Source organism: Hordeum vulgare, chromosome 7H (genome assembly GCF_904849725.1).
Source record: "Hordeum vulgare subsp. vulgare chromosome 7H, MorexV3_pseudomolecules_assembly, whole genome shotgun sequence".
NCBI lineage: Eukaryota > Viridiplantae > Streptophyta > Magnoliopsida > Poales > Poaceae > Hordeum > Hordeum vulgare.
This window is the reverse complement of record NC_058524.1, coordinates 453,842,725-453,914,813: the sequence shown is the minus strand read 5'-3', so window position 1 is coordinate 453,914,813 and position 72,089 is coordinate 453,842,725. Positions and strand designations below refer to the sequence as shown.

General features: G+C 46.8%; 1 long non-coding RNA gene across 1 annotated transcript; it reads right to left on the bottom strand.

The window, feature by feature from the left end:
* Positions 1-61,204: 61,204 nt before the first annotated feature.
* On the bottom strand, positions 61,205-62,563 carry LOC123411151. Its single transcript, XR_006613196.1, has 2 exons — positions 62,053-62,563; positions 61,205-61,949 (listed from the first exon to the last, which is right to left on the bottom strand). It is a non-coding gene; the product is annotated as an uncharacterized LOC123411151 (long non-coding RNA).
* Positions 62,564-72,089: the final 9,526 nt, after the last annotated feature.

Sequence of the window (72,089 nt, the reverse complement as noted above, 5' to 3'; positions counted from 1 at the left end):
CTTTCTCATGATGATCGCACCATGCTTGACACTTCTTGTACCGGTTCTTTTATGAAGAGAGATATTGACTTCAAATGGAATTTATTGGAGAAAATTAAATGCAACTCTAAAGATTGGGAGCTTGATGAAGGTAAGGAGTCAGGTATGAATCTCAAGTTTGATTGCATTAAATCCTTTGTCGAAACAAATACTTTTTGTGATTTTAGCGCTAAGTATGGACTTGACTCTGAGATAGTAGCTTCATTGTGTGAATCTTTTGCTGCTCATATAGATCTCCCCAAAGAGAAGTGGTTTAAATATCATCCTCCCTTAGAAGTCAATGTAGTTAAACCCAATCCAGTTGAAGAGAAAGTCATTGCCTATAATGATCCTATTGTTCCGAGTGCTTACATTGATAAACCACCTTTCCCTGTTAGGATAAAGGATCATTCTAAAGCTTCAACTGTCATACGTAGAGGCTACATTAGAACACCTACACCCCCTGAGCAAATTAGAGTTGAACCTAGCATTGCTATTATCAAAGATCTCCTGTCCAACAATGTTGATGGCCATGATATTCACTTCTGTGAAGATGCTGCTAGAATTGCTAAACCACATGCTAGAGACAAATATAGGCCTGTTGTTGGCACGCCTGTTGTTTCTGTTAAGATAGGAGATCATTGTTATCATGGTTTATGTGACGTGGGTGCTAGTGTTAGTGCAATACCTCAATCCTTATTTGATGAAATCAAAGACGAGATTGCACCTATTGAGATAGAACCTATTGATGTCACTATTCATCTTGCCAATAGAGATACTATCTACCCTGTGGAAATTGTTAGGGATGTTGAAGTCTTGTGTGGTAAAGCGAAATATCCAGCTGATTTCCTCGTTCTTGCTACCACTCAAGATAGCTTTTGTCCTATCATATTTGGCAGACCTTTTCTCCAAGTTTGAAGGGTTCAGTAGGGTGATGCTGTGTTCGAGCTTAAACAGTTGCGTGATACTCTTAAGTATGCTTATCTTGATGAAAAAGAGATATATCCTGTCATAATTAGTGCTAGCCTCTCAGAGCATGAAGAAAATAAGTTACTAAAACTCTAAGGAAGCACCGTGCTGCTATTGGATATACTCTTGATGATCTTAAGGGCATTAGTTCCACTCTATGCCAACACAAGATTAAAACCGATCCTGATTTCAAACCAGTTGCTCATCATCAAAGGAGATTAAATCCAAACATGAAAGAGGTAGTAAGAAAAGAAATACTAAAGCTCCTGGAAGCAGGTATTATCTATCATGTTGCTCATAGTGATTGGGTAAGTCCGGTGCATTGCGTCCCTAAGAAGGGAGGTATTACCGTTGTCCGTAATGATAAGGATTAATTGATCCCACAAAGGATTATTACTGGCTATAGGATGGTGATTGATTTTAGGAAATTGAATAATGCCACTAGGAAAGATCATTACCCTTTGCCTTTTATCGACCAAATGCTAGAAAGACTGTCTAAACACACACACTTCTGCTTTCTAGACGGTTATTCTGGTTTCTCCCAAATACCAGTTGCACAAGCTGTTCAGGAGAAAACCACTTTCACCTGCCCTTTCGGTACCTTTGCTTATAGACGTATGACTTTTGTCTTATGTATTGCACCTGCTACCTTTCAAAGATGTATGATGGCTATATTCTCTGACTTTTGTGAAAAGATTGTTGAGGTTTTCATGGATGATTTCTCCATTTACGATTCTTCTTTTGATGATTGCCTCAACAACCTTGATCGAGTCTTGCAGAGATGTAAAGATATCAATCTTGTCTTGAATTGGGAGAAGTGCCACTTTATGGTTAATGAAGGCATCTTCTTAGGACATAAAATTTCTGAAAGAGGTATTGAAGTTGATAAAGGTTGATGCAATCGAGAAAACACCATATCCCACATACATCAAAGGTATAAGAAGTTTCCTTGGGCATGCTGGTTTCTATAAGAGGTTCATTAAAGACTTCTCTAAGATTTCTAGGCCTCTTACCAACGTCTTGCAAAAGGATATTCCTTTTGTTTTTAACGATGATTGTGAGGAAACCTTCAAAATACTTAAGAAGGCTTTGATAACTGCACCTATTGTTCAACCACCTGATTGGAACTTACCTTTTGAAATCATGTGTGATGCTAGTGATTATGTTGTTGGTGCTGTCCTAGGGAAAAGAGTTGATAAGAAGTTGAATGTTATTCACTATGCTAGTAAAACTCTAGACAGTGCCGAAAGAAACTATGCTACTACGGAAAAGGAATTTTTAGCAGTCGTGTTTGCATGTGAAAAGTTTAGGTCTTACATAGTTGATTCCAAAGTCACTATTCACACTGATCATGCTTCTATTAAGTACTTAATGGAGAAGAAAGATGCTAAACCTAGACTTATCAGATGGGTTCTCTTGCTACAAGAATTTGATTTGCACGTTGTCGACAGGAAGGGTGCTGATAACCCCGTAGCAGATAACTTGTCTACGTTGGAGAATGTTCTTGATGACCCACAACCTATTGATGATAGATTTCCTGATGAGGAACTGAATGTCATCAATGCTTCCTGTAGTGCACCGTGGTATGCTGATTATGCAAACTATATCGTTGCCAAATTTATACCACCTAGTTTCACATACGAGCAAAAGAAGAAATTCTTCTTTGACTTGAGACATTACTTTTGGGATGATCCTCACCTATATAAGGAAGGAGTAGATGGTGTTATTAGGTGTTGTGTACCTGAACATGAACATGGACAGATCCTACAGAAGTGTCACTCCGAGGCCTACGGAGGACACCATGCGGGAGATAGAACTGCACACAAGGTATTGCAATCAGATTTCTATTGGCCCACTCTCTTCAAGGATGACCGTAAGTTTGTCTTGTCTTGTGAAAAATGTCAAAGAATAGGTAATATCGGTAAATGTCAGGAAATGCCTATGAACTATTCACTTGTCATTGAACCATTTGATGTTTGGGGCTTTGATTATATGGGACCTTCTCCAAAATCCAACGGGTATACTCATATCCTAGTTGCTGTTGATTACGTCACTAAGTGGGTAGAAGCTATCCCCACTAGTAGTGCTGATCACAACACCTCTATCAGGATGCTTAAAGAAGTTATTTTGCCTAGAATTGGAGACCCTAGATATCTAATGACCGACGGTGGTTCACATTTCATTCATGGTGCTTTCCGTAAAACGCTTGCTAAGTACGATGTCAACCATAGAATTGCGTCTCCCTATCACCCTCAGTCCAGTGGTCAAGTAGAGCTAAGCAATAGAGAAATTAAACTAATTCTGCAAAAGACTGTCAACAGGTCTAGAAAGAATTGGTCTAAGAAGCTCGATGATGCACTGTGGGCTTATAGAACTGCCTATAAGAATCCCATGGGCATGTCTCCATACAAAATGGTGTACGGTAAAGCATGTCATTTACCTCTTGAGCTAGAGCATAAAGCTTATTGGGCAATCAAAGAGATCAACTTTGATTTCAAACTTGCTGGTGAGAAGAGGTTATTTGATATTAGCTCGCTTGATGAATGGAGAACTCAGGCATATGAGAATGCCAAGTTGTTCAAAGAAAAGGTTAAGAGGTGGCACGATAAAAGGATACAAAAGCGTGAGTTCAATGTAGGTGATTATGTCTTGCTATATAATTCTCGTTTAAGATTCTTTGAAGGCAAGCTTCTCTCTAAATGGGAAGGTCCCTATATTGTTGAGGAAATATATCGTTCCGGGGCTATCAAGATCAACAACACGGATGGTAATTGTCCGACAGTGGTAAATGTGCAGACAATCAAGCACTATATCTTAGGTACTCCCATAAATGTTGAAAGCAATATTATCAATACCATAACTCCGGAAGAATACCCAAGGGATATTTATCAGCCTGTTTCATACTCCGAAAACGAAGAGGTATGTGATTCGGTAAGAAAACAGACTCCAAAACATTTCTAGTAGGAATTTTTCTCCGTTTTGGAATATTTGAAAAATTAGAAAAATTGGAAGTAGTCCGGAAAGCGCACGAGGAGGCGACAAGCCTGCGAGGCGCGGGCCCACCCCTGGCCGCGCCTGGGGGGCTTGTGGCCACCTTGTGTGCCTCCCGGACTCCGTTTTCATGCGGAGTACTCCTTCTGGTCAGAAAAAATAATTATATATTCTCCCATAAGGTCTGACCCTCGTATCACGTGAATTTCCTCTGTTTTTGTTTCGAGCCTGTTTTCTGCCGCAGATTTAGAGCAAGGTGTCGTCTCAGGAATCTGTGGGGGAGAACAATCTCCCTCAAGTCTATGGAGAAGTATATGCTAATCTGAAAAGAATGGAGGTCATGGAGGCCAGGGAAAGGCTACCTAAAGAAACCAAGGGCAAAACTAAGGAGAAGAATCAGGAGTGGGACGAAGTGCAATCTATGCTCAACAAGGAAGAAGTTGAAGAAGTGGATTTCCTCCAACCCTACCTCCACCTACTGTCTTCGTCCTTGATTGAACTCTTGAGGTTTTGTGAAACAACTCGTGCTCGCAATAGTTATCTCACTCGTGAAGTTGTTTTGCTGGAGAAACATATCACAGATCTCCAAGGTATAAATCAAAGATGAATGGCCCTCTTGGAATCAAAGATTGCAACAACTCCACCACCATCACCTCCAAAGGAAGATAAATAAGCATGGGTATGGGCAATCCCCTTGGCTTGTAGCCAAGCTTGGGGGAGTTGCCCCGGTATCGTATCACCATCACATCTTTTGCCTTTACCTTTGTTTTAGTTTGTTCCTTTTCAGTTTTCTCTTTCTCTAGTAGAATAAAGGTCTTAGTGTTTTAGGCTTGAGTTTTGCTTTGTGTCACCCCCGATGTATTTGAGCTCGTGAGCCATATAATAAAGAGTGTCTTAGTTAAGGGCCTTGCTTCATGCCATGATCAAAAGATTGAGAAAAGAACAAAAGCATGAAAGATCATGTAATGATCTTATGGGAAGTGATGGCTTCACATATAAAAAGAATGATGATTCAAACTTGTTGAGGGTAGACAAATGTAGACGTTGGTCATTGTTGCAATTAATAGGAAGTGATAAAGAAGGAGAGTTTCACATATAAATATATCATCTTTGACACCATCTATGATTGTGAACACTCACTAAACTATTGCATGCTTAGAAGTAGTTGTTGGACAAGGAAGACAACATAATGAATTGTGTTTGATTGGTTCCGAACAATGTTATATGATTAGAGATCCCTTAGCATGTGACGATTGCTTCCACCTCATATTAGCCAAAACTCCCGCACCAAGTAGAGATACTACTTGTGCATCCACAAACCTTCCACCCAGTTTTGCCATGAGAGTCCACCATACCTACCTATGGATTGAATAAGATCCCTCAAGTAAGTTGTCATCGGTGCGAGCAATAAAAATTTCTCTCTAATATGTATGATATATTAGTGTGTGGAAAATAAGCTTTGTACGAACCTGTGATGAGGAAGACATAAAAGCAACAGACTGCATAATAAAGTTCTTTATCACAGGAGGCAATATAAAGTGACGTTCCTCCGCACTAAGAGGACACGCATCCAAACCTCAAAAGCACATGACAACCTCTTCTTCCCTCTACGAATGGCCTATCTTGTACCTTTACTTTTTGCCCTTGAAAGAGTCGTGGTGATCTTCACCAATTCCTTGTTTCGCCTTTATCTTGGCTAACGTCATATGCTTGGGAAAGATCTATATTCTTATGTCAACTTGGAGGTAAGTATTCATGAATTATTATTGTTGACTTTACCCTTGAGGTAAATGGTTGGGAGGTAAAACTATAAGCCCCTATCTTTCTCTGTGTCCAGCTGAAACTTTGATCTCATGAGTACCACGTGAGTTGTATGAATTGTAGAGAACGAAAAGATGATTGAGTATGTGGATTTGCTTTACAAGCTCTTATTTGACTCTTTCCGATGTTGTGATAACTTGCAATTGCTTCAATGACTAAAGGCTATCGGTTGTTAATTCTCGGTAATGTTCTTGATCCATACTTTACTTTGTGAAGGAATTGTCACTTTAGCATAAGAGATTATATGTTGGTATTGTTGTTCTGATCATGATCATGATGCCTGCATGTTCGTATCTTGTTTTGTCGACACCTCTCTCCCTAAACATGTGGGCATGTTTATTGATCTAGGTTTTCGCTTGAGGACAAGCGAGGTCTAAGCTTGGGGGAGTTGATACGTCCATTTTGCATCATGCTTTCATGTTGATATTTATCGCTTTTTGGGCTGTTATTTCACTTCACGGTACAATAGTTATACCTTTTCTCTCTTATTTTGCAAGGTTTACATGAAGAGGGAGAATGCCGGCAGCTGGAATTCTGGCCTGAAAAAGGAGCAAGTTTGAGATGCCTATTCTGCGCAACTCCAAAATCCGTGAAAATCAACGTCGATTTTTTTGGGATTTATGAAAAAACTGGGCTGAAGAAGTGTCGGAGGGGCGCCAGCAGGGGGCCACAAGCCTGCTAGGCGCGGCCACCCCCTGGCTGCGCCTAGGGGGCTTGTGGGCTCCCAGCTGGCCCTCTGGCTCCCCCTTTTTCTACAAGAAGGCTTTCGGTCTGGAAAAAAATCAGGAGTAGGTTTTTCGGAGGATTCGCCGCCGCCACGAGGCGGAACTTGAGCAGAACCAATCTAGAGCTCCGGCAGGACGATCCTGCCTGGGAAACTTCCCTCCCAGAGGGGGAAATCGGCACCATCATCATCACCAACACTCCTCTCATCGGAGGGGACTCATCACCATCAACATCTTCATCAGCACCATCTCATCTCCAAACCGTAGTTCATCTCGTGTAACCAATCTCTGTCTCGCGACTCCGATTGGTACTTGTAAGGTTGCTAGTAGTGTTAATTACTCTTTGTAGTTGATGCTAGTTGGATTACTTGGTGGAAGATTATATGTTCAGATCTTTGATGCTACTCATTACCTCTCTGGTCATGAATATGATTATGCTTTGTGAGTAGTTACTTTTGTTCCTGAGGACATGGGATAAGTCTTGCTATAAGTAGTCATGTGAACTTGGTATTCGTTTGATAATTTGATGTGTTGTATGTTGTTTTTCGTCTAGTGGTGTTATGTGAATGTTGACTACATAAAACTTCACCATTATTTGGGCCTAGAGGAAGGCATTGGGAAGTAGTAAGTAGATGGTGGGTTGCTAGAGTGACATAAGCTTAAACTCTAGTTTATGCGTTGCTTCGTAGGGGGCTGATTTGGATCCACTAGTTTAATGCTATGGTTAGACTTTGTCTTAATTCTTCTTTCGTAGTTGCGGATGCTTGTGAGAGGGGTTAATCATAAGCGGGATGCTTGTCCAAGTAAGGGCAGTACCCAAGCGCCGGTCCACCCACATATCAAACTATCAAAGTAGCGAACACGAATCATATGAACATGATGAAAACTAGCTTGACAGAAATTCCCATGTGTCATCGGGAGCGTTTTACCTCCTATAAGACTTTGTCCTGGCTTGTCCCTTGCTACAAAAAGGATTGGGCCACTTTGCTACACCGTTGTTACTTTTTTTACTTGTTGCTTGCTACGAATCATCTCACCACACAACTACTTGTTACCGATAATTTCAGTGCTTGCAGATATTATCTTGCTGAAAACCACTTGTCAGATCCTTCTGCTCCTCGTTGGGTTCGACACTCTTACTTATCGAAAGTACTACGATAGATCCCCTATACTTGTGGGCCATCAGTATCTAGTCTTGGATTACATACATGGAACTCAGTTCCTAAGGACGGTTCCAATGAAACAACCCGCCATGTACTCCTATATAGCCTTTCATCGGTACCTTTACCAAATCAGGTTCTACACTTATTCTTTTGTCACTATAACACATTCTTCCATTCTTGGTCATCACCCATATGAAACAGACCTGACACAACTCTAGGCATAGCAAGCATAGCAGGATAAGGCACATCATGGCTCAAGCAACTACCAGGTATGCTAGGTTGCAAGGTTTAGCTATTTACTGTGATAATGACAGGTCATGCAAAGGAATGAGTTTATCTACTGAAGTAAAAGCATTTGAAATATTTTGTCCTAATGCAATAAGTGAGAGCAGGAGCAAGATCATGGGATTTATCCGGATGATCAAAAATGGTGATTGCATTGAAGATCAGCGGAAGGATACACTCCTTCAGACGGATACTCCTGAGTATCCTATGGAGTGGAGCCTACCGAATCAAACAATCACAATCAATACACAACAAGTGCAACAATATGATGCATGATCATGGCATGACAATAATATGGTGGATGAGCTAATGCATCTATAATGATTTGGTTTGAAGCTGATTTGAACATAGTTTCAAATGCCACTTCAAATAGTTATTTCCATAAACTCCTTTTAATTGATTTGACCTGATGCTCAGGTATAACTTATTCTATCATGCATGAAAATAGCACCATTGGATTCTTTGGATTTTTCTGATCATTTTTCATATATAAGTTATTTTAATATGAGTTACAGATTAATTTCTATGAATTTTTGAAGTTTTTAACTAAATCTGGAATTGTTTTAAAACCAGAATTGAATTTACTACATCAGCATGACATCAGCAGGTCAAAGTGGCCGTTGCTGGTCAAACGTGGCTAGTGGGACGCACTGGTTAGTGACTCTGCTTAAAAAACAATTAGGATTAGGTTAATTGGTTCATTAACAGACCTGGACCCACATGTCAGTGTCTGTTTAGAGATTAAATAATTAATTATTATTTTTGTTTAACTTAACTAATTATCTAGGGCTGGCCCTACTTGTCATAGACTCTGGGGAGTCAACCCACCGGCACTTGGGGGTCAAACCCACCGGCGATGAGCCGCCGGTGGCTCCAGGGACGGCGGAGGGCATCGAGAATGCTCCTCCGGAGACCAAATGGACGGTAGAAGGCACCAGAGGAACGACCCTTCGCCCGCGAGTTCATTTTTGCAAGTCTCAGGGGCTGGAGGGGCCGGGAGTTGACGCCGGCGATGAGCTCAGCGGCTGTCGGAGCTCAGGCCTCTTCGAGCTCATCGAAGCATGACGCACTACGGCTGCGGCTAAGCATCTACGCGACCTACTCGACGCGCTGAAGCTACTCGTGGTCTCAGATGGAGCAGCAGATCACCGAAGCCTCACCGCAGACGAGCTCCCGCAACGGACCTTGTCGGGCTCCGGTGGAATCGGGGGCTAGGTCTCGAGATCAAAGGGGAAAAGAGGGGGAAAAGGATCCTGAGCTCACAAGGAGTGCACAGACGTCGAGAGCGGGCTCGGGGACGGCCTGTATACAGAGAACGACGGCGGCGATCGTCGGGACCCGAGGAGGAAGACAACGGCGATCTGGCGTTGCAAGGGCTCTTGGCGTCGTTTCTTCGCGCGTGGAGCTGCAGGACGTTGAGGCAGAGCTATTGCGTAGCTCAGACACAGGGGAGGATGGCTGGGGCAGCCTGGCGATGACGACCTTGCACGGCGGCCATGGAGACAGAGAGAAGAAAGAGAGGGAGAGCGAATGAGGAGGAGAGAGCGATGGGGACGACTCCCTGGGGTGCTTATCCCCTGCGCCAGCATGACGAGGAAGGCAAGCAAGCACGCAGCTGCGTGCTGCATCCATGGAGAGTGGTGGCGATCTCCTCCTCTACCGACTGGCAAAGGTGGAAGACGACGGGAGGAGGTGTTGGGCTGGGCCTGGGCGACAGGTAAGGTTTTCCACTTATTTCCTTTTTTTATTTTCTGTTTTACAATTCTGACATTTGTTTTATTTATTTTTGGCTACAAACTATTCCCTAAAATATTAAATATATCTGTGGGGTATTATTTGAAATACTTCCAAGCTCCACAAAATAACTCAACATTTTATAATGACTAAAATAGTTATAGCTATTTATTTTGGCAATTTCGAGTGACTTCCATGGATTATTTAAAATGTCAAAAATGTTTGTAAAATATTAATCACCCCTGAAATATTGTTTCCAATATTTAACAGAAAAGATGAACATTTTTGAAGGCCATTTTGGGTTCGTTGAAAATCCACATCATTTGAATTGGTTTTACTAAAGTGAGGTGCTAGGGTTTATTAAATCCCCACTTCATTTTTAATGCGAAATAAAATATGATGCACAAACTTGCTAAACACCAAGTAGTAGTTCTAGGGATGTGACAACTTACCCCCACTCAAAAGAATCTCGTCCCGAGATTTAGAAGTCGTTGGGAAGAGCGCAGGGTACTCAAATCGGAGACGGTCCTCCCATTCCCATGTTGCTTCTTTTTCAGAATGATTTGACCATTGAACTTTAAGAAACTTGAGGTTTCAACGTCGAGTGGTACGATCAGCTTGATCAAGAATACGGACACGCTATTCTCAGTATGAAAGGTTATCCTGAAGACCACGCGTTTCGTGGCCCACTTCACGGATAGGATTCGAGAAGCAACGCCTGAGTTGCGAGACGTGGAAAACATCATGAACCTTGGAAATATGCGGAGGAAGTTCCAATTGGTAGGCAACTTCTCCTCGTTTGGCAAGAATGCTAAAAGGACCAATGTAACGAGGAGCCAATTTGCCTTTGATACCGAATCGATGGGTACCCTTCAAAGGTGTAACCCGAAGGTAAGCCTTCTCGTCAACTTCAAAGGCCACAACCTTATGTTGACGATCATATTGGCTCTTTTGATGAGATTGGGCTGTTTTCAACTTTTCACGAATAATGTGTAGTTGCTCTTCTGCTTCCTGGATCATATCTGGACCAAAGAGTTGCCTCTCCCCGGTTTCTGACAAGTTATGAGGTGTTCGACATCTTCGTCCATAGAGAACTTCAAAAGGGGCTTTGCCCAAGCTTGATTGATAACTATTGTTATAAGCAAATTCGGCGAATGGAAGACACTTCTCCCAATTCATGTCGAACGATATAACACAAGCTCGAAGCATATCTTCTAGGAGTTGATTGACTCTTTGTACTTGACCACTTGATTGAGGATGGAAAGCAGTGCTAAAGGAGAGGTGGGTCCCCATGGCATTTTGAAAGCTTTCCCAGAAATGAGAAGTAAAAATACTTCCACGGTCTGAATTAATCTCCAGGGGAACACCATGGAGAGACACTATTTGAGAAATATATAACTCTGCTAGTTGGCTAGCTGTTATACTCTCACGAACTCGAAGAAAATGAGCTACTTTGGAAAGACGGTCAACGACCACAAAGATAGCATTATTCCCTTTCTTGGTCCTGAGAAATCCGGTGATGTAATCCATAGTAACTTTATCCCATTTCCATTCACGAATAGCTAAAGGTTGAAGGGTGCCAGCAGGCCTTTGATGTTCTGCTTTAATACGACGACAAACATCACAGTTCGCAACGAACTCAGCAATTTCTCTCTTCATCCCAGTCCACCAGAACCTCTGGCGTAGGTCCTAATACATTTTAGTACTACCAGGATGAATCGTGAGAGGAGATTCATGAGCCTCCTTAAGGATCAACTATCGCAAATGTTGCTTCTTGGGAGCCACCAAACGATTCTCAAAGAAAACAACACCACCATCATCTACCGAGAAACATTTGGCAATTCCCCCTTTAATATTCCTCTTAATCCATGAAATTTCGGTATCATGCTTCTGGGCCTCTATGATTTGATCCATAAGGGCATATTTCGCCACCAAGGTGGAAAGGAAACCTTGAGGAACAATGTGGAGGTTCAATTTCCGAAATTCCTCATAGAGACTTGGTCGACTTTGTTGTAACATGAGATTGTTACAATAAGACTTACGACTTAGTGCATCAGCCATGACATTGGCCTTCCCCGGGGTGTAAGTTATCCCTAAGTTGTAATCTGTGATCAACTTGACCCACCGTCTTTGCCTTAGAATCAAATTCGGCTGGGTGAATATATATTTTAGACTTTGGTGATCAGTGTAAATTTCGCAACGACTACCAAGAAGGTAATGTCCCCAGGTTTTTAGTGCATGGACTACAGCTGCAAGCTCAAGATCATGTGTGGGATAGTTATCCTCATGTGGGAGCAACTGTCGAGATGCATATGCAATCACATGACGATCCTGCATGAGAATGCAACCTAATCCTTGTCGCGAGGCGTCACAATAGATAACAAAGTCATTGGAAAAATCTGGTGGTACCAACATAGGTGCAGAAGTCACGCGTCTTTTCAGTTCCTGAAAACTATGCTAACACCATGGTGTCCACTCGAACTTTATATCTTTTTTGAGGAGTTTAGTTAGAGGCTTTGCAACCTTGGAGAAGTTCTCGACAAAGCGGCGACAATAGCTTTCTAGACCAAGAAAACTACTAACTTTCTTAACCGATTCAGGTTGAGTCTAATCAAGGATGGCTTGAACTCTCTCAAGATTGACAACAATACCTTTACCAGAGATTACGTGGCCTAGATAGGTCACTTCTGGTAACCAGAATTCACATTTTGAAAACTTGGCATAAAGGCGACGCTCTCGAAGTTTCATCAAAACCAGCCTTAGATGCTCGACATGTTTTTCTTTGTTCTTCGAGTAGATGAGAATATCATCGAGGTATACCACGACGAATTTATCCAAGTACTCCATGAAGATCGAATTCATCAAGCGAGAAAAGGTGGTTGGGGCATTGGTTAAACCGAAGGACATGACAGTGTACTCGTATTGGCCATAACGAGTGACAAAGGCCGTTTTTGGAATGTCCTCGTTCTTGATCTTGATTTGATGGTATCCTAACCTCAAATCTGTCTTGGAGAAGACTTAGGATCCAACGAGCTGATCATACAGATCGTTGATCATGGGGAGCGGATACTTGTTCTTTATGGTGACCAGATTAACTGGTCAATAATCTACAACCGTCCGATTCTTTCCATCCTTTTTCTTGATGAAGAGGACGGGACAAGCCCATGGAGAAGAGCTAAGACGAATGAAACCTTTATTCAAGGCCTCAACTAGTTGTTTCTTAAGTTCAGCTAGCTCTAAGGGTGCCATCTTATAAGGTCTTCTGGCTATTGGGACAGTTCCCGGAACAAGATCTATCAGATAGTGTACATCCTTGTGAGGTGGAATGCGTGGCAGTTCTTCTGGAAAAACATCCGGAAAGTCACAGACTACCGGAATGTCTTCAAGTTCTGGAAGAGGACTAGCATTGAGGGTATAGAGTTGGCATTTGGCAACTCGAGTTGAGACATTAACTATCTCACCTGATGGATGTGTAAGCTGAACATTCCTAGAATGGGTATCAATCTTGGCGTAATGAGCTGACATCGAGTCCATACCCAAAATGATATTGATATCTGAGGATTTAAGAGCTATCAATGATGCTAGGAAAACTAGCCTGTTCACTAGAATTTCATTGTCATAACTTATCCTAGAAGTCTGCCATTTACTACCAGGAGTTTGAACCACTAATGGAATTGGCATATCACAAAAGGACATGTTATGCAACTGCGCATAACTTTCGGAAATGAAGGAATGAGATGACCCAGTATCAAAAAGAACAAACGATCGGTGACGATTGACAAGGAGCGTACCCAAAATGACGTCGGGATCCAGTGCAGCTTCTTTTGCTGAAACATAATTCACGCGCCCATCCGCAGGAGTTGGCTTCAGATAATATACCTTGCCCGGCTTGCCACGCCTAACGGACTTTTCAGGTTGCTTGGCAGCGTTATTCTGAGGACACTCACGCGAATAGTGACCTGGTTCTCCACACTTGTAACAAATCACTTGATTGGCACGTGGTGTAGCATTGTTAGTTGGACCACCATAGGTCTTGGCTGGAGGATTGGTCTGTTTTGCCTAAGGCGCCACATAGGATGGCCTCGGTGTATACCTTGGTGGCAGAGAACTATTTGGAACCAACACCCGACGCTTTTGAAACGCTGAACCGGATGAGGAGCAGAATCACGAGGGTGCTTCTTTGTTTCTTAATAGTCGGTATGACCAGTCTCAGCACCGATCGCCTTATTGACAAGAGCTTGGAAACTGGTACATTTATGAAGGTGCAGATCCCGACGAAGTTCGGAGCTCAGTCCCTTGCGGAACCTTGCTTGCTTCTTGGCGTCAGTTGACACCTCTTGTGTTGCATAGCCGGCGAGGTTTCCAAACTCACGGCTGTATGCATCTACAGTCAGCTTCCCTTGAGTGAATGCATAGAACTCCTCTCTCTTGTGATCCATTAACCCTTCTGGAATGTGATGCACACAGAAACCTGCGCTGAAATCAGCCTATATGGCTGCTGGTCCGGCAGGATGCATAGATTCATAATTCTCCCACTACAGATTGGCGGGGCCTTCCAGAAAGTAGGCAGCAAATGTCACCTTATCAGCCTCAGCAATGTTGGCAGAACGTATCTTGCGTGATATACTGCACATCCAATCAGCAGCGTCGAGAGGATCGACGGAATGATGAAACTTGGGTGGATTGAGCTTCACGAAGTCATTGAGGGACACTAAGTCATTTTGCGACTGACGAGCCATATTCTGCTCAATACGCTCTAACATACGGTTGGTTTCTCTCTTGTTCCCTTTTTCCTCCAGCATAACTTCTGCGAGAGAGGGCGGGTGGGGTAGGTTCTCCTGAGCTGCTTGACTTGAAGATCAGCGAAAGGATACACTCCTTCATATAGATACTTTGTCCTAATGCAATAAGTTAGAGCAGGAGCAAGATCATGGGATTTACCGGGATGATAAAAAATGGTGCTTGCCTTGAAGATCAGTGGAAGGATACACTCCTTCAGATGGATACTTCTGAGTATCCCGTGGAGCGGAGCCTACCGAATCAAACAATCACAATCAATACACAACAAGTGCAACAATATGATGCATGATCATGGCATGACAATAATATGGAGGATGTGCTAATGCATCTATAATGATTTGGTTTGAAGCTGATGTGAACATAGTTTCAAATGCCACTTCAAATAGTTATTTCCATAAACTCCTTTTAACTGATTTGACCTGATGCTTAGGTATAACTTATTCTATCATGCATGAAAATAGCACCATTGGATTCTTTGGATTTTTCTGATCATTTTTCATAAATAAATTATTTTAATCTGAGTTACAGATTAATTTCAATGAATTTTTGAAGTTTTGAACTAAATGTGGAATTGTTTTAAAACCAGCATTGAATTTACTGCATCAGCATGACATCAGTAGGTCAAAGTGGCCGTTGCTGGTCATACCTGACCAATGGGACCCACTGGTCAGTGACTCTGGTTAAAAAACAATTAAGATTTAGGTTAATTGGTTGATTAACAGACCAGGACCCACATGTGAGTGTTTGTTCAGAGATCAAATAATTAATTATTATTTTTGTTTAACGTAACTAATTATCTAGGGCCAGCCCCACTTGTCATAGCTGTGGGGAGTCAACTCACCGGTGCTGGGGTCAAACCTTGTCACACCCCTAGCTTCCTTTTGATGATTAGCAAGATTGTGCTCATGTTTTATTCTTGCATTAAAAAGTGAAAACAGGAAGGAAAGAAAAACCCTACCACTTCTATGGCCAAAATAAAATCAAACAAATGTCAGAAATGATTTAACAGAAATCAGAAAAGGAAAGAAAATAGAAAAATGTTACCTGTCGCTCACCTTGGCCCTGCCCAGCTCCTCCCTGTCATCTTCCATCGCCAGTCGGCAGCAGGAGGTGGCCCCCGCTTCCTCCGAGGAGGCCATGCACCTGGATGCCTGCGTGGCCGCCCCGTCGCGCTGGCCGTGAAGGGATAACCCTCCTGAGCCCATTCCAACCCTCTCCCTCTCCCCATTCGCTCTCCCGCCCTCTCTCCTCTCGGACGCCATTGGAGCCAAGCTTGAGCTCGAGCTCGTCGTCATCGTCGGCCACCACCAGCCTCCCCGAGAAGCCAATCGTCTCCGCCTCGTCGAGTACGTTGTCCATGCCAACAGAATCAAGCTCCCGAGCCCTGCATCGCCCCATCGACGTCGTCTACTTCCTCGGATCGCCGACGTTCGCCGCTGTCGTTCTCCCTCTCCAGGCCATCCCCGAGCCCGCTCTAGACGCTTCTGCAACCCCCGTGAGCTCAGGGTGCCTTTCCCCCTCTTTTCCCCTCGACCCCGAGCTCTAGGCCTCGATTTCACCAGAGCCCGACGAGATCCGCCGCGGGAGCTCGTCGTGAGTGACACTCCGATGATGAGTTGGTCATTCCGAGGCCACCACCGGCTCTAGCTCGTCGAGTAGAACACATAGATGCCTAGCAGCAGCCGTAGTGCGCTCTGTTTCAATGAACTCGTCATTGCCCGAGCTCTGGCCGCCGCCGAGCTCGTCGCCGGCGTCGACTCCGGCTGTTTCAACCCCCAGGACTTGCAAAAATGAGCTCGCGGGTGAAGGGCTGTTCCTCTGGTGCCTTCCGCCACTTGTTTGGTCGCCAGAGGAGCATTTCCGATGCCCTCCGCCGTCCCTCGAGCCACCGGTGGCTCATCGCCGGTGGGTTTGACCCCGAGCGCTCGTGGGTTCACTCCCCAGAGTCTTTGACAAGTGGGGCCAACCCCTAGTTAATTACGATTAACCTAACCAAAATTAAAGAAAATATTAAATTGCTAATCAGTCACTGACAAGTGGGCCAGCCACTGCTAATTCGCTAGTTAACTTGAAGTTTAACTAAAAACTAACCAGAGTCACTGACCAGTGGGTCCCACTGGTCAGATTTAACTTTCAACAGCCAGATTGACCTGTTGATGTCATGGTGATGCAATAATTCTATTTCTATTTTAAAACAATTCAGAATAAGTTCAAAACTTTGGAAATTCATAGAAAATTAAATATAACTCCAAATCTGACAATTAATATATGTAAAATGATGAGAAAAATTTAATGAACACAGTGGTGTTACTTTCATGCATGAAAAACAAAGTTATTAAACAACATCAGGTCAAATCAATTAAATGAATTTGATAAATATCTTATTTCAATTAATATTTGAACTTGAATTCAAATCAGCATCAAACCAATGGTTTGATAGCCCCACTAGCTCATGCTATATTTCGTTTCATGCCATGATCATGCATCATATTGTTGCATATGAATGATATTGATTATCGTTATTTCGGTAGGCTCTGCCCTTCCGGATACGTCCGAATATCTGACTGACGGATTAATCCTTCTGCTGAGCAACAAGGCAAGCACCCTTTTGATCATCCCAATATAATCCCATGTTCCTGATCCTGCTCCCACTTATTGCATTAGGACAAAATATTTCAGATGCTTTACTTCGGTAGCTGAACCTATTCCTTTGCATGACCTGTCATTGTCACAGTAAATAGCCAAACCTCGCAACCTAGCATACCTGGTAGTTTATTGAGCCATGATGTGTCTTATCCTGCTATGCTCGCTATGCCTAGAGTTGTGTCAGGTTTGTTTCATCTGGGTGATGAACAAGAATGGATGAATGTGTTCTAGTGACAAAGAATAAGTGTGGAACCTGATTTGGTAAAGGTACCGATGAAAGGCTATGTAGGAGTACATGGCGGGTTGTTTCATTGGAACCATCCTCAGGGACTGAGTTCCGTGTATGTAATCCAAGACTAGATACTACCACACGTTGGGATACTTAAATGACCCTCTCATCTTATTAATTGCCTAGTACTCGGTCGAGGAGTTGCAAGTAGTTTCTGGTGTTTATAGTCATGCTGGAGGTCGTGCATAGTGCTGACCTTAGAGGTGGGCTATTATGCGGTAGGTAGTGGCACGGTGTACCAAGTGGCACCTAGATGGTGGGCTTGGGAACCCTGCGCACATCGTTGGGGGTCGTAGCGGAAACCTCGGCCGGACTTCCATACGGGTTCACTCTCAAATAGGCTATAAACCTGGACTAGGCATTAGCATGGTTAACGGTCGTGGCCGACTCCCTCGCTGGGCTTCCACTTGAAGGTTTCCGAGGTGCATGACGTGCACATGGCGATAAGTGGCGAGAGCGTGTGTGAAGAAGTACACCCCTGCAGGGTTATGATCTATTCATATAACCGCGTCCGCAGATATGGACTACTTGGAGACATATGTTCTTCATAGATAACTTTAATGGCTACTCATAAACGTATCAAGATAAGTGTGAGTATCATGTATGGCATTTCCATAGGGAGACGGAAAGGAATCCATGATAGTGTATTGTTGTAGTGGTAGTGGACTCGTGTACAACTTATCAAAGTTGTTTAAAACTATTTGAAATTGTAGTTTAGTCTAGCCAAGAGTCAAAGATGGCTTGCTGCATGAAACCCCACAACCCCCTTTATTTATACATGTGCATGAGTAGATAGATCTGTTCTAAAGTCTTGCTGAGTACCTTTGTACTCATGTTCGTTTAATAAATGTTGCAGAAGATACCCACGAGCCAACAGGTGGGTTCTACCTAGACCTCGATGATGCTGAGTAGCTGGTGTCCCAGCTACGACCTAGCCCCTTTCAGAAGGGATCTGTAGATAGTCACGTTTTATGCCTTTTCCATTCAACTGTCTGTACTCAGACAGCTTTAATGCTTCCGCTTGGTTTGTATGACTTTGCTTGTATGACTTGAGTGTCGGGTCATGTGACCCCTACTTGTATGAACTTATTATGCAAGACTCTTCCGTGTCTTCTAAATAAATGTTGTGATGTTGTATGGTTATGTTGTGATGCCATTGTTGTATCTATGCATATCGAGTATGTCATGCGTACGTGTGATGCATTGTTATATGTATGGGATTCGACACCTAGTCGTATGCCCTTAGTAGCTCTCTATACAGAGAAATGCCCCTTTGTGTTTCCACCGAGCCTTGGTAGTTCGCTACTGCTCCAGACACATTGGTTGACCGGCATTTATCCTTCTTAGTTGATGTGCCTGTCCTTACGGGGAAATGTCTTGCGGTGTAATGGAGTCCTTGTAGCTTGCTATGACTCGTCTACACTCGCTGATGACCGACACCTGCTTTGGTGGGTTATGTATGCCTGTCTGTGTAGAGTTGAGCCACTTGAGTTTATGACTAGTTATGTCGACCCAGGTTCTTTGACATAGGAATGCTAGTGACACAATTGCATATGTGAGTCAAAAGGCGCAAACGGTCCCGTCTAAAGTAAGGTGGCAGTCATGGGGTTAACCATGCGTGAGACTGCAAAGGGATGCGATGTGTTACATGCTGGATTCCTATGGCTTAGGATCGGGTTCCCGTCAGTGTTGGTATCAGAGCCTGACTGACTGTAGGATTACCAAGCCAAACTGGTGGAAGTCGAGTCTAGAAATGCTTTAATTATATGTAAGGGAATTATTTGTGGAAGGGAACGTAAGGCTCTTGCTTCTCTTCTCAAGCCATTTTGTTATGGTTATCCTCATCTTTTCTACGGGGATTAAGAACTAGATTTCTTATCTATCTCTCAGGATCGCGTGTTACTAGTCAGTAGATTGTAGGAAAGCGGTTCGAGAATTAATCTGAGTTTTCTTTTGTTCCAAGGAAAAGAAAATAAGTATTTGATGACCATCGAATTGAACTTGATAGTCGAGTGGTTATGCTATCCTATCTTTCGTGGGTTGTCTCAAAATAGTTTTTTAGCATTTACAACCGTTATGCTGCCCAATTTTATCTCCAGATCTCTAATGCCTTTTGCATTACTCTCTATTTCAGATGCCTGCCCGTCCTGATCGTCAGGTGGTCCATCTGACTAGGTGCATTGATGTTCCTGGTCACACGACCATGCTGGTCAGGATGATGTCAGTAGCCGGTTACCCCTGGTACCCAGAGTATACAGTGGAGGAGCAGTGGAATTTCAACCAGAGTCAGTATCTGCACTGTTAGGGTATTCCCAGATTACCCTGGAGCCGAGGAGCCGATCCATTGGTCTTATGGATTGGGGGTTACCGTTGACATGGCGGTACAAGATACCGCCTATTCAATCTTGACCATCATGAGAGCCAGACATGCACTGCTGCAGAATTCTGAGTTCTGTTATGTTCCCGCTTCTCAGCCACGAGAAGAAGGATATCTCAGTGGAGTCTACTTTGATTCTTCTTTGGAGGATCCGCTGTTGCAGATCACCACTCAGATGTTAGAGAATAGAGACCGAGATGCTTGTGCCCTTCGTATGGAGCTTTATGCTACTCGTGCCCGTTTGTGGACAACCCTGACACTACTGGCACCTGTAGTTCAGACAGGCTATGGGGATATGGAGATGTTGAACCCCGTTAGGACTCATCTTCCAGCTCATGTTGACTGGCCTGCTATTGGAGGTTTCACCCCTCTTCGGGGACCTCTATTGCCACTAGTCAGGGGACCGAGACCACACCCGTGTACTTACGGTTCCCAGGGGTCTCAGGCTAGAGCATTTCCTGATCCACAGGTTCAGCTCCGAGGCCATGGAGGCAATCTGTATGAGATGTTTTATGCGGATGCTTGAGCCCGTGAGTGGAATAGTAGTGTTGTAGTAGTTATATTTTCACAGTCCTGTGTGTCTTGTGGAATATGACTATGTCGTGAGATGAGTTCCGGAGGAATAGATAAATAATGTATAGGAAGCTTGGAAAGCCTCTCATGAGTAGTATCATCTTTTCAGTAGTTTGCTCTTCATTTTAAGGTTGTACTGAACTATGTTATGGTGTGTATGAACCATGATGTATATATAGCAGTTTGCTTGTTACCATGTTTTTTGGATGTTCATTTCCGCATTCCATGTTGTTTAGTGCATTCTTAATCCATAGTTAGTATTGATGTTGATCTAGTCTAAGCTGTGAGTTTGTTTGCCAGGATGGTGTTTACCAGGCACAACCGTGCCTCTAGCTATGAGAAGGGAAAAGGTAGTCAGGCAGAACAAGAGGAACTGCCCCACCCGCCTTCTCTGGCGGAGGTTATGCTGGAGGCAGAAAGAAACAAGAGAGAGACCAACCGTCTGCTAGAACGTATTGAGAAAAATACGGCTTGTCAGCCGCGAAAAGACGCAATGTCCCTCAGTGAATTTGTGAAGCTAAATCCCCCGAAGTTCCATCACTCCGTCGATCCTCTCGACGCTGATGACTGGTTGTGCAGTATATCGCGCAAGATACGCTCGGCCAACGTTTCTCAGGATGACAAGGTGACCTTCGCTGCGTACTTTCTGGAAGGCCTCACCAATCTGTGATGGGAGAATTTGGAAGCTATGCGTCCTACTGGACCAACAACCACTTGGGCTGATTTCAGTGCAGCCTTCAGCCTGCACCACATTCGAGAGGGTCTGATGGACCGTAAGAGAGAGGAATTCTGTGCCATCACTCAGGGAAAGTTGTCCATGGATGATTATAGCCGCGAGTTTGGAAACCTCGCTCGCTAAGCAATTGAAGAGGTATCAAATGATGCCAAGAAGCAAGAAAAATTCCGCAAGGGTCTAAGCCCTAAACTTCATTGTGACCTGCGCCTTCATGAATGTACAAGTTTCCAAGCTCTTGTCAACAAGGAGATCAGTGCCGAGACTGGTCATACCGACTATGAAGTCACGAAGAAGCACTCTCGCGATTCTGGCTCCTCATCCGGTTCAGCGTTTCCGAAGCGCCGGGTGTGGGTCCCAAATAGTTCTCTATCGCCAAGATATACCCCGAGGCCATCCTATGTGGCGCCTCAGGCAAACCAGACCAACCCCCCAGCCAAGACCTATGGTGGTCCAGCTTCCAACGCTGCACCACATGTCAATCAGGTGATCTGTCACAAGTGTGGAGAATCAGGGCACTATTCACGAGAGTGTCCTCAGAATATCACTCCCAAGCAACCTGGGAAGTCTGTTGGGCAAGGCAAGTCAGGCAAAGCATATTATGTGAAGCCAACTCATGTGCGTGTCCGCGTGAATTATGTTTCAACAGAAGAAGCTGCAGAGGATCCCGACGTCATTTTGGGGTACGCTCCTTGTCAATCATTACCCAACATCTGTTCTTTTTGACACTCGGTTATCTCATTCCTTCATTTCCGAAAGTTATGCGTAGTTGCATAACATGTCCTTTTGTGATATGCCAATCCCATTACTGGTCCACACACCTGGTAGTAAATGGGAGACTTCTAGGATAAATTATGAGAATGAAATCCTAGTAGACATGCTAGTTTTCCTAGCATCATTGATAGCCCTTAAATCCTCAGATATCAATATCATCTTGGGTATGGACTGGATGTGAGCTCATTACGCCAAGATTGATACCCATACTAGGAATGTTCAGCTTACCCATCCCTCGGGTGAGATAGTTAATGTCTCAACTCGAGTTGCCAAATGCCAACTCTATTCCCTCGATGCTAGTCCTCTTCCAGAACTTGAAGACATTCCGGTAGTCCGTGACTTTCCGGATGTTTTTCCGGAAGAACTGCCAGGAATTCCACCTGACAGGGATGTAGAGTTTGTGATAGATCTTGTTCCAGGAACTGTCCCAATAGCTAGAAGACCCTATAAGATGGCACCCTTAGAGCTAGCCGAACTTAATAAACAACTAGATGAGGCCTTGAATAAAGGTTTCATTCGTTCTAACTCTTCTCCTTGGGCTTGTCCCGTGCTCTTCTTCAAGAAGAAGGATGGAACGGACCGGATGGTTGTAGATTATCGACCAGTTAATCTGGTCACCATAAAGAACAAGTATCCGCTCCCCAGGATCAACGATCTGTATGATTAGATCGCTGGATCCTCACTCTTCTCCAAATGGATTTGAGGTTGGGTTACCATCAAATCAAGATCAAGAACGGGGACATTCCAAAAACGGCCTTTGTTACTCGTTATGGCCAATACGAGTACACCGTCATGTCCTTCGGTTTAACCAATGCCCCTGCCACCTTCTCTCACTTGATGAATTCAACCTTCATGGAGTATTTGGATAAATTCGTCATGGTATACCTCGATGATATTCTCATCTACTCGAAAAACGAACAAGAACACGTCGAGCATCTATGGCTGGTATTGATGAAACTTCGAGAGCATCGCCTTTATGCCAAGTTTTCAAAATGTGATTTTTGGTTACCACAACTGACCTATCTAGGCCACGCAATCTCTGGTAAGGGTATTGTTGTCAATCCTGAGAGAGTTCAAGCTATCCTCGATTGGACTCAACCTGAATCGGTTAAGCAAGTTAGGAGTTTTCTTGGTCTAGCGAGCTATTGTCGCCGCTTTGTCGAGAACTTCTCCAAGGTTGAAAAGCCTCTAACTGAACTCCTCAAGAAAGATAAAAGGTTCCAGTGGACACCACAGTGTGAGCATAGCTTTCAAGAGCTGAAAAGACGCCTGACTTCCGCACCTGTGTTGCTACCACCAGATTTTTCTACGGACTTTTTTATCTATTGCGACGCTTCGTGACAAGGATTAGGTTGCAATCTCATGCATGATCGTCATGTGATTGCATACGCATCTCAACAGTTGCGTCCACATGCGGATAATTATCCCACACATGATCTCGAGCTTGCAGCTGTAGTCCATGCACTAAAAACCTGGCGACATTACCTTCTTGGTGATCGTTGCGAAATATTCACTAATCACCAAAGCCTGAAATATATCTTCACCCAGCCGGATTTGAATCTCAGGCAAAGATGGTGGGTCGAGTTGATCACAGATTACGACTTAGGGATAACTTACACCCCGGGGAAGGCCAATGTTACGGCTGATGCACTAAGTCGTAAGTCTTATTGTGACAATGTGATGTTACAACAAGGTCAACCACGTCTCTATGAGGAATTTCGGAAGTTAAACCTCCACATTGTTCCTCAAGGATTTCTTTCTACCTTGGTGGTGAAACCTACTCTTGGGGATCAAATCATAGCTGTGCAGAGATATGATAAGGGTGTACCCCGGATCAAGGAGAATATTGCTAGCGGAAACGCTAGGGATTTCTCTATTAATGAGCAAGGTGTTGTGCTCTTCCAAAACCGTTTAGTGGTTCCTAAGAGCAAACGCCTGCGACAGTTGATCCTTGAGGAGGTTCATGATTCTCCTCTCACCATTCATCCTGGTAGTACTAAGATGTATCAGGACCTATGCCATAGGTTCTGGTGGACTAGGATGAAGAGAGAAATTGTTGAGTTCGTTGCTAACTGCGACGTTTGTCGTCGAGTTAAAGCAGAACATCAAAGGCCTGCTGGCAGCCTTCAACCTTTAGCTATTCCTGAATGGAAATGGGATAAAGTGAGTATGGATTTCATCACTGGATTTCCCAGGACCAAGAAAGGGAATAATGCTATCTTTGTGGTCATTAACCGTCTTTCCAAGGTAGCTCATTTTCTTCCAGTTCATAAGAGTATAACAGATAGCCAGCTAGCAGAGTTATATATCTCTCGAATAGTGTTTCTTCATGGTGTTCCATTGGAGATTAATTCAGATCGTGGAAGTATTTTTACTTCTCGTTTCTGGGAAAGCTTTCAAAATTCCATGGGGACTCACCTATCTTTTAGCACTGCTTTCCATCCCCAATCAAGTGGTCAAGTAGAAAGAGTCAATCAAATTCTAGAGGATATGCTTCGACCTTGTGTTATATCGTTCGGTATGAATTGGGAGAATTGTCTTCCATTCGCCGAATTTTCTTATAACAATAGTTAGCAATCAAGCTTGGGCAAAGCTCCTTTTGAAGTTCTCTATGGACGAAGATGTCGAACACCTCTTAATTGGTCAGAAACCGGAGAGAGGTAATTCTTTGGTCCGGATATGATCCAGGAAGCAGAAGAGCAAGTTCGCATTATTCATGAAAAGTTGAAAACAGCCCAATCTCGTCAAAAGAGCCAATATGATCGTCATCATAAGGCTGTGACCTTTGAAGTTGACGAGAAGGCTTACCTTCGGGTTACACCTTTGAAGGGTACCCATCGCTTCGGTATCAAAGGCAAATTAGCTCCTCGTTACATTGGTCCTTTTTGCATTCTTGCCAAACAAGCAGAAGTTGCCTACCAATTGGAACTTCCTCCGCATCTTTCCAAGGTTCATGATGTTTTCCACGTCTCGCAACTCAAGCGTTGCTTCTTGGATCCTATCCGTGAAGTGGACCACGAAACGCTTGATCTCCAGGATAACCTTTCATACCGAGAATACCCTGTTCGTATTCTTGATCAAGCTGAACGTACCACTCGACATCGAAACCTCAAGTTTCTTAAAGTTTAATGGTTAAATCATTCTGAAAAAGAAGAAACATGGGAAAGAGAGGACAGTCTCCGACTTGAGTATCCAGCGCTCTTCCCGACGACTTCCGAATCTTGGGACGAGATTCTTTTGAGTGGGGGTGAGTTGTCACATCCCTAGCTTCCATTTGATGATTAGCAAGATTGTGCTCATGTTTTATTCTTGCATTAAAAAGTGAAAACAGGAATCAAAGAAAAACCCTAGCACTTCTATATTCTACAAAATTCCAATGAAGCAAAAGTTCAATGAACCCAAAATGGCCGTCATAAAAGCCCACCCTTTTTGATAAATATTGGAAACAATATTTCAGGGGTGGATCTCTTTAAAAAATACATTTGGCATTTTTATTAAATCACAAAAGCCACTGAAATCACCCAAATATGTGATTTTAAATATTTCAGAATATCATAAAATGTTGAAATATTTATGTGGGATTGGAAATAATTCAAATAACACCCACAACTATTTTCACTATTTATGGGAATAGTTTGGAGCCAAAATAAAATCAAACAAATGTCAGAAATGATTTAATAGAAATCAGAAAAGGAAAGAAAATAGGAAAGTGTTACCTGTCGCTCACCTTGGCCCAGCCCAGCTCCACCATGTCGTCCTCCCTCGCCAGTCGGCAGCAGGAGGTGGCCGCCGCTTCCTCCGGCGAGGCCACGGACCTGGGTGCCTACCTGGCCACCCAGTCCCGCTGGCCACGAAGGCATAACCCTCCTGAGCCCGTTCCAACCCTCTCCCTGTCCCCATTCGCTCTCCTGCCCTCTCTCCTCTCGGCCGCCATTGGAGCCGAGCTCGAGCTCGAGCTCGTCGTCGTCTCCGGCCACCACCAGCCTCCTCGAGCATGCCATCATCTCCGCCTCGTCGAGTACGTTGTCCACGCCAACGGAATCAAGCTCCCGAGCCCTGCATCAACACATCGACGTCGTCTTCTTCCTCGGATCACCGACGTTTGCCGCCGTTGTTCTCCCTCTCCACGCCATCCCCGAGCCCACTCTCGACGCCTCTACAACCCCTGTGAGCTCAGGGTGCCTTTCCCCCTCTTTTCCCCCTCGATACCGAGCTCTAGGCCTTGATTTTACCGGAGCCCGATGAGATCCGCCGCCGGAGCTCATCGTCGGTTATGCGCCGATGATCAGTTGGTCATTCAGAGGCCACCATCGGGTCTAGTTTGTCGAGTAGACCGCGTAGATGCCTAGCAGCAGCCGTAGTGTGCTCTGTTTCAATGACCTCGTCGTTGCTCGATCTCCGGCAGCCGCTGAGCTCGTCGCCGACGTCGACTCCGACCGTTCCAACCCCCAGGACTTGCAAAAATGAGCTTGCGGGTGAAGGGACGTTCCTCTGGTGCCTTTCGCCGCTTATTTGGTCGCCGGAGGAGCATTTCCGATGCCCTCCGCCGTCCCTGGAGCCACCGACGGCTCATCGCCGCTAGGTTTGACCCCCAGTGCCGGTGGGTTGACTGCCCAAAGTCTCTAACAAGTGGGGCCAGCCCCTAGTTAATTAGGTTTAACCTAATCAAAAATAAAGAAAATATTAAATTGCTAATCAGTCACTGACAAGTGGGCCAGGCACTCCTAATTAGCTAGTTAACTTAAAGTTTAACTAAAAACTAACCAGAGTCACTAACCAGTGGGTCCCACTGGTCAGGTTTGACTTTCAACGGCCAGATTAACCTGCTGATGTCATGCTGATGCAGTAATTCTATTTCTGTTTTAAAACAATTCAGAATAAGTTCAAAACTTTGGAAATTAAAAGAAAATTAAATATAACTCCAAATCTCACAAATAATATATGTAAAATGATCAGAAAAATTCAATGAACACAATGGGGCTACTTTCATGCACGAAAAATAAAGTTATGAAACAGCATCAGGTCACATCAATTAAATCAATTTGATAAATATCTTATTTCAATTAATATTTGAACTTGAATTCAAATCAGCATCAAACCAAGGGTTTGATAGCCCCACTAGCTCATGCTACATTTCATTTCATGCCATGATCATGCATCATATTGTTGCATATGAATGATAATGATGGTCGTTATTATTTCCGTAGGCTCTGCCCTTCCGGATACGTCCGAATATCCGACTGACGGATTTAATCCTTGTGTTGAGCAACAAGGCAAGCACCCTTTTGATCAACCCGATATAATCCCATGTTCCTGCACCTGCTCCCACTTATTGCATTAGGACAAAATATTTCAAATGCTTTACTTCAGTAGCTGAACCTATTCCTTTGCATGACGTGTCATTGTCACAGTAAATAGCCAAACCTTGCAACCTAGCATACCTGGTAGTTGCTTGAGCCATGATGTGTCTTATCCTGCTATGCTCGATATGCCTAGAGTTGTGTCAGGTCTGTTTCATCTGGGTGATGAACAGGAATGGATGAGTGTGTTCTAGTGACAAAGAATAAATGTGGAACCTGATTTGGTAAAGGTACCGATGAAAGGCTATGTAGGAGTACATGGTGGGTTGTTTCATTGGAACCGTCCTTAGGAACTGAATTCTGTGTATGTAATCCAAGACTAGATACTACCACACGTTGGGATACTTAATTGACCCTCTCGGCTTATTAATCGCCTAGTACTCGGTCAAGGAGTTGCAAGTAGTTTCTGGTGTTTATAGTCATGCTCGAGGCCATACATAGTGCTGACCTTAGAGGTGGGCTATGATGTGGTAGGCAGTGGCACGGTGTACCAAGTGGCACCCAGATGGTGGGCTTGGGAACCCTACACACATCGTGTGCTGCCATAGCAGAAACCTCGGCCGGACATCCGAGCGGGTTCACTCTCAAATAGGCGATAAACCTGGACTAGGTATTAGCATGGTTAACGGCCGTGGCCGACTCCCTCGCTGGGCTTCCGCTTGAAGTTTGCCGAGGTGCATGACGCGCACATGGCGATAAGTGGTGAGAGAGAGTGTGAAGAAGTACACCCCTGCAGGGTTATGATCTATTCGAATAGCCGCATCCGCGGATATGGACTACTTGGAGACATATGTTGTTCATAGATAACTCTAATGGCTACTCATAAAAGTATCAAGATAAGTGTGAGTATAATTTATGGCATTTCTGTAGGGAGACAGAAAGGAATCCATGATAGTGTATTGTTGTGGTGGTAGTGGACTCGTGTACGACTTATCTAAGTTGTTTAAAACTATTTAAAATTTTAGTTTAGTCTAGCCAAGAGTCAAAGCTGGCTTGCTACATGAAACCCCACAACCCCCTTTATTTATACATGTGCATGAGTAGATAGATCAGTTCTAAAGTCTTGTTGAGTACCTTTGTACTCATGTTTGTTTAATAAATGTTGAAGAAGATACCCATGATCCAACAGGTGGGTTCTACCTAGACCTCGATGATGACGAGTAGCTGGTGTCCCAGCTACGACCTGGCCCCTTTCAGAAGGGATCTGTAGATAGTCAGGCTTTATGCCTTTTCCTTTCAGCTGTCTCTACTCAGACAACTTTAATGCTTCCGCTTGGTTTGTATGACTTTGCTTGTATGACTTGAGTGTCGGGTCATGTGACCCCTACCTGTATGAACTTATTATGCAAGACTCTTCCGAGTCTTATAAATAAATGTTGTGATGTTGTATGGTTATGTTGTGATGCCATTTTTGTATCTCTGCATATCGAGTATGTCATGTGTACGTGTGATGCACTGTGATATGTATGGGATTCGACACCTAGTCGTATGCCCTTAGTAGCTCTCTATACACAGAAATGCCCCTTTGTGTTTCCACCGAGCCTTGGTAGTTCGCTACTGCTCTAGACACATTGGTTGACCGGCATGTATTCTTCTTAGTTGCTGTGTATGTCCTTACGGGGAAATGCCACGCGATGTAATGGAGTCCTTGTAGCTTGCTACGAATCGTCTACACTAGCTGATGACCGACACTTGCTTTGCTGGGTTATGTATGCCTGTCTCTATAGAGTTCAGCCCCTTGAGTTTATGACTAGTTATGCCGACCCAGGTTCTTTGACATTGGAATGCTAGCGACACAATTGCGTACGTGAATCAAAAGGCACAAACGGTCCTGGCTAAGGTAAGGTGGCTGCCGTGGGATTAACCGTGCGTGAGACCGCAAAGGCATGCAATGTGTTACATGCTGGATTCCTATGGTTTAGGATCGGGGTCCCGACAAACCCACCGGCGATGAGCCGCTGGTGAATCCAGGATGGCGGAGGGCATCGGGAATGCTTCTCCGGCGACCAACTGGACGGCAGAAGGCACCATAGGAACGGCCCTTCACCCGTGAGTTCGTTTTTGCAAGTTTTAGGGGCTGAAGGGGCCAGAGTTGACGCCGGCGACGACCTCAGCGGCTGCCAGAGCTCAGGCCTCGTCGAGCTCATTGAAGCAGGGCGCATTATGGCTGCGGCAAAGCATCTACGCGACCTAATCGACGTGCTGAAGCTACTGGTGGTCTCAGATGGAGCACAAGATCACCGGAGCCTCACCGGCGACGAGCTCCCGCGACGGACCTCGTCGGGCTCCGGTGGAATCGGGGGCTAGGGCTCGGGATCAAAGGGGAAAAGAGGGGGAAAAGGATCCTGAGCTCATAAGGAGTGCAGAGACGTCGAGAGAGGGTTCGGGGACGGCCTGGAGACGGAGAGCAATTGCGGCGATCTTCGGTGACCCGAGGAGGAAGACGACGGCGATCTGGCGTTGCCGGGGCTCTTAGAGTCGTTTCTTCGCGCGTGGAGCTACACAACGTCGAGGCAGAGCTATTGCATGGCTCACAGACAGGGGAGGATGGCTGGGCCAGCCTGGCGATGGCGATCTTGCACGGCGGCCATGGCGAAAGTGAGGGAGAGCGAATGAGGAGGAGAGAGCGATGGGGATGACTCCCTCGGGTGCTTATCCCCTGCGCCAACACGATGAGGGAGGCAAGAAAGCATGCAGCTGCGTGCTGCGCCCATGGAGAGCGGCGGCCACCTCCTCCTCTGCCGACTGGCAAAGGTGGAAGACGACAAGAGGAGGTGGTGGACTGGGCCTGGGTGACAGGTAAGGTTTTCCACTTATTTCCTTTTATCTTTTCTGTTTTACAACTCTAACATTTGTTTTATTTACTTTTGGCTCCAAACTATTCCCTAAAATATTGAATATATTTGTGGGGTATTATTTGAAATATTTCCAAGCTCCACAAAATAACTCAACATTTTATAATGGCTAAAATAGTTATAGCTATTTATTTTGGCAATTTCCAGTGACTTCCATGGATTATTTAAAATTTCAAAAATGTTTGGAAAATATTAATCACCCCTGAAATATTGTTTCCAATATTTAACAGAAAAGATGAACATTTTTAAGGCCATTTTGGGTTCATTGAAAATCCACACCATTTGAATTGGTTTAATTAAAGTGAGGTGCTAGGGTTTATTCAATGCCCACTTCATTTTTAATGCAAAATAAAACATGATGCACAAACTTGCTAAACACCAAGTAGTAGTTCTAGGGATGTGACAAGGAGGGTGAATAGGCGCTTTAAAATAATTACGGTTTAGGATTGAACAAATGCGGAATGAAACTAACGTTTAATTAGTCAAGCAAAAAACCTAAAACAACTAGGCTCACCTATGTGCACCAACAACTTATACTAAGCAACATAAACAACTAAGTGATAGCAAGATATATAACAAGAAACAATATGGCTATTGCAAAGTAAAGTGCATAAGTAAAAGGCTCGGGTAAGAGATAATCGAGGCACATGGCGACAATGATGTATCCCGAAGTTCACACCCTTGCGGATGCTAATCTCCGTTTGAAGCGGTGTGGAGGCATAATGCTCCCCAAGATGCCACTAAGGACACCGTAATCTCCTCACGCCCTCGCACAATGCAGGATGCCGTGATTCCACTAAGGGACTCTTAAGTGGGTCACCGAACCCGTACAAACCAGATTGGGGCAATCGCCACAACTTATTTGGAGGCTCCCAACAACACCACGATGGAATATGTCTCCCTGATGACCTCAAATGCTCGGGGAAATCTCCACAACTTAATTGGAGACCCCAACGCTTGCCCGAAGCTTTACACCACAATGATTGAGCTCCAAGGCACCACCAAGCTTCTAGGACACGAAAGCATCCACTAAGAACAATTTCTAGGGTACCAAGTATCCAAGGGTAACAAGCTTCTCAAACTTCACTTCCACATATCACAGTGGAGAACTCAAACTGATGCAACTAATGCAATGTCAAGAACACACTAAATGGTCAAGTCCCTCACATTCAAATCCCTTCACAACAACAAAAGCTATGTAGGAATATGAGAGGAAGAACAATGAGCTCACAAAGAACTCCAAGATCAAGATCCAAAGGGTTCCCTCACATAGAGGAGAAAGTTATTGGTGGAAATGTGGATCTAGATCACCTCTCTCTTTTCCCTGAAGAACTAGGAAGAATCATTGGAGGGATTGAGAGTTAGCAAGATCAAAGAAGGTCAACATTGGGGGGCAAACACGAGCTCAACAAATAGAAAATAATTGTGGAAGAAGACCCCATTTTACAAGGAGGAAGGAATCTGCCCGTTATCCACCACCTCAGCCCGAGCCATAGCTGTACTACCTCTCCAGGGAGCAGTACTATCGATGATAAGAGGTAGTACCGCTCAGGTAGTCGGAGGCCGAAACAGAGATGAGGCACGACCGCTTGTACCGCTTGGAACGGTAGTAACAAGCACTACCGTAAAGTATGACCCAAAAATGGTTCGCACTTATGAGCAGCGGTACCGGCCAGCGGTATCGGCAGGAGCACTACCGCTGGACCGGGCGGTCACAATGGGAATTAGGTAATTTTCCGTCTATGGAGATATTTGCCGTCAACTTTTCATCACGCATGACGGCAAATATCACTTTTACCGTCAGCTGCTGACGACAAAGAATGACTGACGACATAGATATATTTTGTCGTTTGTAATAAAAATATTGATGGCAAAGACATATTTTGCCGTCTATAAAAAAATGATGACGACAAAGATATATTTTGTCGTCTATAAAAAAATGATGACGGCAAAGACATATTTTGTCGTGTGTAATAAAAACAGCTAACGATTTTTTTCCATCTGCTGTTTATTTTACACACGACAAAAAAGAAACACACTACACGGATCGATGACGTGGCAAGATCTAGTCCGCACATCCGACATCACACGCGACCCACTTTCCGTGTGACCACCCCACGCCCCACGTGACCGTCCACCCACTACTCTCTGTCTCTCCCTTATCCCTCCCCACGCGCTCAGACCCACATTATGTCTCTCTCGTACGTCCACACCCCACGTCGGCCGAGCCACCACCTTTCCCACCAGCCAAGCCACCTCGCCAACGACCTCATCTCCTACTGGTCCCGGCCTCACCCACACCACCTACCCCGCCGGCACCTGCCACACCCCACCCTCTCGCTCGCCATCGGCAACACCTCTCCTGTTTGCCACCGACGGGGACTGCCCTTCCCTTTTCGCAGTCGGTGCCGCCTCCTTCGGCCCCTGTCCCCTCACCCCTGTCGCCTCTATCGTTCACCGCCCCGGGCCTTGTCTCCCATCGCACCCAGTTTTCCCGGCACAACCCCATGCCCCGCCGGCCTCCTTGCCTCGGTGCCCCCGGCCTCCTCGCCTCAGTACCGCTGGCCTCCTTGCGCGTCTCCCTCGACACTGTCGACCTCCTTGCGCGTCACCCTCAGCATCGCCGACCTCCTCGCCCGTTGCCCCCAGCACCGCCGACTTCTGCGCCCCTTCGCCCATGGCGCCGCGGGCTTCGTCTCCCTAGTAGGTGTACGTCGTCCTCGCCCGTTCGCCCCCGCCGTCCACCGTTGGCTCAGCTGTGGCGTGCCGTCACCACCGTGTCGTGCGAGCCACTATGCAACTATCATCCTCTATCATTAGTGTAGTCAGACATAGTCAGATTGTGTGTGACACCCGTTGTAATCCATCTTTTATGTATATGTACGATAATTCTCAGACTGCTAAGAGCGCCGCACAAATGAACACAAATCAGACAAAAAACACAAGTGATGATTTTGTCTTTGCTTTTTATCGGGGTAGACGGCAAAAAATGATTTGCAGAAAAACATACTTTGTCGTCTATTTTTTTATTGTAGACGGTAAAGTATGCCTTTGCCGTCTGTGTTTGTTATTAGAGATGGCGAAAAATATATTTTCCCATGTGTAATAAAAAGGCATACAACAAACTCTTTGTCGTCTGCCTTCTTTATTATAGACGGCAAAATATGCTTTTGACGTGTGTCTTTTTTATTACAAACGGCAAAATATGGTCTTTGCCATGTGTAATAAAAAACACAAAAGGCAAAGAAAAAACATACCTCGCGGATCGATGACACAAATCGATGAAGTGCAAGATCTAAAATGCACGTCCCAATCCACCAGAGAAATCTGCCCCACCCGCCCACCAGTCCGGGCCCCACCCACCCATGACCTACCACCACCCACGTGCTTGTCCTTATCCACAAGAGGAATATCCACTCCCTCTCTGCCTTACCCCTGATTGCAATTTCTGGCGAATGCTAGACGAATGCTGATGACAACAAACCTTCCCTTGCAACGGCACTAGAAAAATGCTGCTTGCACTCCCCGGCAACGGAGCTAGAAGAATGTTGTTGACAGCCCACCAGCGCGTGGGTTCACAGCAGTTTTCGAGGGTAGAGTATTCGACCCAAATTTGTTGATCGCCAATAGGAGGTGAGAGAATACTCTCGAGTATTAGCAGCTGAATTTGTCAGATTCAACCACACCTGAAAGATTAGTATCTGCAAGCACAGTAGTAACATCAAAGTAATATGATAACAACGGTGTCAGAAACGATCTGTTGACGGCAGACTATTCCTAACGATTGTATCAATGGCGCCTCCGTTGCCGCGTTGACGGAAGTTGCCAGTTCCCGTAGTGAACCAACAGTGCAGCAGGTAGCAACAGTGTAACGAGCAATAGAAGTGGCAAGGAACAGCAGTAGTGACAGCGGTAGCAAGTAGCAACAGTAATAGCAACAGTAGCAGTAGAGCAAGAAAAGTAACATCAGTAGCAATAGTAGTAGCAGCAGCAGAGCAAGACAAGTAACAACAGTAGCAACAGTAGTAGAAGCAGCAGCAGAGCAAGACAAGTAACAGCAGTATCAGTAGGACAAACTCGTAGGCAATGGGTCGGTGATTTCTTTGGATGATATTCATCATGCAACAGCTATAACACGGAGAGATATGTGGCTAGCTCCCGTTCGTCGCTGTGATGTAGGCATGCATTCCGTGTGTCGTCATACATGCCTAGGGAAAAGAACTTGCATGACATCTATTGTCCGTCCCTCCCGTGGCAGCGGGGTCCAAAAGGAAACTACGGGATATTAAGGTTCTCCTTTTAATAAAAAACCGGACCAACACATTAGCACTTGGTGAACACATGAACTCCTCAAACTATGGTCATCATCGGGAGTGTTTCCGGTTATTGTCACTCCGGGGTTGCCGGATCATAACACATAGTAGGTAACTACAACTTGCAACATCGGATCTAAAACACACATATATTGGTGACAACATAATAATTTCAGATCTAAAATCATGGCACTCGGGCCCTAGTGAGAAGCATTAAGCATGGCAAAGTAGTAGCAACATCAATCTCACAACATAGTGGATACTAGGGATCAATACCCATCAAAACTAACTCGATTACATGATAGATCTCATCCTACTCATCACCGCCCAGCGAGCCTACGAATAGATTACTTACAAACGACGAAGAGCTTCATGGAATTGGAGAGGGAAGAAGGTTGATGATGATGATTGCGACGATTTCCCCTCTCCGGAGCCCAAGACGGACTCCAGATCTGCCCTCCAGATGAAGAACAGGTGGTGGCGGCGCCTCCGTTTCGCAAACGCGACGAAAACTTCTCTTTTTATTTTTTCTGGGACGAAAGGCAACTTATAGAGCTGAGGTTGGGGGCGGCAGAGCCGTGTGGGCCCCACAAGCCTGCCCACCGCCACTAGGGGGGTGGTGGCGGAGCAGGGGCTTGTGGCCCACTGGCCCACCCCCTGAGGTGGAACTTGACGCAGATATTTTTGTTATTTTCAAAACTGCTCCCCGTAAATTTTCAGGACGTTTGGAGAACTTTGATTTCTCCACAAAAATAACACCAAGGAAATTGTGCTGAAAACAACGTCAGTCCAGGTTAGTTCCATTCAAATCATGCAAATTAGAGTCCAAAACAAGGGCAAAATAGTTTGGAAAAGTAGATACGATGGAGACGTATCAACTCACCCAAGCTTAAAACCTTGCTTGTCCTCAAGCAACCCAGTTGACAAACTTAGAGAGAAAGAAAAACTTTGACAAACTCTGTTTGATCTTGTTGTTGCAACTATGTCTAACTCATAACCAGAATTTCAGCAAGATCACAAGTTAACCACATAAGCAAATGACACAAAGGTCTCATGGTAAACTAATATGAATGGCATAATCAGCTAACGAGCAAATAATAATGAGTTTCACATACCAACACTTCAATCAAAACAAGCATGAAGCAATATGAATAGATGGTATCTCGCTAGCTCTTTCTGAGACCACAAAACATAAATGCAGAGCACTTTCCAAGATCAAGGGCTGACTAAACATTGTAATTCATAGCAACGAAGATCCAGTCATAGTCATACTCAATATCAATCAAAAGCAAAGCATAAAAATGACAGAGGTGCTCTCTAATTGGTGCTTATATAAGAGGAGGATGACTCGACAGGAAAATAAATAGACAGACCCTTCGCAGAGGGAAGCATTGATTTGCAGAGGTGCCAGAGCTCAAGCTTTGAAGATAGAGATAATAATTTTGGCTGGCATGCTTTCATTGTCAACGCAATGACCAAGGGTTCTCAATATCTTCCATGCTACTCATGCTATAGGCAGTTCCCAAAAAGAAAAGTAAAGTTTTAACTCCCCCACCACCAATCAATCACACTCCACGGCTAGCCGAATCCTCGGGTACCGTCCGTACTAACATCAATCCGGGGGGAGTCTTGTTTTACAATTATGTTTTCGATTTAAGCGTGGAACTGGGCATTCCAAATACCGGCCCCTTTCTCGTGAATGACTGTGAATAAACACATGTCGAGGATAACACTCCTAGCATGGAAGATACCAATAGCCCTCTGTCACCACATGAGCAGTTCAGGCATGCAAAACAAATTATTTCTTGAAGGTTTAGAGAATGGCACATGCAAATTTACTTGGAACGACAGGTAGATACCGCAAATAGGTAGGTATGGTGGACTCTCATGGAAAAACTTTTGGGTTTATGGAGGTGGATGCACAAGCAGTATTCCGCTTAGTACAAGTGAAGGCTAGCAAAAGACTGGGAAGCGACCAACTAGAGAGCGACAACGGTCATCAAGAAGCAATGAGTTTGACTAACATTAAATGCAGGCATGAACATGATATAAATCACCATGAACACGAACATCATAGAAGCTATGTTGATTTTGTTTCAACTACATGCATGAACATGCGCCAAGTCAAGCCACTTGAAACATTCAAAGGAGAATACCATCCTACCATAATACATCATAGTCATCTCAAAATCTATGTTGGCATTCAAGACAAACCATTATAAGCTCTCAGCTAAATAAGCATGGCATGAGAAACTATGATCTCTAAGTTGTCATTGCAAACATAGTTCTCTCACAACAAAGCTAAATCTGGGTCGACAAGCTAGTCATATTTACAAAAACAAAGTAGATAGAGTTCATACCAGCATTTCAGTCTCAGTCACTTCATCATATATCATCATTGTTGCCATTCATTTGCACGATCGAACGATGAAAACGATAATAAGCGCATTGGACTAAGCTGAATCTGCAGGCAAACACAAAGGAGAAGACAAAATAATATGGCTCTTTGAAAGCTAAACAGGTAAGCATGTAAGAACCACTAAACATTGTAACCAATATCTTCTACCTTGACACAAAGAAAAAGAAAGCTATTTACACGGGAAAGCTCCCAACAAGCAAAAGAAGAAAGAAAAATCTTTTTGGGTTTTCTCGAAAGGACACAAAACAAGAAAACAAGAAAACGAAAAGAAACTAGCATGGATAATACAGTGGCAAAGTGTAAACACAGGCTAACAAAGTGAAAGCATAGGCATGAATGTAAAGTCGGTGAGAACATGTACTCCCCCAAGCTTAGGCTTTTGGCCTAGCTTGGTCTACTCCCAAGGTGGGAAATAACCAGCTCCAGGATACTCTAGAGCACACAGTGGATGCCACTGCTATGTGAGCTCCTCTGGCTCCCACTGATAAACTGGCGTCTGGTACTCGACTGGCGGCTCGGGCACGGGCGCTTGTGGTTGGGCCAAGCCCCAATATGCGTAGATGTCCGCGGGCATAATAGTGTACCTGCCTACATGAAGATCAAACAAAGAAGGAGCAGGAAAAGTAATAGTCTCTCGAGTACCCTGACTAAACACCAGGTTATAAATCATCCGTCTACTAGCATCTCTATCCAGAAAATCATGGCGAACCATGCTGTCATAATCCAGATATCTCTCAGGGAGAAGAGTCTCTCCTTCCTCTCCCACTCTAATGGGTATCTCAAAGTGTCTGGCAAGACGGGTAGCATAGATACCTCCATAGACAACACCTTTAGAACGGTTCAGGTTCAACCGTTGAGCTACTATGGCGCCCAAGCTATAAGTCTTATCATTATAAAGGCCTTCGCGCAAAACCGTAAGGTCTGCAGAACTAAGTGATCCAGCCTCCCACGGACAATCAAACATTTTCCCACAAATAGTGAGAAGTACCGAAGCACAGGAAAATGTATGCTAGCAATTCTAGCGTGAGACACTCCTCTCTCCTCTCCAACAGCAATAGAACCAATGAAATCCTCCAAGTCCCATGGACGAGGGTCACAGATATCCCCAACATAAGGTAATTTGCATACATTGCAAAAATCGTGCAGCGTCATGCACTGGGGGACATCGTAAATCATAAACTCAACCATGGGAGGATTCTTCCTCGGATAAAAGTTGAAGCTTTGAACGAAAATATTGGTGAGGAGGAGGTATTGTGGGCACTTATCTTCAACGAATGGAGTAAGACCTGCGTTCTCCACCAAGTAATAAAAGTCTTCATAAAGTCCGGCGGCACGCAAAAATTCATCACTTGGCCACTCGCACGCTCGAACTTCTGTGACTCAAGGGACTACGTACTTGGGGTGATTCTTCTCATCCTCCTTGGGGTTACGGCTTGAAGAGCCTCTCAAGAACCTCCTCATCTTTTCCCTTTTCTAGCTCTAAAAAATTCTGAAATTTTTAGAGACTTCGAAAGAAAAGTGAATAAGGATTAACCCAACTTGTAGCAACTACTCCTACTAGTGCCTAGAGACCGTATCACGCCCTAAAACTACTTGGGACCAGCTAAAATCAACTTTTCAAGCTCAAGAACAGGGTCACCAAGGTAGCAAGAATACGCGAAGGATAAAGCACTAGAGCAAAAACTAATTGGACCAATGGAGGAGTCACTTATCAAGGAGCAATTTCCCCTAAACAGTTCGGAGAATGGTGCTTTGAGAAAGGAGATCGAAAATCACAGCGAAATGAGCAAGAACACGGGTTTGAGCTGCGAAACAATTTTTTCTGGAGGTGGAAGAAGAGGCTGGGAGCTGGAATGAGTGGAGGGGGTGCCTGTGGGCCCCACAAGCTTGCACCCCGCTACCAGGGGGTAGGTGGCTGTGGCAGGGCTTGTGGCCCACTGCTCTGGCCCCCAGGCCAGCTCTAAGGCCCAGAAATTTTCAAAAATTCCAAAAAAATCATACTAAATTTTCAGGACCATCGAAGAACTTATATTTTTGAGTTATTTTTCTCCGGGACGCTAAAACAGAAAAACGGAAAAACTAAACTAATTCTATCATTTTTCTTCTAAGCAACAGAAAAGGAAAACTCAAAACAGAGGTATGTGACTCTCTGATTCATCCGTTTCATGGTCATCGAAAGAAATCCGTCAATGGGACTGATCAAGTCCTTATGACAAAACCTTCTCGAATCACAAGAGAGAACGGAGAATTTTCGAATAGCCACTAAGTCACCTCAATGGGGATATGTATCTCCCCAACAAGAAAATCATACTTCATCTTGACACGAGGAATAGGGCATTCAAAGCTCCCAATGAGAATCGATGAAGTCTTTTCGATAGCATTGATGCAATGTACTTGATATCGTTTCTTCGGAAAGTGCACTTTGTGCTCACTACCGTTTACATGGAAAGTGACATTGCCTTTGTTGCAATCTATAACAGCCCCTGCCGTATTTAAAAGGGGTCTTCCAAGGATGATAGCCATGGCATCGTCCTCGGGAATATCCAAGATAACCAAGTCTGTTAATATAGTGGTATTAGCAACCACAACAGGCACATCCTCGCAAACGCCGATAGGGAAAGCAGTTTATTTGTCGGCCATTTGCAGAGAAATTTCAGTGGGTGTCAACTTATCCAACTCAAGTTTACGATAAAGAGAGAGCGGCATAACACTAACACCGGCTCCAAGGTCACATAAGGCAGTTCTTACGTAGTTTCCTTTAATGGAGCAAGGTATAGTGGGCACTCCGGGATCACCAAGTTTCTTAGGAGTTCCACCTTTGAAAGTGTAGTTGGCAAGCATGGTGGAGATCTCAAGATCTGGTATCTTCTGTTTATTAGTCACGATATCTTTCATGTACTTGGCATACGGAGACATCTTGAGCATTTCAGTTAACCGCATCTGCAGAAAGACAGGTCTTATCATCTCAATGAAGCGCTCAAAATCCTCATCATCCTTTTTCTTGGATGGCTTAGGAGGAAAGGGCATAGGTCTCTGAACCCATGGCTCCCTCTCTTTACCATGCTTCCTAGCAGTGAAGTCATTCTTATCGTATCTGTTAGGTTGTGGATTATCAGGATTAATCGTAGGTTCAATCTCCACATCCTCGTCATTGCTAGGTTGAGCATTATTATGAACATCGCTGTCCATATTGTCACCAGGTTCATGTTCATCACCTGGTTGTGTTTCTGCATCGGACGCAGAAATATCATTAGGTTCTTCAGGCGTGATAGTATTTGGTGAACTGGCGTGCAGGTTTCTATCATCCTTCTTCTTCTCCTTAGGATGACTGGGTATATCAGCATTGATTCCTTGAGAATCTTGATCAATTCTCTTAGGATGACCTTCAGGATACAAAGGTTCCTGAGTCATTTTGCCTCCTCTAGTAATGACTCTGATAGAGTTGTCATTTAATTCATTGAGAAGGTCATTCGGAGCTTTAAGTACTTGTTCTACCTGAGTAGTAATCATAGAGGCATGTTTACTCAGAAGCTTCAGATCATTGACATTTCTGTCTACACAAGCACTTAAATGGCTAAGCATACGAGTACTTTGTTCCAAATGTCTGCTAATATAATCATTGAAACTTTGTTGTTTGGCAACAAAGTTGTCAAATTCAGCAAAGCATAGTCTAGCAGGTTTATCAAAAGGAATATCACTCTCATCAAACCTACACAGAGAATTCACTTCCACTACCTGTAACGGGTTATCGACACCATGGATCTCTTCAATAGGTGGTAGATTTTTGACATCTTCAGATCTAATGCCTTTCTCTTGCATAGATTTCTTGGCTTCTTGCATTTCTTCGGGACTGAGGAATAGAATACCTCTTTTCTTCGGAGTTGGTTTAGCAGGTGGTTCGGGAATAGTCCAAGCATTATTGTTGATCAAGAGGTTATTCAGTAGGGTCTCAGCTTGTTCTACTGTTTGTTCCCTAAAAACACAACCGACACAACTATCTAGGTGGTCTCTAGAGGCATCGGTAAGTCCGTTATAGAGGATATCAAGTATCTCGTTCTTCTTAAGAGGGTGATCAGGCAAAGCATTCTGTAGCTGGACGAGCCTCCCCTAAGCTTGTGGAAGACTCTCTTCTTGGAGTTGAGCAAAGTTGTATATTTCCTGCAAGGCAGCTTGCTTCTTATGGGTAGGGAAATATTTATCACAGAAGTAATAGACCATCTCCAGGGGACTACGCACACATCCAGGAGCAAGAGAGGTGAACCAGGCTTTAGCGTCATCCTTTAGAGAGAAAGGAAATAACTTAAGGATATAGTAGTGGCGGATCTTCTCCTCATTAGTGAAAAGGTTGGCTATTTCGGATAGTTTGGCAAGATGGGCTATGACTGTCTCAGACTCATGACCGTGAAAAGGATTAGATTCGACTAGAGAGATTATCTCAGGTTCGACAGAGAATTCATAATCCTTATCGGTGACAAAGATAGGCGAAGTGGTAAACTTCGGGTCATTTTTCATCCTAGCTTCCCGAGATTTTTCCTTCCACTTGAGAAGTAATTTCTTAGCGTTATAGGCATCCTTACACATAAGAAAATCCTCAGCTATCTCTCCCTCCATAACGTAACCCTCAGCTATTTCAGGCAATTCATATATAGGAGAGCTAGATCTAGCAGGAGCAAAAGGAGGTTCTATCTCAACAGTATCGGCAGTATCAGAAGCATCACGAGCATTGGTAGTAACTCTAGCAATATGAGCATGAAGGAACACTCCTAGTGGAACATCAAGCAAAGTAGCATCTCTAGCAGTATCAAGCATAGCATCATGAGGCAGAATAGCATCTCTGGCATCATCAGGCAAAGCAGTATCAAGCATAACATCTCTAGTAGTATCAGGCATAGTATCAAGCATAGTATCATCAGGCATAGTATCAAGCATAGTATCATCAGGCACAGTATCAAGCATAGCATCTCTAGCACTAGGTGATGTCGCAAACTTACTCATAACTGAAGGTGAATCAAGTGCAGAGCTAGATGGAAATTCCTTACCTCCCCTCGTAGTTGCGGGCAAGACTTTGGTCTTCGGATCCTTCAGATTCTTCATAATGATCAGCAGATATAAATCCCAAGTGACTCAGAGAATATAGCAATACCTCCCCGGCAACGGCGCCAGAAAAATGCTGATTGCAATATCTGGCGAATGCTAGACGAATGCTGATGACAACAAACCTTCCCTTGCAACGGCACGAGAAGAATGCTTCTTGCACTCACCGGCAACGGAACTAGAAGAATGTTTTTGATGGCCCACCAGCGCGTCGGTTCGCAGTAGTTTTCGAGGGTAGAGTATTCGACCCAAATTTGTTGATCGCCAATAGGAGGTGAGAGAATACTCTCGAGTATTTGCAGCTGAATTTGTGGGGACCCCGACTAGCAAGTCAAGTTCGCCGTGCCCAATGACCCCAAGGATCAATGTTCACTGAACACCGATACTGAATAATAGAGTCTTACATCCAAGTACCGAAATGATTACATCAAACGACCAGAAGGTCGGGTTCAAGAGCGAGGCCTAAGGCCAAATTAAACAGATACATCGAGTAGCAGAAACTCGTAAGGGCTAAGCGGTGCCCATGCCATCAAGCCTACACCGACAGGCATTCTGACTTGGAAGCGTCCTAGATCGCAGGTTCGTCTCCGATGGCGTACTCATCCCCAAACTCCGGGCCTTCCATGTCTGGTCAATAATATAACCAGTGGCAAGCCAATGAGTACTTTGAATGTACTCGCAAACAGCCCATGATATGAACATTTATAGTGAAAAATAACAGTAACGTGCATCTTTAGTGGAATGCAATTTGGTGGAATGATCAGGTATATGCAACAAGTTCAAGAATTACTCTTTAGGAACAGGTTACAGATATCAACATATCTGACAAGGGTTGAACACACCGGGTTCACCCTATATGCCAAGTCATCGAACTTGTCATAATCTCAATGTACTAATGAGGGCTAAACCATCCGGGTTTACCCTATATGCCAAGTCACCGAACTTGGTCATATTTTATCATGATTATAACAACACCTTTTTTTTAACACCACGCACACACTCTTTTGGTTTATGCGGAAACACTGGACGTAGTTTAAGCAGCACCACCCAACTGTCCTTGACCGTGGACACGGCTATTCGAATAGTTTGACACTCTACAGAGGTAGTACGCTGGACCCACGAGAAACGGGAAACTTCCGTGTCATCCACGACTCGCGGTATATCACATATACCCGAGGTAAGTACCCGATCATCATCTTTCCCCTGACGATACTAGACAAAGAGGTCCACTCGATTGGTACCCAACCCACATGTTGTACGTCTTACGAGCACCGACTCTGGACAGTATCAACCATGCGGGGACCAACGGTGTGCCTGGAACTCATAATAATGGCATAGTCGTCCTACCTGGCACGACCCCATCACGAGAGTGACACCGATCACTCCCGCCACTAGTAATGTGGCTCTTTGCTAGTACCGACCAGAGTAATCAACAAAGCCCCGTCCCATAAAGGGGTATCATGGTCGTATTGGTAAGGTTGGGACGGTCGACACATCATAAATCTAATCCCATTTCCGAAACCATACTCACACAAAAACACCGGTGCATCACTTCACCAAAAGTGATCACCAACTCATCATCACCCTCGGGCATTAGTGGCACCCGACGGGGTTTTCATAAACTCTTTATTTAACTCATCATCATGCTCATGATAATATGCTCTATTTTTACTTGTCAACATGGTAATAACATGACCCTCACGGGTAGGGTCAAGCTCAATGCAATGATCTTACTCTACTAGTCAGCATGACAGTAGCATGATCCTAATAGATGGTAGGGTCAAGCTCATCATGCTTGTGCTCCGAGGAGCCACATGAATAACATCATGAACATGGAAGGCCTTGAAGAAGCCTCCGGTGTCATCACCACAATGATGAACCGGGATCGTGATCACATGCAATGGGAAAATACCAACTATGCTAGCATGGAACAATGTTTGTGTTCAAGTCATGGTCAAAGGCTGCTTTCCTTGGTCAGCTAGGTATCCAGGGTCTTCGAGGTCTTCCGCTCTGGATCCTCCGTCACTCGGTAACTCTACCATCGAGAAAGGAATAAATAAATAATAGCTCTCACTAAAACACATCACAAAGTGCTTTTAAAAATGTTGCAAAGTTTGAATAAATTCAGTTTATTATTTTGGCAAATGTTTCCTATAGTTTTTATTAGCTAAGCATATTTATTTAAAAGCAAACAGAAGAAAACAAGTGCTTTTTAATATCATTTTATTATACCAAAATAGTTTCTGTTTTTGATAATTGTCAAACACTACAGAATCAAATACTACACATTTTTACAAAATTACTTGTGGAAGAATCATATTTTTCTACTGGCTAAATATTTTTATAAAAATCATTTAAGTTACTGGATTAAAATAAAAGGAAAAGGCCAGGGGGAACAGATCCAGCCGGCCCAGCTAGCAGGCCTGGCCACCAGGTGCGCGCGGGCCAGGTTCAAACCTGACCTGCGGGCCCCTGGGGTCAGCGTCAGCGGCTGCGCGCGCTGGCTGCCCCAGGACACCGACAGGTGGGCTCCACCTGTCGGGTCCTTCTCCTACCTCCAACCAGAGAGGTGGAGACGGACGCCGGCAAGGCTGCCGTTGTCCTCAGGCCAAACTAGGAGCGGGAACGGGTCCCTCGTGCCTCCGCCTACCTGCTCGTGGTCGGGGAGTCACCGGAGGTGGTCTGGGTCGCCGGCGACGAGGTGACCATGGCGGAAGGGTTTCGGGTTGGTGTTGAACTAGTGTCTAGGTGCACGGATTCACTCGGGAAAGTTGGGGGAAATGTTCCTGGTGTCAAGGGGAGTGTAATGGGAGGTCGGGCAACGCAGGAGCCGAGGTGTAGCCGGAGATCGACCGGAGCTCCGAGGCAGAGGGGCCTCGGTCGATCTCGAGCATCGGGGCTGTGCGAGATCGATTGGGTGGCTAGGGGGTGTCTACTCGTTGTGCCGAAGCTGCTTGGAGGGTGCTGGGGGGACCTATTTATACGCCAGCGATGGTGACCCGACTCGGGCGCACCCGTGACTCACCGTGGCGCGCGTGCGAGCACAGTGAGGTGCTGGCCGCAAAACCACAGGTTCGGGACGTGGTTTAGGACCTCCTGGTGCATCGGCCGCAGAGGGAAAGCGAGTGGGGTCGAGTCGCAGCGACCGTGCATGCTCGGCCGCGTCGGGCGCGCACGGGCACGCGTCGCCTGAGCTCTTGCGCGAGGGGAGAGGGTCCCTGGGGGTAGCTTTGCACTGAATGGTTGTCAGGGGAGCGTTTGGACATAACTGGGGAGGTTGGGACCGGCCGAGGCATCGTCCCCTTGCGGGAGGCTCTCTACAGCGCGCCCAGAGCACAGTTTTGGCGTGCCACGGCATGCTGGCGCGCTCTGGGGCACTTGGGACGTGTCCTCCATGTCCTGAGTGTTGCTGGGAGTGTGCCTAGCCGTTGTGTTTTAGTGGGAGCCCAAGCTGGTCAAGGGAGCAAGGAACACTAGTGTTGCCGGTACTGCCCTGCGGCTCAAATTGGAGTTCTTGTCACTTGTGCTTGGAGTTGGGGCGGGGCTGATTGACTGGGTGCTAAGGGTGTTCTGGGGCTCTAACCCACCAAGTTTGGGGCCTTGCCATTGGGTAAAACAGTGGCTAGGAGGGTTTTTACCTTCCTGTCAGTAGGTGTTCGACAGTGACTTGGGGTGCTTCCACTCCACCACTAGAAATGAAACTTAACAGGTTTGGTCTTGGGGTAAAAACATGGGGTTTCACCAAATTTGAGCTCCATTGAACCAATTTGGCTTTGTAAACTTGAAAATGCCTCAAAATGACCAGTACTGTCCTTTACAAAGGAAGTGTGGCCAAACAAAGTCTCACAAATCCCATCTTTGGTGTGGAGTCCTCATTTGGGGTGTCAACACCTCTGCAAAGTTTCAGCTCCATTGGAGAAACTTTGCAATGTAGAGTTGTTCCAAGTCTTCTCTGGACACAGAGGGTTTTGGGCTCATTAGGTGCACTTCCCCACCTTGGATGAAGGTGAGATTTTAGGTGAGCACCTAATATGGCTTGGGAGGGCTCCTGTAATTTTTTGGGAATTTACTAAGATAATTTCCTTTGGAAACATCTCAAAAAGCTAAAACAGACAGAAATGGTTTTCAGGGTTTTACTCAAATAATATTAATATAAAATAGGGTTGAAAATCTTATATATGGAAAATATATGTCCTACTGAGCTTCCATGAATTTACTCAGAATTTTCTAAGGCAGGAAAGCAATTTTCCTAGTGGGAATATCATTACTGGCCTTAGAAACAGACATAGATATAAAATAGGAAAATAATATTTTAAATCACCAATTAATGTTTTTAATGAATGAAAATAATATTTGTATCAGACCACCAACTTTGGTTGGAAGTGCCACTTGGCTTCATGAGCTAGTAGTGTATCCCAACATGGTGAAGGTGATCTTGATATAAAGGAAAAAGGGTTTTTTGGAAGAGAGCAAAATAATAAGTTTTCATGGGTTTGAGTCATCAAACAAGCAAGCATTCACTCATACAAGGGTTCACATTGCACTCACAACATTATTTGAAAAAGTTTTAACAAGCTCTGATTTTTGCAACATAAAATACTTGTGGTGAAAAACAGGGTGTGACAGACCTATCCCTCTTACAAGAATCTCGTCCCCGAGATTCTTAAGCTAAGCCTTAAATAGCTCGGGAAATTCTGATCGGAGATAGTCTTCACGTTCCCACGTGGCTTCTGCTTCGGTATGGTTGCTCCGCTGAACCTTGAAAAACTTGATGGTGCGACTTCTGGTGCAACGCTCGGCTTCATCCAAAATGCGGATCGGTCTCTCGCGGTAGGTAAGATCCGGTTGAAGGTCAATAGCTTGATGGTCAATGTCCTTGTAAAGATCGGGACGGTTCGTCACTTGCAAGCTCTTCCGGAGCTGTGACACGTGAAACACGTTGTGCACACCCGAAAGCTCAGGAGGTAGCTCCAACTGATAAGCTACTTCCACGCGCCTTGCCGTGATCTTGAAGGGTCCAATGAACCTTGGAGCTAGCTTCCCCTTGACGTGGAAATGCTTGGTCCCCTTGAGAGGCGTGACTCGCAAGTACACCTGGTCTCCGGGAACAAACTCCACGTTTCTACGGCGAGGGTCCGCATAGCTCTTTTGCCTTGACTTAGCTGCCTCCAAGTTTTCTCGGACAAGCTGAACCTTGTCCCCTGCTTCCTCCAGTGCTTCTGGTCCGAAAACTAGTCCTTCACCTGTTTCAGACCAATTGAGCGGGGTGCGGCACTTCCGCCCATATAATGCTTCGAATGGGGCCATCTGAAGACTGGACTGGTAGCTATTGTTGTAAGAAAACTCAGCAAACGGCAGGCAGTCTTCCCACTTGGCACCATGAGCCAAAACACATGCGCGGAGCATGTCCTCAAGTATCTGGTTTACCCTCTCGGTCTGTCCGCCCGTCTGCGGGTGGAAAGCCGTACTGAAGGAGAGTTTGGTTCCGAGAGCTTCTTGAAACTTCTTCCAGAATCTTGAGGTGAATTGCGTGCCGCGGTCGGACACGATCTCCTTGGGAACTCCATGGAGAGTCACCACTCGATGAATGTACAGACTGGCGAGCTCGCTGCCATCGTAGGTGGTGTTAACGGGGATAAAATGGGCCACCTTGGTCAAATGATCGACTATGACCCAAATGGAGTTATGACCCTTATTCGACCAGGGCAACCCGGTGATGAAGTCCATGCTGACTTTATCCCACTTCCATTCCGGCACTTGAAGAGGTTGCAGCAATCCAGCAGGTCGCTGGTGTTCAGCCTTGACTCGCTGGCATACATCGGATTTAGCGACATAGGAGCCAATTTCTCTCTTCATGCCATGCCACCAGAATCGTTCTTGGATGTCTTGGTACATCTTGGTACCACCTGGATGGATAGAGTATGGTGTGTCATGAGCCTCTTGCAGGATCAAGTCCTTAAGTTCGGCCTTGTTAGGTACGCACAAGCGCTTTCCGTACCATAGTACTCCTTGCTCATCAATCGAGAATCCTGGGGCTTTGCCTTCTCGCACCTTCCTCTTGAGGCCTTCGATACTCTTGTGCCCCTTCTGGGCTTCCTTGATGTCATCTGCCAGAGTAGGCTTGACCTCGAGGTTGGCCAGGTACCCTGGTTCGACTATCTCAAGCCCGAAGTCCTCCATCTCTTCATACAATACGGGTAACCTTTCCTTAGCGTGACGTTCAAGGAGCCTGCCTTCCGGCTTAAGGCATCGGCTACCACGTTCGCCTTGCCGGGATGATACTGAATGCTGAGATCGTAATCCTTGATTAACTCAAGCCATCTCCGCTGCCTCATATTCAGCTCCCTCTGAGTGAAGATATATTTAAGACTTTTGTGGTCTGTATATATCTCACATCGCTTCCCCAGAAGGTAATGTCGCCACGTCTTCAGAGCATGCACCACAGCTGCTAGCTCGAGATCATGGGTGGCGTAGTTCTCCTCATGCAGTCGCAGTTGCCGTGACAAGTACGCCACGACCCTGCCATCTTGCATCAGGACTCCACCGAGCCCAGTTCCAGAGGCATCAAAATATATCACTAATTCCTTGTTGATGTCTGTGGTAGCCAATACCGGGGCGGTAGTTAGCCTCTTCTTCAACTCCTGGAAGCTTGCTTCACACGCCGGTGTCCACTCGAACTTCCGGCCTTTCTTCAAGAGCTGAGTCATAGGTCGAGCGGTGCTGGAGAATCCTTCTACGAACTTGCGGTAGTATCCCGCGAGCCCGAGGAAACTCCTGACATCCTTCACGTCCTTTGGTGATTCCCAGTTGGTCACTGTATTAATCTTGGACTGATCTATGGCCAAACCGCTTGCCATCAGGGTATGACCCAGAAATCCAACTTCGTTCAGCCAGAACTGACACTTGCTAAATTTGGCATAAAGCTGGTGCTCTCGAAGCTTTCCCAGAACTAGCCTCAGGTGTTGCTCATGCTCCTCTTCAGACTTGGAGAAGATTAATATGTCATCGATGAACACGACGACAAACTTGTCCAAATATTTCATGAAGACCTTGTTCATGAGGTACATGAAGTAGGCTGGGGCATTTGTCAAACCGAAGGGCATGACCGTGCATACGTATAGACCGTACCGGGTCACGAATGCAGTCTTGGGTATATCTTCAGGTCAGATCTTCAACTGGTAGTATCCCGATCGAAGATCGATCTTGGAAAATACCCTGGCCCCGTTTAACTGGTCAAACAGGTCTTCGATCTTGGGGAGCGGGTACTTGTTCTTAATTGTGACTTCATTAAGAGAACGGTAATCGACGCAGAGTCGAATGGTACCATCCTTCTTTGAAACAAATAGAACCAGTGATCCCCAAGGTGATGCACTCGGACGGATGAACCCTTTCCTGAGTTGCTCATCTAGCTGCTTCTTCAGCTCTGCCAGCTCTTCGGAACCCATCCTGTAAGGCTTTTTATATATAGGCCTTGATCCGGGCATGAGCTCAATGATGAACTCGATGTCTCGGTCAGGAGGCATTCCAGGTAGCTCGTCAGGAAAGACGTCCGGGTATTCACAGACTATAGGCACTTGATCAAGCTCTACCTCGGATAGACTGTTGACTCGAGGCACTTGAGCCGATATTGGCTCAGAGACGAACTTGACCTTGATCCCTTGGTTGCTTGTGATGGTAATGGCCCTGTTGGCACAGTCCAAAAAACTCTGGTGCTTGGCCAACCAATCCATGCCGAGGATTACTTCTACACCTTGCGATTTAAGCACAATGAGGTCTGCCAAGAAACTCGTCCCATTGATAACTATCTCGACCCTTCTACACCCTAGGTTGGTCCGCAATACTGCTCCCGGGGTTTGAATTGCCATCTGCCCACGGAGTAGAGTGGGTTTTAAACCACACTTCTCCGCAAACCCTTGAGTAACAAAAGAATGTGAGGCACCACAATCAAACAACACTGTTGCTGGAGTTGAGTTGACGAGGAACGTACCCAGAATGCAGTCCGGGTCTTCCTACGCCTCTTCTGCAGTGATGTGATTGATCCGGCCCCTGCCATTGAACTGCTCGTTGCGGGGGGCCTGGTTCCTTCCTCATGCACCTTGATCGGGGTTGGGAGCATTGGGACGTGGTGCGTCGGGCTTCTTGTTGGGGCACTGCCTGGAATAGTGCCCGGTCTGACCACACCCAAAGCAGGTGACTTGCCCCGGAGGGTTGGTTTTGACTCCACCGTTGTTCGGCGGGTTGACTGCTGGCTTGGCTTGCTGCTGAGGCTGATAATTCTGGCGGAACATCGGATACTTGTACTGCTGCTGCTGAAAGTTGGGTCTTGCAGGTGCTGACTGCCATGGTCTTGGTCTTGCGCTACTGCGTCCTCCACTGCCTATCAGTTTGCGCTTGCAGGTGTCGTCCATCGCACGACGCTTGTCTTCCAGAATAAGCGCCTTGTTAACCAGCTCGCTGAAAGTCTCGCAGTCGCAAACCACTAGCTGGTATTGCAGGGACTGCTGTAACCCTTCCATGAAGCGTTCCACCTTAGCGGCTTTAGTGTTAACATCTTCGGGCGCATACCTCAACAAGAGGTTAAACTTCTGCAGGTACTCCTTAACAGTTCCACTGCCCTGCCTCAAGGCTCGGAATTCACGCTTCTTAATGGTCATCAGTCCAGGTGGAATGTGAGCCGCGCGAAATCCTTCCTTGAACATCACCCAAGTGATGACTTGCCCTATCCGCATGATCTGGAATCCATCCCACCATGCTCTGGCGGTGCCTCCGAGACAGTGAGAAGCAGAAAGTACCTTCTCATGATCGTCGGTGCACTTGACCAGCGCAAGGAGGTCTTCAATGGTGCGAATCCAGTCATCGGCGTCCAGTGGTTCAGTCGACTCCGTGAATATGGGAGGCGTAGTCCGCATGAACTCAGAAAGAGTAGAGCGACCACCACCATTCCCATTCCGCGGTGGGTTGTCCACCAGGACTTGAGTCAGCTGCTGAATAGCAGCATTGCTGGCTTGACGCTCCTCCCGAAGAGCTTGAAGGAACTCAACCATCGTCAAGTTCTCAGGAGGAGGTGGTGGCGGAAGGTCTCTAGGCTGCTCGTGGTGACCTCCAGCGTGAGCTTCTCCTTCGGTTCCCTGCGGCGTCCCTGAGGAGCCGGCGCCGGGGTTGCCGAAGGTGCTGTTGCGGGTTGCGTTCACCATCCTGTCATAGAAACAGACAGGTCATAATGCCACCTTGCTCGGGAATACAAGGATTCGCTCCTAGTAAGAGGGGGTCCAATACGTGCATGTGCCAAGTTTTCAAAACCAAAGTTTTTGACAAACTGGAAATTGCATTCATAAAAACTAGGTGATGTAGTCACTTACAGGCTGCCTAAGGCAATATGTGACTTACATCATGCACACATACGCAAATTAGAAACGGATACATGGATACCCTATACTCGGGGTACTCCTAATTGCCTACGCTAAATCCTACGTGGCGGACTGCTCGGTCTCAAAGGCGGACTCAACAGGATCCTCATCTTCATCAACATCTTCCTCCTTTATAGGAGTGGAAGAAAGAATCCGCACATCATTGTCTCTCTTAGGCGAGGCGGCGAAGATCTCAGTGTACTCTTCCGCTGTCAGGCGGCGACTCCGAAGAGGGACTGCCTGGATGGGTAACACACCACCCCTAGTTGCAACAGCTGTCCTCCCTTCAGGTGCGCCTGCCTTCTTTAGCTTGCGGTTCTGCATCTTCTCAGTGTGGAGCAGGCCCTTGACTAGGTGCAGCTCTTGGCGAAGCTTGACTGATTCCTTAACCAGGAAGTGCGCCAGGGTGTCCGACGAGAGACCGAAGTAGGTCTGAAACCTTAATGGCATCCCATCCTCCGTGGCTGAGGTGAGTGTCCAACTCCCATCCACTCCTTCCTTAATGAAAGGTAGGTGACGAGTGACATGCTCGTTAGCCATCTCAGGGAGGACGCTGCGGAGTTGCACGAGCGCCTCTCGTGCAGCCGTCTCCACTGCCAACATCAGCTCTCCCATCTGTGGTCCTTCGAAGAACCAACTAGACGGGCAATCATTAGCCTTCACTGTCACGTCCACGTGATATTCCTTAGTGTCGGTGTTGACCTAGTGCTCGTGGTAGAGGAAGATGGGCGTGCGACGTACGTGGCACTTCTCGAGACAATCCACCAGAAGGAGTGGAAAGCCGTTCTCCAGAAGCGTCTCAGGTACGACAGCCATCTACAAGGCATAGGAGAGAGGTCAGAAGGTTGTATGTGCAAAAGTCTTGTGCAAGGCTGGCATTCTAACGCTCTCAGTTAACGTCCATGCTATCTAAGGCTTCCTATAGTCAGGATGGCTCTGATACCAGTTCTGTGGGGACCCCGACTAGCAAGTCGAGTTCGCCGTGCCTAGTGACCCCAAGGATCAATGTTCACTGAACACAGATACTGAATAATAGAGTCTTACATCCAAGTACCGAAATTATTACATGAAATGACCAGAAGGTTGGGTTCAAGAGCGAGGCCTAAGGCCAAATTAAACAGATACATCGAGTAGCGGAAACTCGTAAGGGCTAAGCGGTGCCCATGCCATCAAGCCTACACCGACAGGCATTCTGACTTGGAAGCGTCCTAGATCGCAGGTTCATCTCCGACGGCGTACTCATCGCCAAACTCCGGTCCTTCCATGTATGGTCAATAATATAACCAGTGGCAAGCCAATGAGTACTTTGAATGTACTCGCAAACAGCCCATGATATGAACATTTATAGTGAAAAATAACAGTAACATGCATCTTTAGTGGAACGCAATTTGGTGGAATGATCACGTATATGCAACAAGTTAAAGAATTACTCTTTAGGAACAGGTTACAGATATCAACATATCTGACAAGGCTTGAACACACCGGGTTAACCCTATATGCCAAGTCATCGGACTTGTCATAATCTCAATGTACTAATGAGGGCTAAACCATCCGGGTTTACCCTATATGCCAAGTCACCGAACTTGGTCATATTTTCTCATGATTATAACAACACCTTTTTTTAACACCACACACACACTCTTTTGGTTTATGCGGAAACGCTGGACGTAGTTTAAGCAGCACCACCCAACTGTCCTTGACCGTGGACACGGCAATTCGAATAGTTTGACACTCTGCAGAGGTAGTACGCTGGACCCACGAGAAACGAGAAACTTTCGTGTCATCCACGACTCGCGGTATATCACATATACCCGAGGTAAGTACCCGATCATCATATTTCCCCTGACGATACTAGACAAAGAGGTCCACTCGATTGGTACCCAGCCCACATGTTGTACGTCTTACGAGCACCGACTCTGGACAGTATCAACCATGCGGGGACCAACGGTGTGCCTGGAACTCATAATAATGGCATAGTCGTCCTACCTGGTACGACCCCATCACGAGAGTGACACCGATCACTCCCGCCACTAGTAATGTGGCTCTTTGCTAGTACCGACCAGAGTAATCAACAAAGCCCCGTTCCATAAAGGGGTATCGTGGTCGTACTGGTAAGGTTGGGATGGTCGACACATCATAAATCTAATCCCATTTCCGAAACCGTACTCACACAAAAACACCGGTGCATCACTTCACCAAAAGTGATCACCAACTCATCATCACCCTCGGGCATTAGTGGCACCCGACGGGGTTTTCATAAACTCTTTATTTAACTCATCATCATGCTCATGATAATATGCTCTATTTTTACTTATCAACATGGTAATAACATGACCTTCACGGGTAGGGTCAAGCTCAATGCAATGATCTTACTCTACTAGTCAGCATGACAGTAGCATGATCCTAATAGATGGTAGGGTCAAGCTCATCATGCTTGTGCTCCGAGGAGACACATGAATAACATCATCAACATGCAAGGGCTTGAAGAAGCCTCCGGTGTCATCACCACAATGATGAACCGACATCGTGATCACATGCAACGGGAAAATACCAACTATGCTAGCATGCAACAATGTTTGTGTTCAAGTCATGGTCAAAGGCTGCTTGCCTTGGTCAGCTAGGTATTCGGGGTCTTCGAGGTCTTCTACTCTGGATCCTCCGTCACTCGGTAACTCTACCGTCGAGAAAGGAATAAATAAATAATAGCTCTGACTAAAACAGATCGCAAAGTGCTTTTAAAAATGTTGCAAAGTTTGAATAAATTCAGTTTATTATTTTGGAAAATGTTTCCTATAGTTTTTATTAGCTAAGCATATTTATTTAAAAGCAAACACAAGCAAACAAGTGATTTTTAATATCATTTTATTATACCAAAATAGTTTCTGTTATTGATAATTGTGAAACACTACAGAATCAAATACTACACATTTTAGGAAATTACTGGTGGAAGAATCATATTTTTCTACTGGCTAAATATTTTTATAAAAATCATTTAAGTTACTGGATTAAAATAAAAGGAAAAGGCCAGGGGAACAGATCCAGCCGGCCCAGCCAGCAGGCCTGGCCACTAGGCGCGTGCGGGCCAGGTTCAAACCTGACCTGCGGGCCCCTGGGGTCAGCGTCAGCGGCTGCGCGCGCTGGCTGCCCCAGGACACCGACAGGTGGGCTCCACCTGTCGGGTCCTTCTCCTACCTCCAGCCAGAGAGGTGGAGACGGACGCCGGCGAGGCTGCCGTTGTCCTCAGGCCAATCTAGGAGCGGGAACGGGTCCCTCGTGCCTCCGCCTAGCTACTCGTGGTCGGGGCGTCACCGGAGGTGGTCTGTGTCGCGGGCGACGAGGTGACCGTGGCGGAAGGGTTTCGGGTTGGTGTTGAACTAGTGGCTAGGGGCACGGATTTGCTTGGGAAGTTGGGGGAAATGTTCCTGGTGTCAAGGGGAGTGTAATGGGAGGTTGGGCAGCGCAGGAGCCGACGTGTAGCCGGAGATCGACCGGAGCTCCGAGGCGGAGGGGCCTCGGTCGATCTCGAGCACTGGGGCTCTGCGAGCTCGATTGGGTGGCTAGGGGGTGTCTACTCATTATGCTGAAGCTGCTTGGAGGGTGCTGGGGTGTGCCGGGGGGACCTATTTATAGGCCAGCAATGGTGACCCGACTCGGGCGCGCCGGTGACTCACCGTAGCGCGCGTGAGAGAACAGTGAGGTGCTGGCCGCGAAACCACGGGTTCGGGACGTGGTTTAGGCCCTCCAGGTGCATCGGCCGCAGAGGGAAAGCGAGTGGGGTCGAGCCGCAGCGACCGTGCATGCTCGGCCGCGTCGGGCGCGCACGGGCACGCGTCGCGTGAGCTCTTGCGCGAGGGGAGAGGGTCCCCGGGGGTAGCTTTGCACTGAATGGTTGTCGGGGGAGCGTTTGGACATAACTGGGGAGGTTGGGAACGGCCGGGGCATCATCCGCTTGCGGGAAGCTCTCTGCAGCGCGCCCAAAGCGCAGTTTTGGCTTGCCACGGCATGCTGGCACGCTCTAGGGCACTTGGGACGTGTTGCTGGGAGTGTGCCTAGCCATTGTGGTCTAGTGGGAGCCCGAGCTGGTCAAGGGAGCAAGGAACACTAGTGTTGCCTGTACTGCCCTGCGGCTCAAATTGGAGTTCTTGTCACTTGTGCTTGGAGTTGGGGAGGGGCTGATTGACTGGGTGCTCAGGGTGTTCTGGGGCTCTAACCCACCAAGTTTGGGGCCTTGCCATTGGGTAAAACAGTGGCTAGGAGGGTTTTTACCTTCTTGTCAGTAGATGTTCGACAGTGACTTGGGGTGCTTCCACTCCACCACTGGAAATGAAACTTAACAGGTTTGGTCTTGGGGTAAAAACATGGGGTTTCACCAAATTTGAGCTCCATTGAACCAGTTTGGCTTTGTAAACTTGAAAATGCCTCAAAATGACCAGTACTATCCTTTACAAAGGAAGTGTGGCCAAACAGAGTCTCACAAATCCCATCTTTGGTGTGGAGTCCTCATTTGGGGTGTCAAACACCTCTGCAAAGTTTCAGCTCCATTGGAGAAACTTTGCAATGTAGAGTTGTTCCAACTCTTCTCTGGATAGAGAGTGTTTTAGCCTCATTAGGTGCACTTCCCCACCTTGGATCAAGGTGAGATTTTAGGTGAGCACCTAATATGGCTTGGGAGGGCTCCTGTAATTTTATGGGAATTTACTGAGATAATTTCCTTTGGACACATCTCAAAAAGCTAAAACAGACAGAAATGGTTTTCAGGGTTTTACTCAAATAATATTAATATAAAATAGGGTTGAAAATCTTATATATGGAAAATATATGTCCTAGTGAGCTTCCATGAATATACTCAGAATTTTCTAAGGCAGGAAAGCAATTTTCCTTGTCGGAATATCATTACTGGCCTTAGAAATAGACATAGATATAAAATAGGAAAATAATATTTTAAATCACCAATTAATGTTTTTAATGAATGAAAATAATATTTGGATCAGACCACCAACTTTGGTGGGAAGTGCCACTTGGCTTCATGAGCTAGTAGTGTATCCCAACATGGTGAAGGTGATCTTGATATAAAGGAAAAAGGGTTTTTGGAAGAGAGCAAAATAATAAGTTTTCATGGGTTTGAGTCATCAAACAAGCAAGCATTCACTCATACAAGGGTTCACATTGCACTCACAACATTATTTGAAAAAGTTTTAACAAGCTTTGATTTTTGCAACATAAAATACTTGTGGTGAAAAACAGGGTGTGACAGAATTTGTCAGATTCAACCACACCTGAAAGATTTGTATCTACAAGCACAGTAGTAACAACAAAGTAATATGATAACAACGGTGTGAGAAACAATCTGTTGACGGCAGACTATTCCTAACGATTGTATCAACGGCGCCTCCGTTGCCGCGTTAACGGAAGTTGTCAGTTCCCGTCAACGTTCGGTGAACCAACAGTGTAGCAGGTAGCAGCAGTGTGACGAGCAATAGCAGTGGCAAGGAATAACAGTAGTAACAGCGGTAGCAAGTAGCAACAGTAGCAAGCGGCAGTAATAGCAATAGTAGCAGCAGAGCAAGACAAGTAACAACAGTAGCAACAGTAGTAGCAGCAGCAGAGCAAGACAAGTAACAGCAGTAGCAACAGTAGTAGTAGCAGCAGCACAGCAAGACAAGTAACATCAGTATCAGTAGGACAAACTCGTAGTCAATGGGTCGGTGATTTGTTTGGATGATATTCATCATGCAACAGCTATAACACGTAGAAATATGTGGCTAGCTCCCGTTCGTCGATGTGATGTAGGCATGCATTCCGTGTGTCGTCATACGTGCTTAGGGAAAAGAACTTGCATGACATCTATTGTCCATCCCTCCCGTGGCAGCGGGGTCCAAAAGGAAACTACAGGATATTAAGGTTCTCCTTTTAATAAAGAACCGGACCAACGCATTAGCACTTGGCGAACACATGAACTCCTCAAACTATGGTCATCACCGGGAGTGGTTCCGGTTATTTTCACTCCGGGGTTGCCGGATCATAACACATAGTAGGTAACTACAACTTGCAAGATCGGATCTAAAACACACATATATTGGTGACAACATAATAATTTCAGATCTGGAATCATGGCACTCGGGCCCTAGTGACAAGCATTAAGCATGGCAAAGTAGTAGCAACATCAATCTCATCACATAGTGGATACTAGGGATCAATCCCCATCAAAACTAACTCGATTACATGATAGATCTCATCCTACTCATCACCGCCCATCGAGCCTACGAATAGATTACTCACGAACGATGAAGAGCTTCATGGAATTGGAGAGGGAAGAAGGTTGATGACGACGATGGCGATGATTTCCCCTCTCCGGAGCCCAAGACAGACTCCAGATCTGCCCTCCAGATGAAGAACAGGTGGTGGCGGCGCCTCCGTATCGCAAACGCGACGAAAACTTCTCTTTTTATTTTTTCTGGGACGAAAGGCAACTTATAGAGCTGAGGTTGGGGGCGGCAGAGCCGTGTGGGCCCCACAAGCCTGCCCACCGCCACCAGGGGGTGGTGGCGGAGCAGGGGCTTGTGGCCCACTGGCCCACCCCCTGAGGTGGAACTTGGCGCATATATTTTTTATATTTTCCAAAACTGATCCCCGTAAATTTTCAGGACATTTGGTGAACTTTGATTTCTGCACAAAAATAACAGCAAGGCAATTCTGCTGAAAATAGCGTCAGTCCAGGTTAGTTCCATTCAAATCATGCAAATTAGAGTTCAAAACAAGGACAAAAGAGTTTGGAAAAGTAGATACAATGGAGACGTATCAACGCCCCAGTCCCATCCTCTCTCCTCCCGAGCAGACCACGCCGCCGGTCAGTTACCTCCTCTCTCCCCCGAGCTCGCTCCTTTATCTCCCTCACGTTGCCGCCGCCAGCCCCTGAGGCAAAGGACGCACACACAAACCTACCCCTCCACCCAACGGGATGGCGACCAGGGCGGTCGTCGTGGGTGAGGCCGTCGGACGCTCCGAGCAGGCCGTCCATCGCGGGCGTGGGCGAGAGCAGGCCGTCCACCGCGTGTGTCGGCAACGGTCGGCGCGAGCGAGGCCGACGACAAACGACGAGGCTCGCAGACGGCTGATGCGGGCAAGGCGTCAGCAGGCGGCGAGGGGAGCAGGGCGGTTGACACGGGCTAAGACAACGGCATGGTGGGCAGGCTGTCCGGTGCGGGCGAGGGCGGCGGCCAGCGCGTGCGAGCATGGGTGAGCGCGGCCAGGCAGAGCCTGGTGCGTGTGAACGTGGCTGGGCGGCAGCGCGGCCAGCACCGACCCGACCCTCCGTCCTCTCCTCTCCAACGAACCGATTTTACTTTTCTCGGCTACAGCAACCGACTCGGGACCTGCGGCGCGCCAAGAACAGCCCCGACCCATGAGTCAAGGGATAGATGTTTTTTGTTCGTGTGATGTTGTTTGCCTAGGGATAGATGTTTTTTTGTTCCGGGTGATGCATGTTGTAAAGAAAATTGGATGATGATTTTTATCTCTATAATTTCAGCAAAAATATAATTTGCATATGTTTTTATCATTGTTTGTCATCAAGAAACTCTAGCGGCAGCGGCAAGCTAATAGATATATTGTTTCATATTTTTTTAATAAATAATTTTTTTGTCGTTTAGATCTACGGCGGACAACAAAATTGCCTAACGCTTTTGTGTACTAACCCTGCGGTCTTCATGAGAGTTCTATGTGGGGTTAGGTGTGTTTTCATGGGCTTGAGTCAAGGGGAAGATCTCATACAACCCATGGACGATGACGTCAAGTGGTGATCGTCATCAAGATTGCGGTGTGCAAGTTCAAGTGGGGCATCACGAAGATATCTTGCTTGAAACTTGCCATCCATTATGGTGGCAATGCACTTGTGAAGATGCGCCGAAGAGTGGCTCACCCATAGTGGAGTATGGGGGAGCAATTTACAAGTGTTCATCGAGCCATCAGAATCAAGAAACATGGTCCATCTTGAGGAAGTCAAGATCATCATCATCTAGCTCAAGTGGACTATGTGCAAGGTATAGGTTTGTCCTTGATAGGGTTTCTATTTTAGGATAGATTGTCATACTGTCAAGGGGGGGCTCGCAAGTGAGTAGCTTGATCGTATCATTCGCTGAGAGATCAAACCATTTGCATCCTTGCATCATCTTTCTTGGTTCTTGCTTGGTTGTTCTCTTTGTGAGTTTTAGAGCTTATGGTCATCTTTATGACAAGCTCGAGTTCATCAAAAACGGAGTTCATGTCCATCTTCTATGATGTTTTTGGTGTTGGAGTTTTTTCCAATTCTTCATTCATAGAGGTTTCACATCTCTATATCATTGGCATTTTCATAACTCACGTTGGATAGCTCTTGTCGTCCTGAATCCAACAAGCTTGAGTTTGCTCAATTCGGAGCTCGTATATGAATTTATGGCAGTTCTAGGCAGGTTTTCTGTTCCAAGCGGTAGTACCGCTCCCACGAGTGGTACTACCTCTTATCATCAGTAGTATCCACTACAGGAATCATGCATTTTGCCGTCAGGACGCTACAGAGGTGAAAGAAAGAATACAAACGACGAAAATTTTGTCGTCAGCCCATGGCGGCAAACAATGTCGCCATCCACCATGCCCGCAAAAAGGTATATTGTCGTCAGTCTTCATTCAAGCAGACGACAAAGATTTTGCTGCCAGTGAATATGTTTTGCCGTCAGCTAGACGGGTTATGGAGATACCCATTGATAGATATTGATACAAGGAGTAGGGGTTGCCATGCAAATGATGAACTAGAGCTATAAGTGTATGAAATTTCCAGTGAAGCTATGTGGGGTGTGCATCCAACTTGCTTGCTCATGAAGACCTCAGGCATTTAAGGAAGCCTGTCGGGGATAATACCCCGCAGTGTAACCCGGCTTGGAGTATGACCCGCCAAAGGACTTGGCGATTCATCGGCGACTCGGCAGTGACCTGGCGGGCGACTCATACTTGTCCCCACAGGCGACTTAGATAAATGACAAAGGCCCAAGGCCCAGCGTGCACCCTGGCATAAGGCGACTCATAGAGAGGCCAGGAGGGCCGACTCACAAGAGAAGGCCCAAGAAGAAAGACTCCCACAAGAAGGAAACAAGACCCGGATTAGGATTCAAGAGAGACTAATCATATTCCTGCTCCTAGTAGGACTCTACATGTAAACCTACCCCTTCCACCTATATAAGGAGGGGTAAGGTGCCCCAAGAGGGACAAGATTCACAACTTAGGTCTAGACAAGACAAATCATGAGATAGACAGATTAGACACCCGCGACATTAGAGGTGGTGAATCTGCACCCTTGTAATCGAGATCATCATCTTCATCGATGAAGCACAAGCAGGACGTAGGCTTTTACCTCCATCGGACGGGCCGAACCTGGGTAAACTTGCGTCTCTCGATTCCGACCAACCCCTTCAAGCCGCCACATGGTTGCGATGGCCTCACACCTAAGTTCTCTCACGAGGACATCTGCCGTGACAAACCACGATAGTTGGCGCCCACCGTGGGGCTGATCGCACGGTGGAATTGTGTTCTTGAAGGGAATTCTTTAGGGACCGGGAAGCTCGCGATTGTTCAGATGAAGAAAAGCCGAGACTTGTCAATTTGGAATTAGGGTTTGCTGTTCTACACGCTCGGATGGGACGAGATTTTTTGAGTCTGAATAGAGGATCTATTTCTACTAGTTCTACCACGTGTCGCGGAGTTCGTGAGCTTTCCTGCAGAGCCACCATATGCTGCGCTGCCGCATCGTCACCTGAGATCGATTCTATGGTGCAGCTGTCACGGGTAATTACCTCTGCTACACCCAATGCACATCTGGTTGCGTTGTTGTTGAACTATCAAATCCCAAAGCTACAAAGAACTACAGCGTCCAGACAAGATAAGGGGACTGTTCCCTCATATCAAATTAAAAGCAAAAACAGCGTCCAGTATCAAACATCGCGTACATGAAGCTATTGGAAGAAAGACCACAGTTCAGAGGCAGACTCGGTCTCGTCGCAACTGCTGCTGGCTTCGTCGCAAGCTGCCCTACCATGCTGGTGACGCGCCTCCGCCTCGCTCCGAGTTCATCTCGATCTGGGACGGTGTCGCCCTGTATTAAGCCGACCCCGAGCCACAATATCCTTGAGCCGCCGCTCTTACGGTCGACTCCACCCACTGTATTGCGATGAGCTCCGGCCATCCGCTCACCTGCCCCGCGCAGTCTGCGCTCAAACACACCCGTCAAGCCGCCGGCCGTCTTGCCGTCTCCTCCCCTGCTGGTCTTCTCCACAACTGCAGTTTTCGCTTCAACTCGCCCGGCTGCATCGGTCGCGCCATGCCTTCGCCTTCATCTCCGCATGCTCCAACCCGCCGCACCTCCACCTTCAGCCGCAGCTCTCGCTGCTGCGCGACGCTGCGCCTGCCGTGTCCGCCACCGTGCGCCTCGCTCCGCCACCTGCCTCAATGCGCGCCACGGCCGCACACCTGTTGCCGATGTTGGAATCCCTAGCCCGCCGCACGTTCCTCCTGCGTGCCCGTAAATCGTCGCCACACCTTACTGCCGAGGCCTTGGGCCTTGCCGCTGTCGCCTCTCCTGCCATCAGCACCAGAAGTGGCATAACAGTGTTGGACATTAAAACCGCTTTGGACAAATCCTCCGCTGACTTTTCGTGGACAAAGAGCGGCCAGAGAAGTACCTTCATCAACGAATCCGACTAAAGTCTGAAAACCAATTTGCTGTAAACTACCTCATCGAGAATAATCTCACCGTAGCCTAGAGGAGCAAACGAGTTTGCTCGGTGTAATTGCTATACTCCGTCGTTCGTCCGGGAGGAAACACACCTATTGACTGGGAAACAGAAGCAAAAAAGGAGAGACCTGCTCCACTAGCAGCGGGCTCATCAAAAGAAAAAGAGGGATGGAGCTCACGGCCACCAAGTGCCAAGGCATCATTCACGTGCATGTGTTGCCGTGGAGAAGATAAAACTAGTATTTCTAGTGCTCCGGTCCAGAGAAAACCATCCAAGCTTTGCGCGAGGTCACACCATCAAAATGAAAAGACGTGGGAGACTAGTTGGTGAGAAGATAAAGGAAAAACCCTTCCTATCTATAGTTTGATAGAAGAAGAGCGCCAGACTAGTCAACAACCATTGATTCAATCCGATGCTCATAACGTACTTTTGGTATGTAAGGGAAAAAATCCCGTCATCTTAGAATTAATGTCCTGCAAATTAACCTCTCTCTGATCTCTCGCCCCAAATGCCTCGATCCATTCATCGCCAACAGCACGGACATGCCCAAGCTCGCCTCGCCCAGATCCCCTTCCATCTGTGCATGTCGCCGCGATCGCGTCTCGCGCCTCCTCGGTCTCGCCCCAAGCCGGCCTCCCCTTCAAGTCGCCGTGCTGTTCACCATGGACTCGACACCAGCCAATTTCTCCTCCCGCAGCAGCCGCTCCTCCCACGCCGGCTGCGTCGCCGCCGCACACTGCCTCTACCGTGCCTCGACTCGCCGACATCGCGTCCAAGCCGTCCCGACCCCTCGCCACGCCGGCCGGGACGCCTCCGCACCCCTGCTCCTCTAGCCGTTCCTTCGCTGCACCGGCCGGGTCGCTCCCGCGCGCTCGCTCCGCTTGGCCGCTCCATTGCCGTACTGCTCACGTCGCCTCACCTCGCTCAACCACCGAGCATCTAGCCGCCCACGCCATGATAGGCCTCACCTCAAGCCGGGACTCGCCACAAGCGGGAGGAAGCAGCCGGCCCGGCCTGGCCATTTGCATCGTCAAGCCGCCCTGTCAGTGGACGGAAGCTGCGCCTTGGCCGCCCCACCAGCCTTAGCCACTGCACCATGGCCGCCCCTGGCTCGCCTTCACCATGCGGGTCGCTGACGCCTCGTACCCCGAGTTGGTTCACCGCTGCTTCATAGCTTCTTGTATAAAGAGTTTCGAAAAATATGCATCCGTAGTCACTGGAAAAACAATTGTTTCAATTGTTTCCTTTTTCCAAAATTTCATGCTTCCACCTGAAACTAATAATGCACCCTCTATTTTAGTCTGTAGCTTCATACCTATGTGCTTCATCTCACTCGCATGTTGGCTTCTCCTCCAGCGCCGCTGCATCCATGGTGCTCCTAATCAATACTCTGCCCATGCTACTCCTGCTAGACTCGTTGCGCTCCTCCTCGGAGATTCCATTGTTTAAGTTGGCACCCGCTTAGTCGATGTGACTAGTTCGTCGAAGGTCGTGCTTCATTGTTACAGATGTAATGCTTCTCCGGGTCTTTGTATTAAGTTTCATACTGCCTATACATGTGTTCCATTTGATTGAATACGATATATGTGCTTCTCTGTCTTATGTGGCATGTTTTCAACTTGGGTACAATATGTTTCCAAGTATCTAAATGTTTGCTTCATTTTTAAGCAGCCATGGTAGTGCTTCGGTTCCTTTTTTGTCCGTGCTTCAGTAGTTATTAACCTATGCTTTTGATGGCTCACTAGCATCAAAAATGCATCAATAGTTTTGGTACTGCATTTTCATGCTTCAATCGTAATAAAATTATGCTTTGAAATACAACCATGTGTGTTTCATAGCAGAAAATGGATCATGACAATGGTTGGAGAAAATGAGACGATGAATTGAAACATGGATTATTGTGTTGGAAACATGTTTATCATATGATGGGGACGTTTCTCAAAAAAAGAGAAAAAGTATATAGAAACATACATGATTAGAGAAAGTTTCTCAATATCCGAATCGTATATTTGGAAGCAACTTTGGTTAAAAACATCCTGATTATAATGGAAGCATTTTTCCGGTTAAATTGAAGCAAACTTTGGTATCGTTGAAGAAACGACGAGTAAAATTGGAAGCACAATATGGTTCACGACCAAAAATAGTGGTAATTTGGAACTTTTTGTGTTTCACTAAAAGCAGAATAATTTTTTGAATTGGATATAAAACTTTAGTTAGATCGAATCAAATTTAATATGTAGTGGAATCAAACTTTAGTAGTACTAGAAGTTTTCCTGTTGTAAGAAACATCAGAGTATAGAAAATAGAAAAAAAATCTATTAGATGAAAATAAAATTTATTTTTGTTAAACCGAATTATAAAATCACAGGAAGCAAATGTTTGACGCGGTATGTCATAAAAGGAAGCAATACACCCGCAAAAAAATTAAAAAATTAAAAAGAAGCAACGGAAAACAAACTAGTCTCGTTTGGAAACCCACAAACGGTGCATGTGTGAGCCGCACATTTCGGAAGGGGTAGTAATGAAGCAATCAATCAATCAATTAGCAAACCAGATCTCATGGAGGCCTGATTCAAATCGGACGACCTGATGCACTTAATCGGACGGTTTCCTATTGGTCTACGAAAATGCAAGTACCTGTAGTCTGATGCCTAGCGGTCTCCGAAGATAAAATAAAGGATATCACGTGATGGAGGATGGATCAATTAGTGCTCTATACAGCGCTAATAACCCTGGTTCAGCAAAAGAACAAGTGTAACTACGCGGTTATATTTCTCATCCCTATCCTGCAACCATGTCTGCGTTCATCCACGAAAAGATCAGGTGCTATCTATCTAATTTATTTTTATTACCACATATTAATTTCTTTGTGAACAATTACTTTGACATGTAATTTTTTATGCAAGACGATTATTTATTGAAAATGACGTCATATTACGAGTACGAAGCTCGTGTCAATCGGCGCGCCCCGGCCAACTCGCCGTCCGTGCTGACCTACAACGCCATGGGCGATTCGCGTCCCCACCGTCCTGCAACAACACGGGCGACTCGCCATTCGAGGTGACTTACAATGACGCGGCCAACTCTCACGTCTGCGCAAACAAAGACGGCTTATAATGACGCGGCCAACTCTCATGTCTACACAACCAAGACGGCTTACAACGCCATGACCAATTCTCGAGTCCATGCCAAAACGCCAGACACCGCCCTCACGGCCGGATTATGTCAACCCGCCGGTGTAGTGCTTGCCTATACGAGCCGCCCAACAGACGGACTCAAGTCGCCGCCCTCACGGCCCAGTTTATTTTAACTCATCGGTGCAGAGCTCGCCTGTACGAGCCGCCCAACAGACGGACGCAAGTCGCCGACCCCATGGTCCGGTTTATATCAACCCAGCGGTGCATTTCTCGCTCATACGAGTCGCCCAACGGACGGATGCAAGACGCCGCCATCACGGTCCGGACGACATCAACATATCGGTGTAGTACTCACTTATATGAGCCGCCCAACAGACGTGCGCAATCATCAACATTATACCGGCTTATGTCAAAATCAAGTATGGAAACTCTCAAGCCGCCTCTTTGAGCCGACTTAAGACTCGGGGGCTACATGGACATCGCTCGGCAGACTCAATTGGGATGAATAATTCAAGAACCACGGGTCTTTTCAGAAAAATCATCATCTTAGGGTGGCGCTTGAGCTTTCTGACTCGCCTCATCCTGTCGCGGCCTTATGAGCCGACTAAGCCATCATCTTAGGGTGGCGCTTGAGCTTTCTGACTCGCCCCATCCTGTCGCGCCCTTATGTGCCGACTAAACCATCATCTTAGGCTAGCGCTTGAGCTTTCTGACTCCCCCTATCCTGTCGCGACCTTATGAGCCGACGAAACCATCATCTTAGGGTGACGCTTGAGCTTTCTGACTCCCCCTATCCTGTCGCGACCATTTGAGCCGACGAAACCATCATCTTAGGGTGGCGCTTGAGCTTTCTGAGTCGCCCATCCTGTCGCGACCTTATGAGCCGACGAAACCATCATCTTAGGGTGGCGCTTGAGCTTTCTGACTCGCCCCATCCTGTCGCGACCTTATGAACCGACGAAACCATCATCTTAGGGTGGCGCTTGAGCTTTCTGACTCGCCCCATCCTGTCGCGACCTTATGAGCCGACGAAACCATCATCTTTGGGTGGCGCTTGTGCTTTCTGACTCGCCCCATCCTATCGCGACCTTATGAGCCGACGAAACCATCATCTTAGGGTGGCGCTTGAGCTTTCTGACTTGCCATATCCTGTCGCGACCTTATGAGCCGACGAAACCATCATCTTAGGGTGGCGCTTGAGCTTTCTGACTCGCCCATCCTGTCGCGACCTTACGAGCCGATGAAACCATCATCTTAGGGTGGTGCTTGAGCTTTCTGACTCGCCCCATCCTGTCGCGACCTTATGAGCCGACGAAACCATCATCTTAGGGTGGAGCTTGAGCTTTCTGACTCGCCCCATCCTGTCGCGACCTTATGAGCCGACGAAACCATCATCTTAGGGTGGCGCTTGAGCTTTCTGACTCGCCCTATCCTGTCGCGACCATATGAGCCGACGAAACCATCATCTTAGGGTGGCGCTTGAGCTTTCTGACTCGCCCCATCCTGTCGCGACCTTATGAGCCGACTAAACCATCATCTTAGGGTGGCGCTTGAGCTTTCTGACTCCCCCTATCCTGTCGCGACCTTATGAGCCAACGAAACCATCATCTTAGGCTGGCGCTTGAGCTTTCTAACTCGCCCATCCTGTCGCGACCTTATGAGCCGACGAAACCATCATCTTAGGGTGGCGCTTGAGCTTTCTGACTCGCCCCATCCTGTCGCGACCTTATGAGCCGACGAAACCATCATCTTAGGGTGGCGCTTGAGCTTTCTCACTCGCCCCATCCTGTCACGACCTTATGAGCCGACGAAATCATCATCTTAGGGTGGCGCTTGAGCTTTCTGACTCGCCCCATCCTGTCGCGACCTTATGTGCCGACTAAACCATCATCTTAGGCTAGCGCTTGAGCGTTCTGACTCGCCCTATCCTGTCGCGACCTTATGAGCCGACGAAACCATCATCTTAGGGTGACGCTTGAGCTTTCTGACTCGCCCCGTCCTGTCGCGACCATTTGAGCCGACGAAACCATCATCTTAGGGTGGCGCTTGAGCTTTCTGATTCGCCCATCCTGTCGCGACCTTATGAGCCGACGAAACCATCATCTTAGGGTGGCGCTTGAGCTTTCTGACTCGCCCCATCCTGTCGCGACCTTATGAACCGACGAAACCATCATCTTAGGGTGGCGCTTGAGCTTTCTGACTCGCCCCATCCTGTCGCGACCTTATGAGCCGACGAAACCATCATCTTTGGGTGGCGCTTGTGCTTTCTGACTCGCCCCATCCTATCGCGACCTTATGAGCCGACGAAACCATCATCTTAGGGTGGCGCTTGAGCTTTCTGACTTGCCATATCCTGTCGCGACCTTATGAGCCGACGAAACCATCATCTTAGGGTGGCGCTTGAGCTTTCTGACTCGCCCATCCTGTCGCGACCTTACGAGCCGATGAAACCATCATCTTAGGGTGGTGCTTGAGCTTTCTGACTCGCCCCATCCTGTCACGACCTTATAAGCCGACGAAACCATCATCTTAGGGTGGAGCTTGACCTTTCTGACTCGCCCCATCCTGTCGCGACCTTATGAGCCGACGAAACCATCATCTTAGGGTGGCGCTTGAGCTTTCTGACTTGCCCTATCCTGTCGCGACCATATGAGCCGACGAAACCATCATCTTAGGGTGGCGCTTGAGCTTTCTGACTCGCCCCATCCTGTCGCGACCTTATGAGCCGACTAAACCATCATCTTAGGGTGGCGCTTGAGCTTTCTGACTCCCCCTATCCTGTCGCGACCTTATGAGCCAACGAAACAATCATCTTAGGCTGGCGCTTGAGCTTTCTGACTCGCCCATCCTGTTGCGACCTTATGAGCCGACGAAACCATCATCTTAGGGTGGCGCTTGAGCTTTCTGACTCGCCCCATCCTGTCGCGACCTTATGAGCCGACGAAACCATCATCTTAGGGTGGCGCTTGAGCTTTCTCACTCGCCCCATCCTGTCACGACCTTATGAGCCGACGAAATCATCATCTTAGGGTGGCGCTTGAGCTTTCTGACTCGCCCCATCTTGTCGCGACCTTATGAGCCGACGAAACCATCATCTTAGGGTGGCGCTTGAGCGTTCTGACTCGCCCTGTCCTGTCGCGACCTTATGAGCCGACGAAACCATCATCTTAGGCTGGCGCTTGAGCTTTCTGACTCGCCCCGTCCGGTCGCGACCTTATGAGCCGACGAAACAAACATCTAGGGTGGCGCTTGAGCTTTCTGACTCGCCCCCTCCTGTCGCGACCTTATGAGCCGACGAAACCATCATCTAGGGTGGCGCTTGAGCTTTCTGACTCGCCCCATCCTGTCATGACCTTATGAGCCGACGAAACCATCATCTAGGGTGCGCGCTTGAGCTTTCTCACTCGCCCCATCCTGTCGCGACCTTATGAGCCGACGAAACCATCATCTAGGGTGGCGCTTGAGCTTTCTGACTTGCCCTATCCTGTCGCGACATTATGAGCCGACGAAACCATCATCTTAGGGTGGCGCTTGAGCTTTCTGACTCGCCCTATCCTGTCGCGACCTTATGAGCCGACGAAACCATCATCTTAGGGTGGCGCTTGAGCTTTCTGATTCGCCCATCCTGTCACGACCTTATGAGCTGACGAAACCATCATATAGGGTGGCGCTTGAGCTTTCTGACTCGCCGCATCCTGTCGCGACCTTATGAGCCAACGAATCCATCAGCTTAGGGTGGCGCTTGAGCTTTCTGAATCGCGCCATCCTGTCGCGATCTTATGAGCCAACGAAACCATCATCTTAGGGTGGCGCTTGAGTTTTCTGACTCGCCCATCCTGTCGCGACCTTATGATCCTACGAAACCATCATCTTAGGGTGGCGCTTGAGCTTTCTGACTCGCCCCATCCTGTCACGACCTTATGAGCCGACGAAACCATCATCTTAGGGTGGCGCTTGAGCTTTCTCACTCGCCCAATCCTGTCGCGACCTTATGAGCCGACGAAATCATCACCTTACGGTGGCGCTTGAGCTTTCTGACTCGCCCCATCTTGTCGCGACCTTATGAGCCGACGAAACTATCATCTTAGGGTGGCGCTTGAGCTTTCTGACTCGCCCTGTCCTGTCGCGACCTTATGAGCCGACGAAACCATCATCTTAGGGTTGCGCTTGAGCTTTCTGACTCGCCCCGTCCTGTCGCGACCTTATGAGCCGACGAAACCAACATCTAGGGTGGCGCTTGAGCTTTCTGACTCGCCCCCTCCTGTCGCGACCTTATGAGCCGACGAAACCATCATCTAGGGTGGCGCTTGAGCTTTCTGACTCGCCCCATCCTGTCGTGACCTTATGAGCCGACGAAACCATCATCTAGGGTGCGTGCTTGAGCTTTCTCACTCGCCCCATCCTGTCGCGACCTTATGAGCCGACGAAACCATCATCTAGGGTGGCGCTTGAGCTTTCTGACTCGCCCTATCCTATCGCGACATTATGAGCCGACGAAACCATCATCTTAGGGTGGCGCGTGAGCTTTCTGACTCGCCCTATCCTGTCGCGACCTTATGAGCCGACGAAACCATCATCTTAGGGTGGCGCTTGAGCTTTCTGATTCACCCATCCTGTCACGACCTTATGAGCCGACGAAACCATCATCTAAGGTGGCGCTTGAGCTTTCTGACTCGCCCCATCCTGTCGCGACCTTATGAGCCGACGAATCCATCAGCTTAGGGTGGCGCTTGAGCTTTCTGACTCGCCCCATCCTGTCGCGACCTTATGAGCCGACGAAACCATCATCTTAGGGTGGCGCTTGAGCTTTCTGACTCGCCCCATCCTGTCGCGACCTTATGAGCCGACGAAACCATCATCTTAGGGTGGCGCTTGAGCTTTCTGACTTGCCATATCCTGTCGCGACCTTATGAGCCGACGATACCATCATCTTAGGGTGGCGCTTGAGCTTTCTGACTCGCCCCATCCTGGCGCAACCTTATGAGCTGACTAAATCATCATCTTAGGGTGGCCCTTGAGCTTTCTGACTCCCCCTATCCTGTCGCGACCATTTGAGCCGATGAAACCATCATCTTAGGGTGGCGCTTGAGCTTTCTGATTCGCCCATCCTGTTGCGACCTTATGAGCCGACGAAACCATCATCTTAGTGTGGCGCTTGAGCTTTCTGACTCGCCCCATCCTGTCGCGACCTTATGAACCGACGAAACCATCATCTTAGGGTGGCGCTTGAGCTTTCTGACTCGCCCCATCCTGTCGCGACCTTATGAGCCGACGAAACCATCATCTTAGGGTGGCGCTTGTGCTTTCTGACTCGCCCCATCCTGTCGCGACCTTATGAGCCAACGAAACCATCATCTTAGGGTGGCGCTTGAGCTTTCTGACTTGCCATATCCTGTCGCGACCTTATCAGCCGACGAAACCATCATCTTAGGGTGGCGCTTGAGCTTTCTGACTCGCCCATCCTGTCGCGACCTTATGAGCCGACGAAACCATCATCTTAGGGTGGCGCTTGAGCTTTCTGACTCGCCCCATCCTATCGCGACCTTATGAGCCGACGAAACCATCATCTTAGGGTGGCGCTTGAGCTTTCTGACTCGCCCCATTCTGTTGCGACCTTATGAGCCGACGAAACCATCATCTTAGGGTGGCGCTTGAGCTTTTTGACTCGCCCTATCCTGTCGTGACCATATGAGCCGACGAAACCATCATCTTAGGGTGGCGCTTGAGCTTTCTGACTCGCCCCATCCTGTCGCGACCTTATGAGCCGACTAAACCATCATCTTAGGGTGGCGCTTGAGCTTTCTGACTCCCCCTATCCTGTCGCGACCTTATGAGCCAACGAAACCATCATCTTAGGATGGCGCTTGAGCTTTCTGACTCGCCCATCTTGTCGCGACCTTATGAGCCGACGAAACCATCATCTTAGTGTGGCGCTTGAGCTTTCTGACTCGCACCATCCTGTCGCGACCTTATGAGCCGACGAAACAATCATCTTAGGGTGGCGCTTGAGCTTTCTCACTCGCCCCATCCTGTCGCGACCTTCTGAGCCGACGAAATCATCATCTTAGGGTGGCGCTTGAGCTTTCTGACTCGCCCCATCTTGTCGCGATGTTATGAGCCGACGAAACCATCATCTTAGGGTGGCGCTTGAGCTTTCTGACTCGCCCTCTCCTGTCGCGACCTTATGAGCCAACGAAACCATCATCTTAGGGTGGCGCTTGAGCTTTCTGACTCGCCATGTCCTGTCGCGACCTTATGAGCCGACGAAACCATCATCTTAGGGTGGCGCTTGTGCTTTCTGACTCGCCCCATTCTGTCGCGACCTTATGAGCCAACGAAACCATCATCTTAGGGTGGCGCTTGAGCTTTCTGACTTGCCATATCCTGTCGCGACCTTATCAGCCGACGAAACCATCATCTTAGGGTGGCGCTTGAGCTTTTTCTGACTCGCCCATCCTGTCGCGACCTTATGAGCCGACGAAACCATCATCTTAGGGTGGCGCTTGAGCTTTCTGACTCGCCCCATCCTATCGCGACCTTATGAGCCGACGAAACCATCATCTTAGGGTGGCGCTTGAGCTTTCTGACTCGCCCCATTCTGTCGCGACCTTATGAGCCGACGAAACCATCATCTTAGGGTGGCGCTAGAGCTTTTTGACTCGCCCTATCCTGTCGTGACCATATGAGCCGACAAAACCATCATCTTAGGGTGGCGCTTGAGCTTTCTGACTCGCCGCATCCTGTCGCGACCTTATGAGCCGACTAAACCATCATCTTAGGGTGGCGCTTGAGCTTTCTGACTCCCCCTATCCTGTCGCGACCTTATGAGCCAACGAAACCATCATC